Here is a 71,776-nt window from a genome sequence, read left to right on the forward strand (position 1 = left end):
AGACAAACCGCGACATTTAAAAATCGTCGCCGATGTTGATTTTTAAATCGGGATCGAACATAGAGGTATGAAGTCGAGTCGGATAAGAATTAATTAGAGGGCGACATACTGAGTATCCCGTTGGAGAATACGGACCCGGATAGAATAGTCGAACATAGATCGAAGTTTTGAGGAATTAGATTCGGGCTCAGATCAGATAACAGTCGTCGAGAGTTTGATTTAAAGAGCTTCAGACGGAATTTATAATTCGAGAATGATCTTCGAGTCTGCATTAGTTCCGAGAATTAAAAGTTTTAACACGCTCCAAAATTGGCTGTTTCTCGCGATCGATTAACTCCGAATTCCGTGAACTTCCAAGAGAAAGCCTGATAGACAGAGATAGACACGATCGAGAAATAGAAATTTTCACTGAGCATTCGCGTTAGGGACAAATCTCCCGACATAACACGAAACTGACACCTGGGGTGTCACAGCCTTCCCCCCTTAAAAAGAATCTCGTCCCGAGATTCGAATGAGGATCTTCAAGGGTGGAGAAGCATGTAACTTCCAGGCTGGAGATAGATGCAACTTTATGAGATGGGATCTGACAAGATACTAAAGATAGATTTGGATAGAATATCGCGGCTTATCGAGACAAAATGCAGCGATCACTTTGAGAGGATGTTCACACAAGAGAGCACATCGGTATAGTCCCATAATGGATCACGACTATTAACTGCGACACCAGCGCGTGCCGAGCAGCTCAACCATATGTGCACCATAGTAGGCTCTCGGTCTCGTCGCGGCACCATCAGTCGTTAGTCGTAACACCATTACCAAACGCAACCAATGAGAAATCACATAGCACAGATAGATGGAGCCCATGAGAGTATGGCTCAGAAAATAAGAATGTGATCAGAATTGAAGTAGAGGCTGCCGACAAAAGAGCATCACATGAGAATTTTCTTTAACTTGGAGAACTGTTTTATGATCAATATGGAGATTATCAGATCAGATATTAGCACGAGATTTGATATGAGGATGAACCGACCATGAGATTAAAATAGATTGTTGAGCTTTTAGAGACATGAGAGAACCAAAGATAACAGCATAATCCATTGAACCAAATGGATACACTACTTAGAGATAAAATCGATAAAACAACTTCATGATCCTCGGGGGAGGGGTTTGAGAATGATCAAAAATGAGAGATTTAGGCGAGATCAACATCCAATACATGAGAACAGGTTATAGCAGATAACCAGATAATAGGCAGAATCATTAAAGGATCCGGAGATTTGGATGATAAGGCCACAACATGATTCACAAGGAAAATGATTACCAGATTCGGACAAAGGAGAGGTAGGCGAACAGGATCAGCTAGGATGATCAACAGAAATGCTATGAAGTTTTAGGGGCAAGGATTTATGGGAAGAAACATGGCCTTGATAGGGTTTGTGCAACTAGACACTAGCAATAAATTTTTTTTTGACACAACAAGTGCACAAGGAAGTTTTTAGTTTGGCTAGCGGTTAAGCTATGGGGGTCTACAAGTTGTGCAGGTTTAACTTCAAAGGTAAAACACACAAGGGCTAGAAACACCAAAACAAGCACGTGATTTGATTTTTTTTAAAGGGTTTCACTAGGGAACCACTAGATTATTTGGGGAAGGGGGTCTTTTCATGAGCAGGACAGACAACATTTTTTTTGGTTAGAGGCAAAATGGACTGAACAGTTATCGTACCTTCTAGAAAGCAAGGCAAGAGAAACACATATCACGACCTAGTCAAGACTTACCAATCCGATACAAGGTAAAGCATTTCTTATAGTTCCTAACATAGCAGTACATCACATTATTCACAAGTTCTTATTATTGGAATAAAGGTGAGAGAAGCATGTTGATGCGCAAAAGACAATTATGATGCGACAATCATGATGCATGCTCAATCTAGTCGGCTTCTCAGACCTAACTAATTTTTCGGATGCTTCTATAACATCCTTCATAATAGTAGTAGTAGCCTTTATGGCCTAAATAACTAGCCACCTAGCTACCCATCTATTTCCTAAGGCTTCACGTTCTAAGTCTATCCTGATCGTCCTGACGATCTATCCAACATTGGTTTCTAGCAAGTTTTACTTTAGAAAAGGTTGGAATCATGACTTATTGACTTCTCTGTACTGGTATTCGCTCCGATACCAGCTGTGGCGGAACCGCCCGAATTATTCCAGCTTAAGTGCCCAAGTCGCTCCCTTAAGGGCAGCAACACACTTAAACAGGAATAACCCGTCAGTCCCTCGGATCTAGTCCGATAAAGCCACTTACCAGGATCGAATACCACTAGCTCACACGAAGGTGAGGCACAGAGAAATACAATAAAACATAATACCACAAAATTAATAAGTATAATTAGTGATTACATTATCGGAGTTTCAGAAATAATAATCATAAGTTTTAATGCAGCGGAAATAACTAACGGAGAAAACCGAGTAACATGGCGAAGCCTGGCCACGCTACTCCTCCTGGTCCTCTCCTGCGGAAGCAGTAATCCACTCGACCATCTATCCCGGTGGCAGGGATGGAGGCCAAGTCACACCATCAACCAATCATCCTAAGGAGTACCTGCAAAAATTGTGCCACAAGCAAGGCTGAGTATACTAATACTCAGCTAGACTTACCCGGTGTGAGGAGTCTACTCCTCTACCTCTAGACATGCAGTTGTTTGGCTGAGGGGTTTGGTTGCCAAAAGCACTAGCTGAGTCTAAAATCATGTTTTAGCTTTTCAAGTTTTAGTATGATCCTTTTTAAACTAGATGAGTACCTAGCTACTCATACATGATATCAAACATTTTTAAGCAATCAACCTTTTTGTCAGTCAACTCATTTCCACTTATTACTCAATGTAGCAGCATGGATCAAGCAGTCTCATTAGCTGCGAGAAGCAGACGATTCGAATCGAGTTTTTAAACCTTGCAAGGTAAACCTAAACACACGACATGTAGGGGCACTTCGTCCCCACACACATTAACCGTCCCCATCGATTCCCTGGCAACAGAAAGGGGCTCACCGCCTTGGCGTACAATGCCTCACTGACCCCGACTGCCGTCGTGCAGTGACCGCACTTGTACCCACCATAACCGGAATGGGAGACCACGTCTCAGGTCACGTGAGGAGGGCAATCTGCGGGCAGGTTCACTCAGGTACTAGGCTTACCGATTTACCATATTTCTCGGTATGTGTTTAGTACTTTCAAACGCTTGACTCACGGTACCACACCTTAATCCTTATTCCAATTTTTATCCCGTGGACAACCAATCCCCATGGATTGTTGTCCACAACCAGCCTCATTATGAGAAGAAAGTGGATACAACCAATTTCCTGACCTTGCGCGAGTGCTAGAAAAATCACTCGACTTCTACCGAGATCCTAATTAAATAAGCAGCTACTCGACCTAGCATACTAGTATTCATCTCAACAAGGAATCCTGAGTTCATGCAACTAGGGTTTCAGTCAACTCCTACACTTAAGTGCACAGTACAAGCCTACAAACATTAAGTGCAGTAAAATAGCATATATAAACGGTTATGCATAAACCGGGGCTTGCCTTTAATTTAACACTTAGAGAGTGTTTGCTGGGGGAGGTACTCGCTTGGCGAGCATCCACTGGTTACGTCCATCCTTCCTTGGGTCGTCCACTGACTGCATCTTGTGGGTGGCACCACATCACTTGCACGATCAGCATCTCTCGGTCATAAATGAGATGCAAGATGCATATGGATGAATATAATGAAAGTAGCACAAAGTAGCACAAGATATACAAAGACACGGTGGCGAACCAAACATTAAATTGTAAGACATTGCAACAACTATACGCAAGCGCTAGCTAGTCGTACGTTATCGACCTTCATCATTAACACCATTAAAAAGACGACAACGTTTTAGATACTTACGCAACACAAATATGACATTACAATCAACTAAAGAAAGAAACATATAAAACATGACACATATGTTATGTCACGCTTAGCCGTGGCAAGTCTACATTAATTAGGAGCTCACCACACATTTTTAGCAAAAAGGGTGAACCAAACAATCAAATGAGTACATGCAGATTTTTAGGACAGCAATACAGCAGTTACTAGTTTTAATCATATCTCTTCAATTATTAATCCAAAAATATTAAACTAGGACTTTCTGGAAAGCTTAAAAGGTGAAGTACAACTTTGGTATTTTGACCTCAACACGATTCAACACTTAGCAAGGTCAAAAGGTGTTAACACAACAACGCTGTCCAGATTTGGACAGATTCAGAGTTGTGACTTTAAAAATTCATAACTGAAGATTCAGACATCCAAACAAAGTGATCTTAGACTTTCTGGAAAGCTAATTAAATGTTCTACAAATTATTTATAAACATCACTGGCTGGTTTAACATGTATCAAGGGTGAAATACACTATGAAGGCTGTGCTGTCCAGAACTGGACAGATCCAGTCTTCACACTTCAAACACATGTAACTTAATCTTCAGACCACCAAAAATAGTGATCCAAGACTTTTTGAAAATCTCAGCAAAAGCACTACATAACTTTTATAATCACCAAGAAGTGATTCCATGTTTAACTAAATCAAACAATACAATTTTCGAAATCTGTTCTGTTAGTGGACAGAACACAACAACCATTTTGTAAAATTCATAACTCTTAAACTATCAGGCCTGTGTTTATGAAATTTTAACACAAGCAAGATCAGAAAAGCATCTACAACTTTCTTATAATGACCGTGAACAGATTGTAACATTAAATTAGGCAAACAATGCAGTTTATGAAATCTGTACAGAATTTGGACAGATTCAGTTACTGAATTTGTAAAAATCCTAACTCCTAAACCTTCAGACCTATGGCTGTCAAATTTTAACACCAGCAAGATAATAAAGTTATCTACCACTTTTCTATAGCACCTATCTACAGAAAACACAATTTGGGTCATCAAACATACAGCACACCGAAAACAGTACGTGCAGTCCAAAACAGCAATCAATACATTTCAGCTTCTATACAATTCAAGAATTGCCGCGTTCTAGAGACTTGAATTACTCTAACGGTTTACTACTTATTCGAGTTAAGACAATCAATTAGAACCAACAAGTCGACTTGCAAATTTTATTCAAGTCATTTAGGGCACTAAAATTACCACATTCATTTAACAAACACATTCACCACGTAAATAGCGTCATCACACATGACCTCGACTTAATCGGAGAGAAGGCGATGACTACTTCGAGATGTCACCACCTCTTTACAGTCCAATCCATATTAACTACATCGATCGAACCTCATATCGTGCAACTCTTATAATTTACTACCTCAGATACAACCATAGCACGACATGCACTTGAGACTCTTGTTCAAGTTAACGCAATTACTACTACAGCGTACTTCGACATACACGTCCAGCAACACAGTGCTCAACAAACCCACACTTCCAATCTACTTATCACATCCATCCAAACTTCTAATTGAGTAAGACCTACACCTCCTTGTCACGAGTGCAACCATACACTATGTGCGACGTGAAAATTAATGAACGCCTAATGGGTATTGACTCGACTTATAAACATAGGGAAGCAGTGACTACTTTGGCATGTCACCACCTCAACTCACACGCAAAATTATTCTTAATTGGAATGACCAATTTGAATGACTGTTCCTCCAATTATTCTTATTAATCCACATGCCTAGATAAGCATAATTTTAACTCGAATTGCCCATATTTTTAAATTTCGACATAAGCTTGGCTATTGGCTAACGTCGTGACTATTTTCTAATTACCAACATACACCAACTTTCACCATTTTCGGATACTCGTACGACACGCAGTTATTCTAAGACATCACAAGTACATTCACCCCATCCGTAAAACACCAGCACATTTCCGAAAATTCCCCGAGACTACGACGACAATGCATCGATCCGCCATACAACAAAAATCATGACGCTGCCGATAGGTGCTATCAACTAATCGTTTAAAAATATTGAACTTACTTCTCGCTTGCCACTACATCACCCTTTAGTCACACGACCATCGGGAGCATTCTTCACACGGTTATACGACAGCAACCTAAACGTTGTGTTAACAAGACATACATATTTCTTTGTTGCGAGTATAACCATATTACGGCATATACCCGCACACCTCAATCAAATATCTTACGCCACCACTACTAAAATACACCACGACACCACACACATACGTGCACTAATTCAATCCTCACCTCCCTTGCATTTGCAGACTTACTCATCACGTAAAATAAGCACGACACATTTATTTACCAAAACATGAATGCGGCCTGGCCACGGTGTATAAACAAAACATTTTATACCCACACATAATTAAACACCCATGTACATCACATCGACCAAAACATAATTAGACAAACTACAAATCGCACGCATCAAACAACCTCTTGTTCTCTAACCGCAAATGTGCTCCTACCAAAATATAAAAACATCCGAGTTCTTGTTCTACTTCATTTTCTTCTATATACGTATTCATTCATACAATTATAATTTCACGCACATATTCACACACACACGTCATCGACCAACCACATAAATAAAACAAGTCGCCAATCATTTAAAGCGAGCAACCTGGCTGAAATCCGATCGGAGTTGCACATGCATGCCCTCAGACGGGGCTCTTTGCCGACGAGCGACGCGCGAGGCGTGATGACGACACGGCTGCGAGCACGACACAGTTTATTACACGATTTGCTGGTGCGGCCATTAAATCGAACACACAAAAAAAAACGCAGGACAGCTAGTAGCTCACCGAGGGTGTTGCTCGCTGCACAGATCGGTTGACGCCGCACGTGGAGGGACGAGCACAGGGGTGGATGGCGGCCAAATGGGGGGGCTCACGGCCATGGGGAAATGGAGCTGCGCAGGGACTGCTGCTGGGAGGAAGATGAACAGGGCACTGGGAAAACTCTGGGCGTCCATGGGAGAGAGGGCGCTGCGTAGGGCTGCTGCTCGGCCATGGAAAAAATGGCAGGGGAGGGTTGGCGCCCTGGCCAGCCAAGCGCCATGAGAAGAGGAGCTCGGCTTCCTGCGCTGAACAGAGAGCAGGGGAAAAAGGGGAGCCGCGCCATGGATAAGAGCTCGGCAGCCATGGAGCTATGCTCAGCAATGGAGGCTGCGGCCCCCTGCGCTGGCGTGAAACAGGGGCGCCATGGACGCCAGGGAGGGGCGCCGAGTTGGGGAAACCCCCCCTGCGCGCGGGCTGCAACAGTGGAGTGCTCGGCCTTGGTCGAGCTCCAAGCGAGGGAGCCTAGGGAGCTCCATGCGTGCTCTCCCTGCTGGGTTCCGAGGGGAGCAAAGAACCGACCATGGTGAAGAGGGGGAGGAGGGGATGTCGACCCCCATGGCTGGTGGCGAGAGGAATGGAAGCTAGGGTGGTCGGCTTGAGGAAAGGGGAGGAGAGATGGACGCCATGGCTGCTGGCTTGCTCCCTGCGGCTGCTGTATAGGAGGAATGGTGCCATGGATATGAGCTGGAGACGCCTGCTCCAAGGGGCTCGGCCGGCGCCCAAGCAGAGAGGTGAAGGCGCCATGTACAGGGAACGTCGGTAGAGGAAGGAAGAAGACAGCGTGGGGGAGAAGGAGGCTGTTGGTGGCGGCTGGAAAAATGATAAGGGTGGGAGTGGAAAATGTCCAAGTGAGCACCCCTATTTATAGAAGCAGCCCTAGGGTTAGGGTTCTTTAGTGGGCCTAGTGGGCTGGGCTAGATTTGGCCCAAATACGCCAAACGGGCTGCGATAAGTATTTTCCGGAATAAAATGTTCCCGCGGAATTTGTCTGTACACAGAACAGAGCGAAATAGATTTCGGCGAACAGACGATTGAGCAATTAATTCGGCCGAGAGTCTAATTAGATTTCGCTCGAAAATAATTCCCTACGCATGATTCGAAAATAAATCACCTCGAAATATGACCGGCTTTCGGATTTTTGATTGAAAGAGACAAACCGCGACATTTAAAAATCGTCGCCGATGTTGATTTTTAAATCGGGATCGAACATAGAGGTATGAAGTCGAGTCGGATAAGAATTAATTAGAGGGCGACATACTGAGTATCCCGTTGGAGAATACGGACCCGGATAGAATAGTCGAACATAGATCGAAGTTTCGAGGAATTAGATTCGGGCTCAGATCAGATAACAGTCGTCGAGAGTTTGATTTAAAGAGCTTCAGACGGAATTTATAATTCGAGAATGATCTTCGAGTCTGCATTAGTTCCGAGAATTAAAAGTTTTAACATGCTCCAAAATTGGCTGTTTCTCGCGATCGATTAACTCCGAATTCGGTGAACTTCCAAGAGAAAGCCTGATAGACAGAGATAGACACGATCGAGAAATAGAAATTTTCACTGAGCATTCGCGTTAGGGACAAATCTCCCGACATAACACGAAACTGACACCTGGGGTGTCACAAAGCTCACTCGGTCTAAGTGACCGTTTGAGAGAGGGAAAGGGTTGAAAGAGACCCGGTCTTTGTGACCACCTCAACGGGGAGTAGGTTTGCAAGAACCGAACCTCGGTAAAACAAATCTTCGTGTCTCACTCTTTATTTGCTTACGATTTGTTTTGCGCCCTCTCTCTCGGACTCGTTTATATTTCTAACGCTAACCCGGCTTGTAGTTGTGCTTAAGTTTATAAATTTCAGATTCGCCCTATTCACCCCCCTCTAGGCGACTTTCAATTGGTATCAGAGCCTGGTGCTTCATTAGAGCCTAACCGCTCGAAGTGATGTCGGGAGCATCCGCCAAGAGGGAGATCGGGACCGGCGAGAAGCCCGCCACAAGCCATGGGAAGGCTTCATCCGGGGAATCCTCCAACAAGGTGAAAGGATCCCCTTCACACAACAAGTCGCGTCGGAGCGGTGACAAGAAGAAGAAGATGAGGAAGGTGGTCTACTACGAGATCGAATCTTCGTCACCACCCACCTCCGGCTCTGACACGTCATCCGTAACTTCTAAGCGCCATGAGCGCAAGAAGTTTAGTAAGATTCCCCTATGCTACCCTCGCATTTCCAAATGTACTCCATTACTTTCCGTCCCATTAGGCAAACCACCTATGTTTGATGGTGAAGATTATAATATGTGGAGTGATAAAATGAGGCATCATCTAACCTCACTCCACACTAGCATTTGGGATGTTGTTGAGATTGGAGTACAGGTACCATCACCGGGGGATGAAGACTATGATTCGGACGACGTCGCCCAAATCCGGCACTTCAACTCCCAAGCCACCACTATACTCCTCGCCTCTCTAAGTCGAGAGGAGTATAACAAGGTGCAAGGGTTAAAAAGCGCCAAGGAGATTTGGGACGTGCTCAAGACCGCGCACGAAGGAGATGAGGTGACCAAAATCACCAAGCGGGAGACGATCGAGGGGGAGCTCGGTCGCTTCTGACTCAACCAAGGCGAGGACCCTCAAGCAATGTACAACCGGCTCAAGACCTTGGTGAACCAAGTGCGCAACCTCAGGAGCACAAAATGGGATGACCATGAAATGGTCAAGGTTATTCTGAGATCACTCGTTTTTTTAACCCTACGCAAGTTCAATTAATTCGTGGTAATCCTAGATATACACTAATGTCTCCCGAGGAAGTAATAGGAAACTTTGTGAGCTTTGAGTTGATGATCAAAAGCTTAAAGAAAATTATCGAGCACGACGGCCCCTCCACGCCCGAAGCACAACCGGTCGCATTCAAGGCGACGGAGGAGAAGAAGGAGGAATCTACATCAAGTAGACTACCCATCGACGCCTCCAAGCTCGACAACGAGGAAATGGCGCTCATCATCAAGAGCTTCCGCCAAATCCTCAAGCAAAGGAGGGGGAAGGATTACAAGCCCCGCTCCAAGAAAGTTTGCTACAAGTGTGGTAAGCCCGATCATTTTATTGCAAAATGTCCATTTTCTAGTGATAGTGACAGAGGCGACGACAAGAAGGGAAAGAGGAGAGAAAAGAAGAGGTACCACAAGAAGAGGGGCGGCGATGCCCATGTGTGCCGCGAATGGGACTCCGATGAGAGCTCCAGCGACTCCTCCACCAACGAGGAGGCCGCCAACATCGTCGTCACCAAAGGGCTCCTCTTCCCCAACGTCGGCCACAAGTGTCTCATGGCAAAGGACGGCAAAAGGAAGAAGGTAAAATCGAGATCTTCCACTAAATATGCTTCCTCTAGTGATGAAGATAATTCTAGTGAAAATGAGGAGGATAACTTGCGCACCCTTTTTGCCAACCTAAACATGCAACAAAAAGAAAAACTAAATGAATTAATTAGTGCTATTCATGAGAAGGATGAACTCTTGGACACCCAAGAGGACTTCCTAATATAGGAAAATAAGAAGCATGTTAAGGTTAAAAATGCTTATGCTCTAGAAGTAGAAAAATGTGAAAACTATCTAATGAGCTAAACACTTGTCATGATGTTATTACCAACCTTAGAAATGAGAATGCTAGTTTAATTGCTAAGGTTGATTCAAATGTATGTGATGATTTAATTTCCGATCTTAGAAATGATAATGCTAATTTGCTTGCTAAGATTGAAAAGTTGAATGATTCACTTGCTAGCCTTAGGATTGAAAATGAAAAATTGATTGCCAAGGCTAAAGAATTAGATGTTTGCAATTCCAATCTTAGAGATAAGAATGATATTCTACGTGCTAAGATTGTTGAACTTAATTCTTGCAAACCCTCTACATCTACCATTGAGCATGTTACTATTTGCACTAGATGTAGAGATGTTAATATTGATGCTATTCATGATCACATGACTTTAATTAAACAACAAAATGATCATATAGCAAAATTAGATGCTAAAATTGCCGAGCATGAGATAGATAATGAAAAATTTAAATTTGCTCGTAGTATGCTTTATAGTGGGAGACGCCCTGGCATCAAGGATGGCATTGGCTTCCAAAAGGGAGACAATGTCAAACTTAATGCCCCTCCTAAAAGATTGTCTAATTTTGTTAAGGGCAAGGCTCCCATGCCTCAGGATAACGAGGGTTACATTTTGTACCCTGCCGGTTATCGCGATCATAAAATTAGGAGAATTCACTCTAGGAAATCTCACTCTGGCCCTAATCATGCTTTTATGTATAAGGGTGAGACATCTAGCTCTAGGCAATCAACCCATGAAAAATTGTCTAAGAAGAAAACTCCTACTGCATCAAATAATCATAACATTTCATTTAAAACTTTTGATGCATCTTATGTGCTAACCAACAAATCAGGCAAGGTAGTTGCCAAGTATGTTGGGGACAAACACAAGGGCACCAAGACTTGTGTTTGGGTACCCAAAGTTCTTGTATCTAATGTCAAAGGACCCAAAACCGTTTGGGTACCTAAAATCAAGAACTAAATTTGTTTTGTAGGTTTATGCATCCGGGGGCTCAAGTTGGATCATCGACAGCGGGTGCACAAACCATATGACAGGGGAGAAGAAAATGTTCTCCTCCTATGAGAAAAACCAAGATCCCCAAAGAGCTATCACATTCGGGGATGGAAATCAAGGTTTGGTCAAAGGCTTGGGTAAAATTGCTATATCACCTGACCATTCCATTTCCAATGTTTTTCTTGTAGATTCTTTAGATTACAACTTGCTTTCAGTTTCGCAATTGTGTAAAATGGGTTACAACTGTCTTTTTACGGATACAGGTGTTACTGTCTTTAGAAGAAGTGATGATTCAATAGCATTTAAGGGTGTGTTAGAGGGTCAGCTATACTTAGTAGATTTTGATAGAGCTGAACTCGACACTTGCTTAATTGCTAAGACTAACATGGGCTGGCTCTGGCATCGTCGACTAGCACATGTTGGAATGAAGAATCTTCACAAGCTTCTAAAGGGAGAACACATTTTGGGACTAACAGATGTTCATTTTGAGAAAGACAGGATTTGTAGCGCATGTCAGGCAGGGAAGCAAGTTGGTGTTCATCATCCACACAAGAACATCATGACGACTAACAGGCCACTCGAGCTCCTACACATGGACCTATTTGGCCCAATTGCTTACATAAGCATCGGCGGGAGTAAGTACTGTCTAGTTATTGTGGATGACTATTCTCGCTTCACTTGGGTGTTCTTTTTGCAGGAAAAATCTCATACCCAAGAGACCTTAAAGGGATTCTTGAGACGGGCTCAAAACAAGTTCGGCTTAAGGATCAAGAAAATTAGAAGCGACAACGGGACGGAGTTCAAGAACTCTTAAATCGAAGGCTTTCTTGAGGAGGAGGGCATCAAGCATGAGTTCTCTTCTCCCTACACGCCACAACAAAATGGTGTAGTGGAGAGGAAGAATCGAACTCTATTGGATATGGCAAGAACCATGCTTGATGAGTACAAGACTTCGGATCGGTTTTGGGCCGAAGCGGTCAACACCGCTTGCTACGCCATCAACCGGTTGTATCTACATCGAATCCTCAAGAAGACATCATATGAACTCCTAACCGGTAAAAAGCCCAATGTTTCATATTTTATAGTCTTTGGTAGCAAATGTTTCATTCTTGTTAAAAGAGGTAGAAAATCCAAATTTGCTCCTAAGGCTGTAGAAGGCTTTTTACTAGGATATGATTCAAACACAAGGGCATATAGAGTCTTTAACAAGTCCTCTGGGCTAGTTGAAGTTTCTTGTGACATTGTGTTTGATGAGACTAACGGCTCTCAAGTAGAGCAAGTTGATCTTGATGAGATAGGTGATGAAGAGGCTCTGTGCGTCGCGCTAAGGAACATGTCCATTGGGGATGTGTGTCCTAAGGAAACCGAACAGCCACCACATGCACAAGATCAACCATCTTCCTCTATGCAAGCATCTCTACCAACTCAAGATGAGGATGGGGCTCAAAATGATGAAGGAAAAGATCAAGAGGATGAGCCACCTCAAGAGGAGAGCAATGATCAAGGGGGAGATACCCATGATCAAGATAAGGAAGATGAACAAGTTCCAAGACCGCCACACCCAAGAGTCCACCAAGCAATCCAACGAGATCACCCCGTGAACACCATCCTCGGCGATATTCAAAAGGGGGTAAGTACTCGATCTCGTGTTGCTCATTTTTGTGAACACTACTCTTTTGTTTCCTCTATTGAGCCACACAGGATAGAGGAAGCACTTCAAGATTCGGATTGGGTGGTGGCAATGCAAGAGGAGCTCAACAACTTCACTAGGAACGAGGTATGGCATTTAGTTCCACGTCCTAACCAAAATGTTGTAGGAACCAAGTGGGTTTTCCGCAACAAGCAAGATGAGCATGGTGTGGTGACAAGGAACAAAGCCCGACTTGTGGCCAAAGGATATTCACAAGTCGAAGGTTTGGAATTCGGCGAAACCTATGCACCCGTAGCTAGGCTAGAATCAATTCGCATTTTACTTGCCTATGCTACTTACCATGGCTTCAAGCTTTATCAAATGGACGTGAAAAGTGCCTTCCTCAATGGACCAATCAAGGAAGAGGTCTATGTTGAGCAACCTCCCGGCTTTGAAGATAGTGAGTACCCTAACCATGTATATAAACTCTCTAAGGCGCTTTATGGGCTCAAGCAAGCCCCAAGAGCATGGTATGAATGCCTAAGAGATTTCCTTATCACTAATGGCTTCAAAATCAGAAAAGTCGATCCTACTTTATTTACTAAAACTCTTGAAAATGATTTGTTCGTATGCCAAATTTATGTTGATATTATATTTGGGTCTACTAACGAATCTACATGTGAAGAATTTAGTAGGATCATGACACAAAAATTCGAGATGTCGATGATGGGGGAGTTGAAGTACTTCTTGGGATTTCAAGTGAGGCAACTCCAAGAGGGCACCTTCATTAGCCAAACGAAGTATATTCAAGACATTCTAAACAAGTTTGGGATGAAGGAAGCCAAGCCCATCAAGACACCCATGGGAACCAATGGGCATCTCGACCTCGACACGGGAGGTAAATCCGTAGATCAAAAGGTATACCGGTCGATGATAGGTTCCTTACTCTATTTATGTGCTTCACGACCGGATATTATGCTTTCCGTATGCATGTGTGCAAGATTCCAAGCCGACCCTAAGGAAGCTCACCTTACGGCCGTAAAACGAATCTTGAGATATTTAGTTTATACTCCTAAGTTTGGTCTTTGGTACCCTCGGGGATCCACATTTGATTTAATTGGTTATTCGGATGCCGATTGGGCAGGGTGTAAAATTAATAGAAAGATCACATCGGGGACTTGCCAGTTCTTGGGAAGATCTCTGGTGTCTTGGGCTTCAAAGAAGCAAAATTCCATAGCTCTTTCTACCGCCGAAGCCGAGTATATTGCCGCAAGCCATTGTTGCGCGCAATTACTTTGGATGAGGCAAACCCTTAGGGACTACGATTACAAATTAACCAAAGTTCCTCTTCTATGTGATAATGAGAGTGCAATCCGCATGGCGGATAATCCTGTTGAACATAGCCGCACTAAACACATAGCCATTCGGTATCATTTCTTAAGGGATCACCAACAAAAGGGAGATATCGAGATTGCATATATTAACACCAAGGAACAATTAGTCGATATCTTTACCAAGCCACTAGATGAACAAACCTTTAACAAACTTAGGCATGAGCTAAATATTCTTGATTCTAGGAATTTCTTTTGATGTCTTGCACACATAGCTCATTAATATACCTTTGATCATATCTCTTTTATATGCTATGACTAATGTGTTTTCAAGTGAATTTCAAACCAAGTCATAGATTGAAAGGTATTTGGAGTCTTCGGCGAAGACAAAGGCTTCCACTCCACTCCATCGAATCACTCACCCTTCGCCGTCACTCCGAGCAACTCTCCAACTTTGGTATAATCTTCACTCATATTTTGTTCGCCAAAGGGATAGAAAGTAGTTACACAAGGGCTTATATTTCACTCAAGTATCCGTTTTTGGCGATTCATGCCAAAGCGGGAGAAAGTATTAGCCCAAAGCAAAAGGACCGCACCACCACCAATTTTCAAAATTTAAAAGGTCTTGAAATGATGAATTTTTCAATTGGTATCTTATTTTTGATAGAATTTCAAATTGGATCACTCTCTTCAAAAACTAATATCTAAAACCCTCTTGAACACTAAGAGGAGGATTTTATTGAGGGGGAGTTTTGTTTAGTCAAAGGAAATCATTTGAAACAGGGGGAGAAAATTTCAAATCTTGAAAATGCTTCTCTACTTCTTACTCATTTACCTTTGACTATTTGCAAAAACACTTTGAAAAGAATTTACAAAAGGATTTGCAAAAACAAAACATGTGGTGCAAGCGTGGTCCAAAATGTTAAAAATAAAGAAACAATCCATGCATATCTTAAAAGAATATTTATTGGTTTCATTCCAAGCAACCTTTGCACTTACATTATGCAAACTAGTTCAATTATGCACTTCTATACTTGCTTTGGTTTGTGTTGGCATCAATCACCAAAAAGGGGGAGATTGAAAAGGAATTAGGCTTACACCTTTTTCCTAATTGATTTTGGTGGTTGAATTGTCCAACACAAATAATTGGACTAACTAATTTGCTCTAGTCTATAAGTTCTACAGGTGCCAAAGGTTCACAATAAGCCAATAAAAAGACCAAGAAAGGGTTCAAACAAAGAGAGCAAAAGACAACCCAAAGGCACCCTGGTCTGGCGCACCGGACTGTCCGGTGCACCAGGGAACTCGAAGCTGAACTTGCCACCTTCGGGAAAATGGGAGGCCGCTCCGCTATAATTCACCGGACTGTCCGGTGAAGCACCGGACAGTGTCCGGTGTGCCAGCGGAGCAACGGCTACTTCGCATGCAACGGTCGACTGCAACACATTTAATGCGCGCCTGCACGCGCAGAAGGCGCACCGGACAGTCTACAGGACATGTCCGGTGCACCACCGGACAGCCTAGAGGCCCCACCTATCAGAGCTCCAACGGTCGAACCCCAACGGTCGGCTGACGTGGCTGGCACACCGGACAGTGTCCGGTGGCGCACCGGACTGTCCGGTGCGCCATGCGACAACAGCCTTCCAACGACCACATTTTGGTGGTTGGGGCTATAAATACCCCAACCACCCCATATTCAATGCATCCAAGTTTTCCACCTTCAACACATTACAAGAGCTATAGCATTCAATTCTAGACACAACCAAAGAGATCAAATCCTCTCCCAAGTCCGAAATCACTCCAAATCAAATAGTGACTAGAGAGAGCGACATTTGTGTTCATTTGAGCTCTTGCGCTTGGATTGCTTCTTTTCTTTCTCATTCTTCTTGTGATCAAACTCAATTGTAACCGAGGCAAGAGACACCAATTGTGTGGTGGTCCTTGCGGGAACTTTGTGTTCCGTTTGATTGAGAAGAGAAGCTCACTCGGTCTAAGTGACCGTTTGAGAGAGGGAAAGGGTTGAAAGAGACCCGGTCTTTGTGACCACCTCAACGGGGAGTTGGTTTGCAAGAACCGAACCTCAGTAAAACAAATCCTCGTGTCTCACTTTTTATTTGCTTGCAATTTGTTTTGCGCCCTCTCTCTCGGACTCGTTTATATTTTTAACGCTAACCCGGCTTGTAGTTGTGCTTAAGTTTATAAATTTCAGATTCACCCTATTCACCCCCCTCTAGGCGACTTTCATCGGGCGATTAGTCCCTTTCGTGAAGAGAACGGTTCTGATACCAATTGAGAGCACCTAGAGGGGGGGTGAATAGGTGATCCTGTAAAATTCAATAACTAATAGCCACAAAACTTGGTTAAGTGTTTGTATGGCTAAGTAGCGAGCTCTTGCGAACACAAGTATCACAGAAAAACAATCACAAAAGACACGTGGGTTTATCCCATGGTTCGGCAAGTATAACACTTGCCTACCTCCACGTTGTGGCGTCCCAATGGACGAGGGTTGCACTCAACCCCTTTCAAGTGATCCAATGATCAACTTGAATACCACGACTTTTCTTTGCTTATCTCTTTTCCCGTTTGCGAGGAATCTCCACAAGTTGGAGTCTCTCGCCCTTACAATAAAGATTACGGTGAAAGCATAAAAGTAAGGATGGGAAGCAACACACACAAATCTATAGCAATACACACGCACACAAGCCAAGACTTGAGCTCAAAATAAAGCACAACGAGTTCACTACAAGAACGAAGCTCAAATCACTAACACGATCGATCAAGTGCGCGGAGACGGAGTGTGGAAGACTTAGAATGCTCAAAATATGCTTAGGTGACTCCTCCATGCGCCTAGGGGTCCCTTTTATAGCCCCAAGGCAGCTAGGAGCCGTTGGAAGCCAACAAGGAAGGCAATTCTAGCCTTCTGTCGGGTGGCGCACCGGACAGTCTGGTGCACCACTGGACAAGCACTGTAGCATGTCCGGTGCGGATCTCCTTCCTAAATTGGCGTAGCCGACCGTTGCAACTCTGGGCTGGTTGGCGCACCGGACACTGTCCGGTGCACACCGGACAGTCCGGTGCCCCCAGTCGACCGTTGGCGCGGGCCACGCGTCGCCCGCGGATTGCGCGACCGACTGTTGCGCTGGTGGCCATTGGCTTACCGGACAGTCCGGTGAATTATAGCCGTACGCCGCCAAAAACTCCCGAGAGCGGCCAGTTCACCGGAAGCCAGCCTGTCGCACCGGACACTATCCGGCCAAGTCCTTTTCTTCTTCTTTTCTCTGATTCTAGCACTTAGACAAATATATTAGTACACACAAAACCAATGTACTAAGTCTAGAACCATACCTTTGCCTTGATTGTCACTTCTCTCTTTGTTTAGCACATGAGAGCTTGTTTAACTGTGGTGGACACTTAATCACCAAAACATAATAGAAATTGCCCAAAGGCACATTTCCCTTTCAATCTCCCCCTTTTTGGTGATTTATGCCAACACATTCAAAAGCAATGCATAATATGCAACATTGATTCAAATTGAAGACCAAATTGTTTTTGACTCAAATTTGGCATATTTGGATCATTTTTTGCCACCACTTGGTTTGTTTTTGCAAATCAAATTCATTTTCCTATCTCTAAGTCAAACTCACTTGTTTGGGCATAAAGAGATAATCCAAGAGTGAAAATGATCAAGATCCAAAAAAACTCCCCCTTTTTCCCATAATCATAAATTCTCCCCATAAGAGACCAAATTTTGACAATAAGAGTATTTGACAAATCAAAAGTTCTAACTCTACTATTTTCAAAATTCTCAAGTGGTAGCTGATTCATTTGCTTTGGCCTTAATTTCTCCCCCTTTGGCATTAAGCACCAAAACGGGATCATTATTGGCCCTTTAACCCCATTGCCTCACCAAAAAGTCAATTAAGAGCAAAAAAGGCAATTGGAGCTTAAGAATGAACTTGGAGGTAGTACACTAATACCGGAGTGCAGTGGAAGTCTTTGCATGGTCCAAGTTCACCTTTCCTTTTCAATTTACCTTTGAGACTACATCAAGTAAACTCAAGCACAAATGTTAGTCTCAAAGGGTCAAGTTGTAGCATTTTCCCCCCTAAATATGTGCATCATTCACACATGGACTTGTGAGGTCCAGGGATTCCTTGCACAACTTGAGCACCATAAATACACAACAAATCTCATAAATGCATAAAGTAATTTGATCAATGGAATAAAACACATGTATGCTATAAATCAATCCAAGTTACGCGAGTCTAAGACATTTAGCTCACTACGCAGCCTGCAAAAGGTTTTCCCATCTAAAGGCTTGGTAAAGATATCGACTAGCTGGTTCTCGGTGCTAACATGATACACTTTGATATCTCCCTTTTGCTGGTGGTCCCTCAAAAAGTGATGCCAGATGTCTATGTGCTTAGTGCGGCTGTGTTCAACACGATTCTCCGCCATGCGGATTGCACTCTCATTGTCACATAGGAGTGGGATTTTGCTCAGATTGTAGCCAAAGTCCCTGAGGGTTTGCCTCATCCAAAGTAGTTGCGCGCAACACTGTCCTGCGGCAACATACTCGGCCTCAGCGGTGGATAGGGCAACAGAGGTTTGTTTCTTAGAACTCCAAGACACCAGTGACCTTCCTAGGAATTGGCACGTCCCTAATGTACTCTTCCTATCAACCTTGCATCCAGCATAATCGGAGTCTGAGTATCCAATTAAGTCAAAGGTAGACCCCTTTGGATACCAGATCCTGAAGCAAGGGGTAGCAACTAAATATCTCAGAATCCGCTTAACGGCCACAAGGTGACATTCCCTTGGATCGGATTGAAATCTAGCACCCATGCATACGCTAAGCATAATATCCAGTCTACTAGCGCATAAATAAAGCAAAGAACCTATCATAGACCGGTATGCCTTTTGATCAACGGACTTACCTCCTTTGTTGAGGTCAACATGTCCGTTGGCGCCCATTGGTGTCTTTGCGGGCTTAGCGTCCTTCATCCCGAACCGCTTGAGCAAGTCTTGCGTGTACTTCATTTGGGAGATGAAGGTGTCGTCCTTGAGTTGCTTCACTTGGAACCCAAGGAAGTAGTTCAACTCACCCATCATTGACATCTCAAATTTCTGTGTCATTACCCTGCTAAACTCCTCACAAGACTTTTGGTTAGTAGAACCAAATATTATGTCATCGACATAAATTTGGCACACAAATAGGTCACCATCACAAGTCTTAGTGAAAAGAGTTGGATCGGCTTTCCCGACCTTGAAAGCATTAGCAATTAGGAAATTTCTAAGGCATTCATACCATGCTCTTGGGGCTTGCTTAAGTCCATAGAGCGCCTTAGAGAGCTTACACACATGGTCGAGGTACCGTTCATCCTCAAAGCCAGGGGGTTGCTCCATGTACACCTCCTCCTTGATTGGCCCGTTGAGGAAAGCGCTCTTCACATCCATTTGAAACAACCTGAAAGAGTGGTGAGCGGCATAGGCTAACAATATTCTAATGGACTCTAGCCTGGCCACAGGAGCAAAAGTCTCCTCAAAATCCAAACCTGCGACTTGGGCATAACCTTTTGCCACAAGTCGAGCCTTGTTTCTTGTCACCACCCCATGCTCGTCTTGCTTGTTGCGGAACACCCACTTGGTTCCCACAACGTTTTGCTTTGGACGTGGCACCAGGCTCCAAACTTCATTTCGCTTGAAGTTGTTGAGCTCTTCCTGCATGGCCAACACCCAGTCCGGATCTTGCAAGGCCTCTTCTACCCTGAAAGGCTCAATAGAAGAGACAAACGAGTAATGCTCACAAAAATTAGCTAATCTTGAGCGAGTAGTTACTCCCTTGCTTATGTCACCCAGAATCTGGTCAACGGGGTGATTCCGTTGGATCGTCGCTCGGACTTGAGTTGGAGGGGCCTGTGGTGCTTCTTCCTCCATAGCTGGTTCTTCTTGTGCTCCCCCTTGATCACACGCCTCTTCTTGAGTTGGGGGTGCACCATTGTTGAGGAAGAAGGTTGATCTTGCTCTTGTTGTTCCTGTGGTCGCACATCTCCAATCGCCATGGTTCATATTGCGACCGTCGGAACATCATCTTCATCTATGTCATCAAGATCAACTTGCTCTCTTGGAGAGCCATTAGTCTCATCAAATACAACGTCGCTAGAAACTTCAACCAAACCCGATGATTTGTTGAAGACTCTATACGCCTTTGTATTTGAGTCATAACCTAGTAAAAACCCTTCTACAACTTTGGGAGCAAATTTGGAATTTCTACCTTTCTTCACCAAAATGTAACATTTGCTCCCAAATACACGAAAGTATGATACGTTGGGTTTGTTACCAGTAAGAAGTTCATACGAGGTCTTCTTGATGAGGCGATGAAGGTAGAGCTGGTTTATGGCGTGGCAGGCTGTGTTCACAGCTTACGACCAAAACCGCTCAGGCGTCTTGAACTCCCCAAGCATCGTCCTTGCCATGTCGATAAGCGTCCTGTTCTTCCTCTCTGCCACACCATTTTGCTGTGGTGTGTAGGGAGCGGAGAACTCGTGCTTGATGCTTTCCTCCTCAAGGAACTCCTCTACTTACAGATTCTTAAATTCGGACCCATTGTCGCTTCTTATCTTTTTCACCTTGAGCTCAAATTCGTTTTGAGCCCACCTTAGAAAGCGCTTATGGGTCCCTTGGGTTTCTGATTTATCCTACAAAAAGAATACCCAAGTGAAGCGGGAAAAATCATCAACAATAACAAGACCATACTTACTTCCCCCGATGCTAAGGTAGGCAACGGGTCCGAAGAGGTCCATATGTAGTAGCTCCAGTGGTCTTGATGTTGTCATCACATTCTTGTTGTGATGAGTGCTTCCCACCTGTTTTCCTGCCTGACAAGCTGCACAAGGTCTATCTTTTTCGAAACATACATTGGTTAGTCCTAACACATGCTCTCCCTTTAGAAGTTTGTGAAGGTTCTTCATCCCAACATGTGCTAGACGGCGATGCCACAGCCAGCCCATACTAGTCTTAGCGATTAAGCATGCATCTAGATCGGCCTCCTCTTTCGAAAAATCAACTAAGTAGAGTTTGCCATCTAGTACACCCTTAAATGCTAATGAACCATCACTCCTTCTAAAGACAGATACATCAACATTTGTAAACAAACAATTGTAGCCCATGTGGCACAATTGACTAACAGACAGAAGATTATAGCCTAGCGACTCTACTAAAAATACATTAGAAATAGAGTGCTCATTTGTGATGGCTATCTTGCCTAAGCCTTTGACCTTGCCTTGGTTCCCATCTCCAAAGATAATCGTATCCTGGGAATCCTTGTTCCTGACGTAGGAGGTGAACATCTTCTTCTCCCTCGTCATGTGGTTTGTGCATCCGCTGTCGATAATCCAGCTTGAGCCCTTGGATGAATAAACCTGCAAGATAATTTACGCTTGGGTTTTAGGTACCCAACTCTTATTGGGTCCTACAAGGTTAGTTACAATAGCTTTTGGTACCCAAATGCAAGCCTTGTCTCCTTTGCATTTGGGTCCCAACTTTTTAGCAACCACTTTTTCATTTTTACATGAAAGAACAAACTTAGTGTTGCAAGCATGAAAGACAGTAGTAGGTTTATTACACATTTTCCTAGGAGCATGAGACACAAAATTTCTCCTAGGCCTACCATTAGAACTTGAAGTGAACATAGCATGTGAATCATAAGCATCATAATCATATCTCCTATTATGACTAACAATTTTCCTATTATACATGAAAGCATGATTCTTTTGAGCGCTACTAGCCATAGGGGCCTTCCCTTTCTCCTTGTTGGAAATGGGAGCCCTTTGGCTTGTTAAGTTCTTGGCTTCCTTTCGAAAGCCAAGTCCATCCTTAATTGAGGGGTGTCTGCCAATAGTGTAGGCATCCCTAGCAAATTTTAGCTTATCAAAATCAACCTTGCAAGTCTTAAGTTGAGCATTAAAACTTGCCACCTCATCATTTAATTTAGCAATAGAAGCAAGATGTTCATCACAAGCATTGATATCAAAATCCTTGCATCTATTGCAAATTACAACATGTTCTACACATGAACTTGATTTCTTATCTACCTCTAGCTTAGCACTTAAATCATCATTCAAAGTTTTTAAACTAGAGATAGACTCATTGCAAGTAGTTAACTTAGAAGATAGTAATTCATTCCTCTTAATTTCTAAGGCAAGAGACTTTTGAACACTAACAAATTTATCATGTTCCTCATACAAAATGTCCTCTAGCCTCTCTAGTAGTCTATCTTTTTCATTTAAAGCATCAATCAATTCATTGATCTTTTCTACTTTAGCTCTATCTAATCCTTTGAACAAGCTAGTATAATCTAGTTCATCATCACTATAATCCTCATCACTAGAAGTAGAGTACTTAGGGGTTTCTCGAACGCTTACCTTTTTCTCCTTTGCCATGAGGCAAGTGTGGCGTTCGTTGGGGAAGAGAGAAGATTTGTTGAAGGCCGAGGCTGCCAATCCTTCATCATCGGAGTCGGATGATGAGCAGTCCGAGTCCCATTCCTTGCCCAGATGTGCCTCGCCTTTAGCCTTCCTATAGCTTTTCTTCTTCTCCTTCTTCCCATGTTTTTCTTCTCCCTGGTCATTTTCATTATCGGGACATTGAGCAATAAAATGACATGTATTACCACATTTGAAGCAGGAGCGCTTTCCCTTTGCTTTACTCTTGTTGGGGTGGTCCTTGCGTCCTTTCAATGCAGTCTTGAAGCGCTTGATGATGAGATCCATCTCATCTTCGTTTAGCCCGGCCACCTCTACTTGTGCCACCTTGCTTGGTAGCGCCTCCCTGCTACTTGTTGCTTTGAGAGCAACGGGTTGAGGCTCGTAGACGGGCATGGGGCCGTTCAATGCATCATCAATATATTGTGCTTCCTTGACCATCATGCGCCCACTCACAAACTTTCCGAGTATCTCCTCGGATGTCATCTTTATGTATCTAGGATTTTCACGGATGAGGTTCACAAGATGAGGGTCAATAACAGTGAAAGACCTGAGCATAAGTCGGACGACGTCGTGGTCTGTCCATCTCGTGCTTCCATAGCTCCTGATCTTGTTGACCAGGGTCTTGAGCCTGTTGTACGTTTGCGTTGGCTCCTCTCCCCTGATCATGGCAAACCTCCTAGCTCGCCTTCCACCAACTCCATTTTGGTGATCATGGTGGCATCGTTTCCCTCATGCGATATCTTGAGGGTGTCCCATATTTGCTTGGCGTTGTCCAAGCCGCTCACCTTGTTGTACTCGTCCCTGCACAAGGATGCTAGCAAAACAGTGGTAGCTTGTGCATTCTTATGGATTTGCTCATTGATAAACACAGGGTTATCGGTACTCTCGAATTGCATTCCATTTTCTACTATCTCCCATATACTAGGATGGAGAGAAAATAAGTGACTACGCATTTTGTGACTCCAAAAAGCGTAGTCCTCTCCATCAAAGTGTGGAGGTTTACCAAGAGGAATGGAAAGCAAATGAGCATTGGAATTATAAGGAATACGAGAATAATCAAATGAAAAATTTGAATTAACCGGTTTCCTTTTCTCGTCGTCGTCGTCTCTTGGGGAAGAAGAAGACTTGTCGCTGTTGTAGTAGATGATCTTCTTGATGCGCCTCTTTTTCTTCCTGTCCTTCTTCTTATGACTCGAGCTAGAGTCAGTGGGCTTGTCGTCCCATGGCTCATTGAAGATGGACTCCTTCTCCTTATTGTTGACCACCATCCCCTTTCCCTTAGGATCCATCTCTTCGGGTGATTAGTCCCTTTCGTGAAGAGAACGACTCTAATACCAATTGAGAGCACCTAGAGGGGGGTGAATAGGTGATCCTGTAAAATTCAATAACTAATAGGCACAAAACTTGGTTAAGTGTTAGTATGGCTAAGTAGCGAGCTCTTGCGAACACAAGTATCACAGAAAAACAATCACAAAAGACACGCGAGTTTATCCCGTGGTTCGGCAAGTATAACACTTGCCTACCTCCACGTTGTGGCGTCCCAATGGACGAGGGTTGCACTCAACCCCTTTCAAGTGATCCAATGATCAACTTGAATACCACGACTTTTCTTTGCTTATCTTTTTTCTCGTTTGCGAGGAATCTCCACAAGTTGGAGTATCACGCCCTTACAATAAAGATTACGGTGAAAGCACAAGAGTAAGGATGGGAAGCAACACACACTAATCCGCAGCAATACACACGCACACAAGCCAAGACTTGAGCTCAAAATAAAGCACAACGAGTTCACTACAAGAACGGAGCTCAAATCACTAACACGGTCGATCAAGTGCGCGGAGACAGAGTGTGGAAGACTTAGAATGCTAAAAATATGCTTGGGTGACTCCTCCATGCGCCTAGGGGTCTCTTTTATAGCCCCAAGGCAGCTAGGAGCCAACAAGGAAGGCAATTCTTGCCTTCTGTCAGGTGGCGCACCGGACAGGCACTGTAGCATGTCCGGTGCGGATCTCCTTCCTAAATTGGCGCAGCCTACCATTGCAACTCCAGGCTGGTTGGCGCACCGGACACTGTCCGGTGCACACCGGACAGTCCGGTGCCCCCAGCCGACCGTTGGCGCGGGCCACGCGTCGCCCGCGGATTACGCGGCCGACCGTTGCGCTGGTGGCCATTGGCTCACCAGACAGTCCAGTGCACCACCGGACAGTCCGGTGAATTATAGCCGTACGCCGCCAAAAACTCCCGAGAGCGGCCAGTTCACCGGAAGCCAGCCTGCACCACCGGACAGTCCGGTGTGCGAGACCGAGCTGAGTCTTGGCTGCTCCAGCCAAGTCCTTTTCTTCTTCTTTTCTCTGATTCTAGCACTTAGACAAATATATTAGTACACACAAAACCAATGTACTAAGTCTAGAACCATACCTTTGCCTTGATTATCACTTCTCTTTTTGTTTAGCACATGAGAGCTTGTTTAAATGTGTTGGACACTTAATCACCAAAACATAATAGAAATTGCCCAAAGGCACATTTCTCTTTCAAAGTTTATAATTTTCAGGTTTTGCCTATTCACCACCCCCCCTCTAGGCGACTTTTAGCCATCGCGTGGGCTACCCTTTGCGTAGCGACACCAATGAAGATTAGCCAGGACCTTGCGCGGTTCTGGATACCTCGGTAAAAATATTGGCGTCATCAACAAGAGTTTGCATTTCTATCTTTGCTCTTTAGCTTCTGCATTTACATTCAGGTACTTGAGTTCATTTCTCTCAATTCCTAGTTTAGAATTGTTAGGATTGTTACTTAGGTTGCAAAACTTCTTTTGTGGAAGAGATAGCAACACTTAGACAAAACCTAGTTTTCACATTTTAGTTTACATATTTGTGTATGATTTTTATTCTATGGATTTATTTGTGGCCTAGATTAGCAAAAGTTTTAGAAGTCCTAATTCACCCCCTCTTAGGCATTCGTGCTCCTTTCAATTGATATCAAAGCCTAGTTTTTCTCATTTGAAACGTTTTAGCTTCATCGCTAATAGAGTTGACACTTTTTAGAGAAAGGGGATGTATACCCATAGGCCACCACACGTCGACGACACTAGCTTTCCCTATTATAGTGCTAGAATGGCTTGTTACCTAAAAGCGGTTGATCTAGATGTTTGGAGAGTCACTCGTGACATGATGAAACCACCTAAAAATCGCGATAAGCTCACAACAAGTGAAGAAAAAATTTCATTTAAGTGCTAGAGCCAAAATTTTCTTGTATGAATATCTTAGCATAGAAATTTTCAATCAAGTATTCACTTTGAAAAATGCTAGTGAGATCTGGCTTAAATTGCATGAGCTCTATGACGGCACATCCAATGTCAGTGTTCAAAAACATTGCCTAGTTTTGAATGAATAGAATTCTTTCAGATGAAAGAAAATGAGCTCATTAGATACATGTATTCATGTTTGAATTTAATTATCAATGAACTCAATTCTATTGGAATTAACAAGCTTGGTGCTGCGAACATTGTAAGGAAGATCATCTACTTATACCTCAATGAAAATATGGGAGCATCATCACCATCCTTCACAACTTGGAGGACTTGAGTCAAATGACCCCAACACTTGTGATCAGGAAAATTGTCGCATTTGAGATGTCATGAAAAATGGGTCAAGAGGAGAAGAAAGACACAAAGAAAACTCCGAGCTCAAGTTCCTCAAGTGAAGAAGAGGAATATGGAGAAGGAGATGATGAAGATGATCAAGCCTCCACATCATCCTCCAAGGACGAAGAAACAGTCCAATGCATCAGAAAGGTAATGAGAATGATTCGCAAGATTAATCTAATGGTGTTCTCCTTTAGGTCGAGGATCTTTTCTTTAACATTGATAGGAAAAGACATGGTGATTCATCCTTCGATTGGTATCATTTTCATGTTTTCTCCAATATTTTAATATGCTATGTCATTTTCATCTTATGCCCACATGTTGCCATATATGCATATATTGTTAAATGCTTCTTTTGATATCACTAGAATATCCTCAATCATTTACCTATGCATATTTTTAGGGGGGTTAGCCTATTTCACTCTGATCTTATTTCCTCTTTTATATTAATGTGCTTTCCTATATGGAGGTTTTTCGACAGGGGAGTATGTCCTTTACATAAAAGGGAGAAAATACTTTTCCACATGGGGAGAACTTTCTTTTAGGGGGAGTAATTCTTTTTAAAGGGAAAGTCTTTAAATTGCTTCCTATATGTCTTATCATGTCTTCCTTTTCGGTGTTTGATTCTAAGGGGGAGAATTTTATGGACCAAAGGCAAACCCAAGTTATCAATATACCAAAAACACCAATTTAAAAAATAATCCTTTCAATTGGTTACCTCTATTGGTTTTGGCCCTAGATAGGAAGTATGTGGATTATGGAGTTAGTGGAAGGCGTAAGTCCATAATCTCACATGGGGACTAGGTGCATATGCAATAATGTGCTTAATCTTTGACCACATATCTTTCAATTTGGTATCTCATTTATCTTGCCTACGCACATGCATCCATAGCAAATAGAGTGCATATTTCAATTTAGTCTTTGATATTTGCTCGATTTGGTTGTGTTGTCATCAATCACCAAAAGGAGGGAGATTATAAGGAAAATGGACATGGCCCATTTGATTAAGGATTTTGGTGTTTGATGATCAACATAACCTTGTGGACTAATGTTTTTCAAGTGTTTGTGTTTTGAAGTTCACATGATACGAAGTGGATTGGACTAAGGCTTTGAGGATGCAACACATCAAAGGAAGACTTAAAAAAACTCAAGTGAGATCAACAAATACTCAACAAAAGTCCAAGATACAAGACCAAAAGAAGCCCAAGCAAAAGAGTGAAGAAATCCAAAGATGGGTTGTGAGCCTGTGCACTAGTGGGCTAGTGGCTCATCGGACAATCCAGTGCCACACCGCGGACTGTCGACACACCAAAGGCTAGTCGCCCACACCTAGTTTTTGGTGGCACACGGAGGGAGAGCCACCAGACAGTCTGGTGCCAGGACCAGATAGTTCGGTGTGAAGGATGACAACTCGATAGTGAAGATGACGGTGAGCGTCCGAGAGGAGACCAGAAACGGAGCACCACTTGCGCTCTTACCTTATTTTTATGCACGCACACATGATTTCATCACCGACGCGAGAGTGTCCATGTCGTCGTTTTTTCTCCACCGCACGATCAAACTTTAACGGACATCAGTCACCCTCACGAACCTTCGTTGAGCGTTGTTGTGGTGAATGGATGAGGCTCCTCTCCCTCCCATGGTCACTAGGGCCGGAAACAAGCCGAGCCGAGTTGGGCTCGGCTCGGTGCAGCTCGGTGGCTGACTGAACTCGGCTCGACTCGTCCATTTCACGAGTTGGGGAGATATGCTCGGCTCGGCTCGCAAGCCACACCCTTATATATATAATTGCATTATATAGTGAATTATTAGTATATAAATATAAAATATATAGATATCATTCATCGTTATGAGTAATCTAAATTATATATATATATATGTATATCATGAAACACTGAGGAACAAACTAACTATCTATAAAACTAGTCAATATCTATTATTATTCTACATATTAAGTAATTTGGCATAGCTCACGAGCCGGCTCGGCTTGCTAGAGACTCGCGAGCCGCTCTGACCTCGAGCCGGCTCGCGAGGCTCGAGCTTGTTTTTTTAGCCCTATTGGTCACCACCGGAGTCACCTCGTAACAAACAAACCAAAACAAGAGACTTCAAGCTATTTTTATCTAAGGATTGCAATACACTGAAGTTAAATAAGAAACTAAATATATTTTTATAACCTTGGTATTGTTTACTTCTTATAAACGAAGAAATAGCATGATTAACAATGGAAAGAACATATTAATTTTGACATTCTTATAATTCCGGGCTACATTTTGACCATTATTTTATACAAACTAATATTTTTATTTGTAATAATATATGAATTGCTATAAATTTTGGGGCATTATAATCTTGTGGACTCTGTGCAATAGTCTGCATGTGACCTAAGACGCCCCTATATATGAACCATCTAAAGTATTAAAACTCCACCCGGTTTGGACTCCTCCCTGCACTTCACGGGGTCTCAGCCGCACGCGTGCCGGCGCATGGCCACACACTCCCGCGGCACGAAGCGTGTGCGTTGGTTCGAACCCGAAAACTTACTCCATTTCACCTCTGAACGATCCCATGCCATCCGTCTCTCTCGTCGGCTCGCCTCGCACCTGATCTCCCATCCACTTCCCTCCGCGTGCTCCACCGCCTCGCCTTCTCCCCCTCTCCCTCGGGAGCCTCTGCTGCTGCTACAGCTTTCAGAGAATTCGCCTCGATCTGTAGCAGCGTTGCTGGGCTCCTTCCACTGGATCTTCTGCAGGGCACCTTCGACGAGCCGGCAGCAGGCCCCCTTCGACGACCTTGTTCTCTCGTCAGGCGACACGCGGCCAGGCGGAACCCTAGCCGACAGCCGGCGCCGCCACTGCCTACAGCCACAGGTATCTTCGCTCGCTGCGCGGTGCAGGTGTTGATTTTCTGGATCTAGGGTCGCCGATGGGAGGGAGCGGGTCGCCGTCAGAGAGCATGTCACCGAAGGGGCCCTTCCAGTCGTGGTCATCGCTGGTGGGGCTGCCGATGTCGCGGGGGGGGGCCTTCCAGCCGCGGTCGTCGCCGGTGAGATCGCCGATTGGTGGGAGCGGGTCGCCGATGCGGCCGTCGCCGGGGGAGCCCTTCCTGCCGCGGTCGTCACCGGTGTGGGAGAGGAGTTGGCAGATGGGGCCGGCTTCGGCGGAGGCGGGCAGTTCGTCGGCGCCCTTCCAGCCGTTGCCGTCGCGGAGCAGTTCGCAGACGACCTACCAACATAGGCCGTCACCTCGCTCGTCGGCACAATTCGGCATCACCGCTGCTCGACGAGCTCCGGATGACGTACGCGCGCGCCATGATGTATTATTACTTGTGTATTATATGTGGTTGTCAGGGTAGAGGAGGGGCTGCTGGGCCGGAGGGACGCCTTATTGCTCGACATCGTCTTCTCCGCCACGACGCCGGCACTGCTCGCCCCTGCCGGCGCTCTGGCGGACGAGGCCACCGCCGGTACAGCAGCGCCTACGCTCTCAGTTCTCGTCGTTGTTGTGTCCATGCTTGCTGGTGTTCCGGTCGCGCATACATATTATGCTTATTGCTACAGTTTTGGTCGGGGGGGGGGGGGGGGGTAATTAAGAGTCGCAGGAGGGCTTCACTACGTACGAGGATGAGGCCAACAAGTTCAACATTCAAGTTCCGCAAGGTACGCACGCACACGATTTCTTCCCCCGGCTTTTCAGTTTCCATTAGTCGTCGTCGGAGTCAGAGCACTTTCATTTAGTTTCCCTGTCTGTATCCAATGCAAAATGATAATTTGGTGGCAATGGCGACATGCTATATAAAAAGCTCTGTGCGCGTGTGTCTACAGGCTGGCTGGTCGGCGCCGGCGAGGCCAGCGGCATCAAGTCCGTCACGGCGTTCTACCCCGAGCAGGCCGCCACCGACTCCAACGGTACGCGACACCGTTCGTCAGTCTCGGTTTCGTTCGTGGAGTAGCTCACGTTGACGGGCTTCTGCGTCTCTCTCTCTCTTCTTCTTCCCTCGCCACCAGTCAGCGTCGCCATCATCGAGATCGGGCCGGACTTCACCAGCCTCAAGTCCTTCGGCGACGTCGCTGCCTTCGCCGAGGGCCTGGTACGTGTGCGCTCGCCTCTGTCTAAACATTGCTGCCTGATTTGGCACCAACCAGAACCAATGCGTAAGCCATGACAGACAACTGAGAGCACACGCATGTGAATGGCCTGGACAGGAGCTGGCAGAGGCCGCCGGGGCTCGCTGCCGGGGCTCGCCGCCAAGCTCATCCACTCCAGGGCGGCAAACGGTAGTACCATAGCTCGTAGCAGGACCGATCGACTGCTGGACGGAAGGAACGCAGCAGCGCTTAGTCACTGCTTGCTGACCACGTGTTGCATGCATGCAGGCCTGTACTACTTGGAATACACGTCGCAGAACCCCGGCGAGCGGCGGCGGCACATCGTCTCGGCCATCGGGATGGCCTTCAACGGCTGGTACAACCGCCTCTACATTGCGACAGGCCAGGTGAGCCGCGCTCCTGCTACAACGACTTCTTGAACCTCAGCTGCTGGACTGGCAGTGGCAGCTCGAATGAACGTTGTTTGCCTGTCTCGTAGTATAAAATATGCAGGCTCGATCAACAACCAACAGTAAATGAATGTATAATGGTGGTTCTCTTATAAAAAATGCAAGCCTAAATAGAATTTACAGAGATAGTTAACTTATTAGGATGTGTTCTGTTTGACTTTTGGCCATGGCTTCTACCTTCCAAAAACCAGAAGCCAAACCAAAGACCTTATTCTAACGAGCATATTTTCTCAAAGCCGACTTTCTCGAATTGGAAATTGAAAACATCTTTGAATATGTTTTTAGCGACTTTTGAATATAATGGGAGAACTTTCCCATAGGCCTTTGGTGATGTTCTGAATGTATATAGTTTTCCCTTCCGATGTACTTTCCCAGATATCGTCCTAATTGAAATACGTGTATGGATATTTCAGGGACGTACCCCTGGGAAACAATTTGTCAAGAAATTTCAGGGAAGCACGTACTTGTTTGTTAAGATGGACCAATGCAAGGCTACGGTCTACGGATCGGACCTGACAAACTACTGAGGTGGTATTTTTGTCACGAGAAGACTTACCTGAAAACAAAGTGTAGAAGCAAGGGTAAAGATTGACCTGATCCTTGCATTATTATTGCATACTTTCTTTACGTCGTCGTGTCTCGTCCTGGCCGCCATCACCTTGCCATTAATTTTTTTATTTCGCTCACGAGAATGAGAGCGTCGTCTGCCGACTGCCTGTTTGTTACAGCTCGAGCAGCAAAGAAAGCGCGTGTGTCAACTCGGCCAAGGTATGTCGTCAACTCATCATTGTTTTTTCAGAGAAATGACGACCTCTCATAGCACAGTACGGAGAGTCGGAGACTGTCGCTCTATCACGTCTGGACCAAGTCCAAAACAATCCATTTGCTGTTGCTAGATGAAGTAGTATGCACACAAGATATGCTGCTCTTGCTGTAGATGAAGGTATAGGATTGGGACATGGGCTTTTACTGCTAATGTCAAGTTTTGTGCTTGGCTTTTGCGTTTGCTTTAATCCGCGGGTTGCACATTCCATGATCATTCTTTGCTTTTTGCAGATAGCAATGCTTTGCATAAGGCTGTGAGCTCTGACCAAAGCAGCCTGTTGTACTGTTTTGAAATACCCTGTTGGACACTTGGACTACAAATAGCAGCTAAGCGTCTGTAAAAGTTAAAATTTAAGATTGATATGCTGAAGGTTCAAGAACAAAATTGATATGTTTTTGAATCAACTAGAATTTAATTTTGTGCACTCTGTTTGTACATCTGCATCTACATCGATTGGCGTGCCTGGTTAGAACAACATATATTGTATGCTCATTAATTATCGTGATAGTCTCATGCACACCTAAAGTATTTTATTACTATTGCCCCAATCTACCAAAACTCGAGAACAATTTATATGAAAGGTATATAGCAATTTATTCAAGAATTATATTGTCTCGATAGGGCGCCCGTAAGGGTGCCACTTATTCTAGTTAATATCAAGGAGCTAACTATTAACGTAGGCTATAAAGATTAGTTACATTATATAGATAAGCTAAGACGCATGCTATAACAGTGAGCAATCAACTATATTATTACTTTTTTTGTTGATATCAGACAAATATAAATTATTCTCATTGTTTATATTAGGATTATTATATTTTTTCTTTACATATTTTATTAACTTTTATTAATCATTTAGTTACATCATTTCATTTATTTGGTATGCTAGTCTAGAAAATAGTGAACATTAAAATATATTGTTTTATTTTTTAGTTTCAAGACTCTTTTGATATGATGCGACAGTGTTAAAAAAGTGTTATGAAACTGAAAGTCCCGTTGAGAATAACCTATGAACGAAAAATAAATGCGTCAAAACTGAAAACCAACCATCCACATGGCCGACGTGATTGATATGGATGTTTTCACGAAACCTGACCAGTAGCCGTCCTCGTCTTCCACGTTGTGTTTCTCGCCCACCTATCTATATTTATCATAAAAAACAGCCAAATCGAGCGAGGCGACGAGGGCGAGTAGTAGTTGGCGAGTTGGAGCAGGTCTGGGTCTGGCCGTGTGAGTTATTTCCCAGCCAGGCATCTGAGAGCTTTGGTCTTGACCTCGACAGAGATCGCCATGGACGCATCGGCGGAGGTGGACCACCTCGCCGCCGAGAGGTCGGCCGCGCGCTTCGATGTCGAGGCGATGAAGGTTGCATGGGCTGGCTCGCGACACGCCGTCGAAGTCGGCGACCGCATGGCCCGACTCGTCGCGTCCGACCCTGTAAGTGATTGCTTCCTTGACCCCCTTCTCCCCCCGATCCCCAATTCCACCTCCTTCGCATAGATCAGAATCAGATGCGCCTCCCCTCCCCTTCGCATGGATTGCTTGCGGGCTCTTCGCTTGCCCTTCCCCAACTTTTCAGCTTCATTCACTAGCTGACATCCACACAATCCGTGCTTTGCCTTTTCCGCTCCCCCCCGGATCAATCCCAATCTCGTTTCCTTCTTCCTGATAAAACAGCAACACCTTTCCGCATCTGATCTCCTGTAGCCTCTCTATGCAAGGCAGAAAAAAACTAACAAGTAAACGGATTTCGCAAGCCATGGTTTACCCAGCTCAATTCGGCTTTGACTGTTTCACCTCACCACCTTTTCCTTAAATTATTCGGATCTAGAATATTCATAGCTCCACTACTAATACCAGTTTTCTCAGTGTTTCCCTATGACCCCACGATGCTGACTAAACCGATAACCTTTTGTCTTATAAACAGTAGTTACGTGTTGACTTATTCTAGCATACATGATTGCTTTCCGGTTTCGAACTGTATATTATCCTTGTGAGAAATTGTAATATTGCTATTTCTGTTTTAGAAAAAGCAACAGTAAGATTGTAACCGTCATTCTTCCTATTTCCCTTGTTCCTAGTTTCCTAAAGGTTGTAAAGGCTAACATTGAGCCAAATCAGCACCCAAGCTTTGATTATCAAGCCAAGATAATGCATCAGGTTACAGTAGCTAACTTTCCTTCGCGAGAAGTTCACTTACAATTCCACCTGCTTAATACGTAGGTCTTCCGCAAGGATAACAGGACCATGCTCTCCAGGAAGGACTTGTTTAAGGACACTCTAAGAAAGGCAGCCCATGCATGGAAGCGTATTGTGGAACTACGTCTCACAGGTACCAAGTCGCCTAGATTCCAACACCAACCAAAGAAGTATCGAGCCATTTTGCTAGATAAGACAGTTTCACTGATGTTCTACTGTGTTGTATTGCTGGATTGGCAGAGGAGGAAGCAGGTATGCTGAGGCTATACGTCGATCAGCCTGGTTATGTTGATCTGCATTGGGTATGCCTATCAACCTTTATTGCATCAGTATATGTTCTTATCGTACCACGGTGAATCCTTTGTTGTCCATGCTGTGTGCTAAGGTCTTCTGGAATTGGTGCTGCTGGATGCTCAGCATATGGTTCTTGGGTTTCTGTAAAAATAAGGGCCTATCATTTAATAAGAAACAGATATAAGATTCCTGCCATTGAATAACATATAGTTTTTGTACAAGCTTCATCAATATTTTCACCTTACAAGTTACAAAAACAATGTCATCTTGCAGGGCATGTTTGTTCCTGCTATAAAAGGTCAAGGTACTGAGGAGCAGCAGAAAAAGTGGTTACCAATGGCTTACAAGTTCCAAATAATTGGGTGCTATGCTCAGACTGAACTCGGTCATGGCTCAAACGTTCAGGGCCTTGAAACAACTGCCACATTTGATCCAAAGACTGATGAGTTTGTCATCCACAGTCCAACTCTGACCTCCAGCAAAGTAAAGTCCTGTGAATCAACTACCTCCATTTTGATTTATTTTAAAACCATTCTTTTCCTTTCCTTTTTTTTGTGTTACTTTAGCCATTTGTATCTTGTTCAAAATCTTGTCCACAATTTGTTACATCTATCTTCATGTTGGCAGTGGTGGCCTGGTGGCTTGGGGAAAGCTTCCACTCATGCAGTGGTGTATGCTCGGCTGATAACTGAAGGAAAGGACTATGGTATACATGGTAAGAGTGTTTTGTGTTTAGGTGATATTTAAGTGTTCTCCTAGTCTCCTTTGTTTCTTATGCACGTCCTTGTCCCAGGTTTCATTGTGCAACTGCGAAGCTTAGAGGATCACTCCCCTCTTCCTGGTATTACTCTGGGTGATATTGGTGGAAAATTTGGCAGTGGTGCATATAACAGTATGGACAATGGTGTTCTGCGATTTGACCATGTGCGCATACCAAGGGATCAAATGTTGATGAGGTTCATTCATTCTGTTATTATACTTCACTGTGATACTTTATTTGTTTTTTTTTTGCAGCCTAACCCTATTCAAACTTGCTGTTTCTTTTTCATTCTAGGCTTTCACAAGTTACAAGGGAGGGGAAATATGTTCATTCAGATGTCCCAAAGCAGCTGCTTTATGGGACAATGGTTTTTGTTCGCCAGACAATAGTCGCAGATGCTTCTAAGGCTTTGTCCCGTGCTGTTTGCATTGCTGTACGATACAGCGCCATCCGAAAGCAGTTTGGCTCTCAAGATGGTGGCCCTGAGACTAAGGTATTCTATATTTATAATACCGAGCTCCGAGCCTCTTGTATTGCCATTTATCCATCTTCTTTATAATCTGTCAATTTCTTTCCAATTGGACACCAATATTTAGTTAAAGGGCAGACCTTCTATGGTCGTTTTGGGAGCTTGGATGTTGTCGAAGCATAGAAATGGTGCTGTCTTCCATGGAACTCCTCCGAACTTGGCTGTGGCTGTTCAGCTGGCCAGAGAGGAAGTCCTTCTGTAGTCTTTGGCTGGGGCTAAGGGGATTTCTTCCCTCCAAGCTCTAAGCCCTGCGGGTTATGTTTGCTTTAGTGTTGGGGGCGTCTGGTTGCAGGCAGGCGCACGGTTTTTGCTCCTATTCTTGTTTTGGTGCAGGCTGTTTATGTTGGGTCCTTAATGTGTGTGTGTGGGAGTATGTTGATGTGTGTATCTGGGTGTGTTCCGGGGTCCTTACCCCTCCTTAATACAATGACACACAGCTCTCCTGTGTATTTGATTAAAAAAAGTGCCGGAGGCTCCCACGTAAGGGCTTGTTCGTTTTTGTGTTAATCCATGTGGATTGGGTTGGATTAAATCCATAGCAAGTCAAAAACTCAAAATCCATCTCAATCCCACCCAATACACTCTAATCCACATGGAATATCAATAACCGAACAAGACCTAAGTGGTTTCTAGAGAAGGGATAAACCTAGCCAAGCATCCCCGTAAATGCGGAGAGGCTGCTTTGAACATGTGACCTGTTGACTCAGTGAGACGGCTCTCACCACTGCACCAGGCCTGCCCTTCAGACACCAATATCTAGTTGCTAGTAATAAATTGCTGACTGTTACCACCATATCATTGTAGATATGCTCATAGTTATCCCAAATACCACTAGCAGATAACAATAAGCACCTCAGCTATTGCTGATTGGTTTTCACTTTTATGTTGCAACTTTGTGGATAAACTATCCATTGGGCCTCTTCAGGTTTCCAGATTTATGTTGACTCTGTGGTTGTTCAGTATATGCTGTGGATTCTTCATAAAACAACATGCCTGTGCTGCATTTATTATACAACTTTTGTCATTTATTTACATGTGAATGGCTGTGCGATGACCATTTTTTGAATCAACTGCCCGCCCAGTGTTACCACCTGTGCTTAACATGGAAAATGCATCTGTCGGTTACCAACAAAAGGTGTCTAACATATTCAAGCTGGTTACAGGTCCTTGATTACAAGACTCAACAAAGCAGACTCTTTCCGTTGCTGGCTTCAGCATATGCATTTAGATTTGTGGGTGACTGGCTGAAGTGGCTATACATGGATGTCACTCAGAAACTGGAAGCTAAAGACTACTCAACACTGCAAGAAGCCCATGCCTGTACTGCTGGTTTGAAGGCTGTGACAACATCTGCAACAGCTGTAAGTATAATTAATTAATTTCAGTGTTGCCTTTTCTTATTTTTACAGGTTGTACTTGATGGGGGTATTTTGATTTGCTTTCTTTGGCCAAGTGGTTTGTAGCAGTCTTCACAGTACTAAATCGACAAATATTGCCTTCGTGATCATCTTTCATAGGTATTTGTGGTTCACAAACTTGAGCCAGAAGCCCACAATTTACCCAGATGGTCACTAGATGCGAATTTTCTTTTGATCTTGATGGCTTTCCTGAAGCTCAACTCCATTTCTTAATGGAGTAAATTCTAGTTTGATTATCTAGCCATATGCATGTTCTGATGGTCTAGTCAGTATGTACGATGAAGGACTTTTGGCAATTCATTGTTCTTATGGTGACTCCTGTCTTCTGTGCAGGATGCCATTGAAGAATGTAGAAAGCTCTGTGGCGGACATGGTTACCTGAACAGCAGTGGGCTTCCTGAATTGTTTGCTGTCTATGTTCCTGCTTGCACTTATGAAGGAGACAATATTGTTCTGCTTTTGCAGGTTTGTATGTTTCTGATGGCACTAGCCAATAATCGTAGTTTTGGCTACTACTAGTTGAGTATGTGCGACATGACAGATTGTGTTCCACATTAGTTAAAGAAAAAGACATAGAAGATGTTTTTGCTTTTCCTCTACTCCATTTTGGACAATGATATAGTAATAGGCATCCTTTGGGGGAACCTGCAGGTTGCAAGGATTCTAATGAAGACCTTATCTCAATTGACATCTGGAAAACAACCTGTTGGTACAATGGCTTACATGGGCAATGTACAATATCTGATGCAATGCAAATGTGCTGTTAACACAGGTACTTATTTAGGCTGGATCATTATATTTTCTAGTTCTCAGTTATATTTGATATTTGTTCCAGGCTTCTTGAGGATAATGTCTGTATTGACTATGGTATAATTCATGTTTGGTGACTCAACAGCTGAAGATTGGCTTAACCCTGTTGCCATACAAGAGGCGTTTGAAGCCAGGGCTCTCAGGATGGCAGTAAACTGTGCCCAGAACATAGGCCAAGCAGCAAACCAAGAAGAAGGTAGTACTAACGATGACCGTATTGTAGTTGCTGAATTGGAATTACTGTACTAACGATGACCGCATGCCTTGCAGGTTTCTATGAGCGGTCCCCTGATTTGCTAGAGGCTGCAGTAGCTCACATCCAGTTGGTCATTGTAACCAAGTGAGTATCAATTCAATGTTGTTTATGAAGTGTGTGCTGTTCCTTTCCTTCCACGGTCTCTGTTTTTTTTTTGGAAAAAAAAATGATTCTTCTTTTTTTATACTGCTATAGGTTCATTTCGAAGGTGCAGCAGGACATTCCTGGACCTGGAGTGAAGGAACAGCTCCAGAACCTTTGCAATGTCTATGCCCTCTACATTCTCCACAAGCACCTGGGCGACTTCCTGGCAACCGGGTGCATCACACCCAAGCAGGGAGCGCTGGCAAACGAGCAGCTGGGCAAGCTTTACGCACAGGTACGCTGGTGTTTGTTCGTCTTCTAGTAGCAGTATTGCTGTACGATACGAAGTGTAAGCCGGTTCTGGACATGATCTGCGACAGGTGCGTCCAAATGCTGTTGCGCTGGTTGATGCCTTCAACTACACAGACCACTACCTGGGGTCTGTGCTGGGGCGGTACGATGGGAATGTGTACCCAGCGCTGTACGAGGAGGCGTGGAAGGACCCTCTGAACGAGACGGTGGTGCCCGAGGGGTACCACGAGTACCTCCGCCCCTTGCTCAAGCAGCAGCTCAAGCTCTCCAGGCTCTAGTCTGATCGGCTACCCCCCCTGGAATTCTCCATGGCGGCTGCCTTCTCAGAAAATCTCACGCGACCTCCGAATGAAAGTGATGTAAGCTACTAACGATTCTTGTTAGAGCCAGGAAAGAGGCTCTCCAGCCAATTATAAATTTATTCCTCAAGCTCTGAGGATCAAGTTCAAGCTGTGGATTATATAGGAAGCACGTTTAATAATTAATAAAGAGGGAGAGGATGAGCATCTCTCTGTTGCTGCTCAAGTGTTGTGCGCAGTGCGAGTAGTAGAATGAATATGTATGTACGAGTGCGTGTATTGTATGGTGAATTGAAGTTCCATTTGTTTGCTAAAAGTATATCAGAAAACAATGGCTTGATTTGCCTAAGTCCAAAATGAAAGCCAGATTCCGAACACATCAAAAGGCGTTTTGCACCTAAAAATTAGAAAAAAAGAATCAGTACAACTTAAGTTTTTCAAATGAAGGGTAAACCATAGAGTTGCATATACATCGTTCAGAAGAAGCCCACTTTACCTTTGGGATTTTTAACTAGACTTGTGCCGTTTGGTTCATAAAATGTAACGTAAATGTTAGCGACAACGGTTTGCATTCGATTACCAGTTGTAACAAGTTTGAATAGGCTGGTATCAATTTCTAATGTTGTATTCGATTACGGTTGGACTTAAACAAACATGATTTAACGTTATTTGTTACTTATTACATTACAAATATGTCGGCGTTTCGAGACCGGGGGGTCCCTGGGCCGACGAGTGAAATGTCGCCGCGTGCCCCAGCCCAGATGGGTCGGCGCGAGACGGAGCACGAAGGGGGGAACCAAAGGAGGGAGACAGGCAAAGGAGGGGAAACCCGCGACCTTCGTGTTGTCCTGCGCCCAGGTCAGGTGCGCTTGCAGTAGGGGGTTACAAGCGTTCGCGTGGGAGAGAGCGAGGGACTCTACGCGTCGCCACGTCCTCCCGTGCGGCCAACCCTCTGTAAGAGGGCCCTGGTCCTTCCTTTTATATGCGTAAGGAGAGGATCCAGGTGTACAATGGGGGGTGTAGCAGAGTGCTACGTGTCTAGCGGAGGAGAGCTAACGCCCTAAGTACACGTCATCGTGGCGGCCGGAGAGGTTTTGGCACCCGGTTCGTGTGGTGTCGTGGCCGTCGGAGGAGCGCTGGAGCCTGGCGGAAGGACAGCTGTCGGATCTGTCGAGTCCTTGCTGACGTCCTCTTGCTTCCGTAAGGGGGTTGAGAGCCGCCGTCGTCATGGGGCGCCATCATTACTTGTCTGGCGGAGCGAGCTAGATGGGACGCCGGTCTTGTCCCCCGTAGCATGAGTCAGCTTGGGGTAGGGTAATGATGGCGCCTCCCGTTGACGTGGTCGGTCCGCGCCCCAGGTTGGGCGATGTGGAGGCTCCTCCGAGGTCGAGGTCGAGTCTGTCTTCCGTGGCCGAGGTCGAGTCCGAGCCCCTGGGTCGGGCAAGGCGGAGACCGTCGGCTGAGGCCAGGGCTGAGTCCGAGCCCTGGGGTCGGGCGAAGCGAAGTTCGTCGTCTTCCGGGGCTGAGCCCGAGTCCGAGCCCTGGGGTCGGGCGGAGCGGAGTTCGCCGTCTTCCGGGGCTGAGCCCGAGTCCGAGCCCTGGGTCGGGCGGAGCGGAGTTCGCCGTCTTCCGGGGCTGAGCCCGAGTCCGAGCCCTGGGTCGGGCGGAGCGGAGTTTCCTATGGTGCCTGAGGCCGGGCCTGACTGCCTGTCAGCCTCACTCTGTCGAGTGGCGCAGCAGTCGGAGCGGCGCAGGCGGCGCCGTCCTTCTGTCAGGCCGGTCAGTGGAGCGGCGAAGTGACTGCGGTCACTTCGGCTCTGTCACCTGGAGGACGTGCGTCAGGATAAAGGTGTCAGGCCACCTTTGCATTAAATGCTCCTGCGATTTGGTCGGTTGGCGTGGCGACTTGGCCAGGGTTGCTTCTTGGCGAAGACTGGGCCTCGGGCGAGCCAGAAGTATGTTCGTCGCTGGAGGGGGGCCTCGGGCGAGACAGAGATCCTCCGGGGTCGGCTGCCCTTACCCGAGGCTAGGCTCGGGCGAGGCGTGATCGGGTCCCTCGAATGGACCGATCCCTGACTTAGTCGCACCCATCAGGCCTTTGCAGCTTTGTGCTGATGGGGGTTACCAGCTGAGAATTAGGAGCCTTGATGGTACCCCTAATTATGGTCCTCGACAGTAGCCCCCGAGCCTCGAAGGGAGTGTTAATACTCGCTTGGAGGCTTTTGTCGCACTTTTTTGCAAGGGGACCAGCCTTTCTCGGTTGCATTACGTTCCGGTGGGTGCGCGCGAGCGCACCCGCCGGGTGTAGCCCCCGAGGCCTCGGAGGAGTGGTTTGACTCCTCCGAGGTCTTAATGCCTCACACAATGCTTTGGCTGGTCTGGTCGTTCCCTCATGCAAGCTGGCCGTAGCCCGGGTGCACGGTCGGGTCCCAAGTTCTCGGGCTGGTATGTTGACGCTGTCAACGGTTTGGCCGGAGCTGGGTTTGCGAGAGCAGCCCCGAGCCTCTGCACAGGGCGAGAGGACGGTCAGGGACAGACTCGACTTTTTTACATACGCCCCTGCGTCGCCTTTCCGCAAGGAGGAGGGGGGGAAAGCGCCATGTTGCCCTCGGAGGGCGCCGAACATGGTGTCTCCGGTGAGCTGCTGGCGGGTAATCCGAGCGGACGTTCGTGCCCCATTTGCTAGGGGTCGGCTAGAGGCCCAGAGGCGCGCCCAAAAGTACCTGCGGGTGATCTGCCGGACTCGGTCCCCTGTCGACGGGGTCCGAGGGCTCGATGCCTCCCTCTGATGGGATTCCGTTACAAGATCATTCCCGCTGGTCTCGAAAATGTCCTAGGGTACCTCGGGAGCGCAGCCCGAGCCTTGGTTATGTATCGAACGTACCCATGGTCATCCCTCGCTCTGTGTCTGAGGCAGCTGTGAACCCTTCGAGGGCTAGCCTACGAACCCCTGATCAGTAGTGGGCGCGGAGTCCGAGTAGCCTGAGGCGGTCGTTGAACCCTTCCGAGGGGCCGGCCTTCGAACCTCTGACCAGTAGTGGGTGTGGAGCCCACGCGCTCTGAGGCGGCTGTTGAACCCCTCCGAGGGGCCAACCTTCGAACCTCTGATCAGTAGGGAGGCTCGGAGCCTGGTTCCTTCACGGAGAAGGATCCTTTTCGGGGTATCCCCCTTTCCCGGTCCCTGTTGTAAGAGAGAGAAAGAGGAAAAGGAAAATGATACGAAATCGAATGACGTGGCGTACCTTTTTTGACGCGGTCATTATGGCGAAGGCGAAGCGTCGCTTGCTTCTCCTGCCAGAGGCGCCGCCTGTCGCGCCGCGGAGTTAATGCGACGGAGCGGGCGGTTCGCGAGGTGGCCGTTGTGCGTGCGCGAGCCGTTCGAGGGACGGCCGTTTCGCTTTGAGTTTTTGAATCCCGCGGCCGGTCCGGGCGAAACGTTGAACGGGTCTCGCCTTGGTCTTTATATACTCGGGGGAGGGTCTGGCGATGGTTCTTTGCTCCGCTTCTCACCTCCTTCTTAGGTTTTCGCAACCTGAGAGACTTAGCCAGAGAAAAGGAAACCGCCCACCCTGTCCTTTCCGCCGCCACCCCTTTTGCTCGGTGATGGCCGACCGGGTGACCATCATCTCGCCGCGCGACCCATGACCTTTCTCCACAGTCACGGCGGGTGATCTGGAGGATCTTGTTGCTAAGGGTTTACTTCTCCCTCTCTCTGATGAGAGGCGGCCAGAGTGGATTCCCCCCGCGAGCGGAGCCGCTCCGTCCCCGCCGCCGGGGTACGTCGTGAGCTTCGTCTCCTTCTACGAGCGGGGATTCGGTGTGCCGGCGAGTCGCTTTATGCGGGCGATCCTGCACAACTATGGGGTGGAGTTGCACAACCTCAGCCCCAACTCCATCTCGCAGGCCGCCATCTTCGTAGCGGTGTGCGAAGGGTACTTGGGGATCGCCCCCACTGGGACTTGTGGACTCATCTCTTTTCCGCGGAGCTTTTTGCTTCGCCGACGGGGGAGAGAAGGGTCCGTGCGGCAGTGCGGGCCGGCGGCTGCATCCTCCAGCTGAGGCAGTCACGGGCGTCGCTGTACATTCCCGCCATCCTTGCGTCCTCGAATAAAGGGTGGCAGCGCCGGTGGTTCTACCTCCGGAATGACGGCGAGATGCTCCCACCGTTTTCCCAGCGAGTTGTCACCGTCGCCGCCGATGCTTGGCGCCACGGGACCCCGCACGACAGACAGAAGAACCTCGAGCCCCTTCTCAAGGCCCTGGAGGCATTGCGGAAAGGGGGACTCACCGCCGCGGGAGTGATTGCCGCCATCCACCGCCAGAGGGTGCTTCCCTTGGCGGAGCGGCGGTTGCCGCTTTGGGAGATGACGCCGGAGGCTGACTTGGAGGGCTCGTGGATGTCCTCGGATCCTCTTTCCATCGACGTTCTCCACGGGCGGGTGGCCGTCGCGTTGGGAAAACCGGACGCTAGCACCTTCTCCCAGCCTTTGATGCGCCCCGACCAAGGTTGCGTGACCCTGGTGAGTGTTCGCTCCTTCCTTCTCCTTGCGTCGGGTTGCCCTTGGTTCTTACGGTCGGGATTTCCATCCGTCTCCAGGAGGTAGGGTGGCACAAGCCTTCCCGGCCACGGGTCCCGGAGGATGCGGTGGACCGAGCAGCGCGGCGGGTTGCCGCGGAGGAGAAGAAGAAAAAGAAGGATGCAGAGAAGGCCCGGGCCCGCGAGCGGACGTGGGCCCGAGATGCCTTGGAAAAGCTCCGTCGTCGGCAGGAGAGGGAGGGGCTCCCGAGGGAGCCATCGCCGGAAACGCCTGACGACGATGACGATGATGAAGATGATGACGAGGATGATGACATGGCTGCCCGCCTCGGCTTCAGCCCGGGTTTGAGGCTAGGCCAGGAGTCGTCAAGCCAGCCCCCGAGTGGGCTGGCGCCGTCAGTCCCCGGAGTCGGGACGCCGAGGTCCCGGCCCGATGAGCGGGGGCAGACAGAGAGGGTACTTGACCCCTCGGCCGGGGAATTTGAGGTGACCCTGGGGAGTCAGGCCGAGGCGTCTGTTCCCCGAGAGCCGTCGCCCACGCCGGCAGCGCAGGAGAGCGACCCTCAGGTCGCCGTGGCAGCGCCTGGGCAGTCCGTCCCCCGGGCGTCCAAGGTGCCCAAGGCGAGGGTGGTGCCGAAGCTTGCGGCGAGGCGGACCTCGGCGGCGCCTTCGGGGGTCGAGATCTGAGAGACCTCTCCTCAGGCACGGTTGATCATGGCCCGGAGCGGGTAAGTATCTTGGAACGTCTTCGTCCTGGCTTCTCATTCGTATGTCCCGACCGCGACTTTTCTTTCCTCCTCAGTAAGCGAAGCCATGGCCTGACCGATCTGGCTCCCCGGAAGGCGCTTAAGATGGCGTCGACTTCCGCAGCCGGTGCCGCGCCGGGCCTCGCTGTTCAGCTGACCTTCTCGCAAGGCGCTCCACAGCGGGGGGCTTAGGCGGCACCAGTCGCCGTGGAGCGAGTTCTCGAAGCTGGCTCTTCTGCCGAGGCGGCTGTAACGCCCTGAATTTGGGGGTAGAATTTTTTCTTCTTGTCTCTCACCAAATTCAGGCGTTACCCTTTTCTTTTCTCGTTCCCTCGCTAAACCTTGATATTTTCCAAAGTTATAGCGGGGTTTGGCTTGGATTTCCCGTGTAAAGAAAAACCCTAAATTACTTTATGTTGTTTGATGCACCATGCCGAACTATGCATTCTTTGATTGCTTAGAGATGTAAGTGCATTCATCTAGAAAGATCGGATTTCGAAAAGGAAAAAAACCTTTTCTTTCTTTTTCTTTTTCTTTCTCTCTCTCCTCTTTTTCTCTCTCCCGCGCCGTGGGCCGCCCCGGCCGGCCTAGCCGCCCCTGGCCGGCCCAGCAGCCCCCCCGCGCGCCCCCTTTGGGCCCATTGGCCCAGCCGCCCCCTCCCTTTCCCCCCAATTCCCCCAATCCCTCTCCCTCCCTCTCATTCTCTCTCTTCCCCACCCCAGCCGCCGCCCCCTGCCCTAGCCGCCGCCCCTGCTCGTCGCCGGTTCGGCCGCCCGTCCCCGTCCCCGGTGAGGTCCCCCTCCCCCTCTCCTCCCTCCCCCATCTCCCCTCCCCTTCCCCCTACCCGGCTCGGCCCCGCCGCTCGGCCGCCCCTGCGCCCCGGTCCGGCCGCCCGCCGCCCAGCTCGGCCGCCGCCGCCCCTGCCTAGCCGCCCCGCGCCCCTGGCCGGTTTGGCCGCCCCTGCGCGCCTAGCTCGGCCGCCCCTGCGCGCCCTGCCCCGCCCCATGGCCGGTTCGGCCGCCCCCAGCCCCCCGCCAGCTCGGCCGCCCCCGCCCCTGCCCCAGGCCGGTTCAACCGCCCCCTGGCCGGTTCAACCGCCCCCTTTTTTATTTATTTATTTTATTTTATTTTATTTTCTTTCATTACTGTTATTCATTTTATTTTAGGCAGGTTAATCATTGTTCATGTTATTGAAATAGGAAACTTAATTTAGAATTCCGTTACACTAGTTAATTCATATAATTAATTGTTTATCCAGTCCAATGTTGATCAACTAAAAATGACTAGGTTTCCATTAGTGCATATAACTAAATTCTTTTGTTAGAACCAAATGTAACTAATCATTAGTGCATAAGCTTTAACCCCCCCCCCCCCCCCCGCGAGACCTTTTTCCGTTTCTTTCTAACCATAATGAATGCGATATCGAATGTTATACTTGATGCATATTCACTTTATTTGTTCCCTTGTATGATGTACTGTTTGTTTCCCAATTTGAATGGATGAATGTATGTATGCTTGCAATCGCATAGAGAACGATCCGGTCGAAGAGCCCGAGGAACTCGCAGGAGAAGCCCCTGAGCAGCAGTCGGTTGGTGGAGGCAAGTGTCCCTTGACCTATCTCTGTCCTATTCATTCTTTTAATTCACCTCCCGCTTTACACATTTATGCCTAAGGATTGACTAGCTTTTGTTATCCATGTCCTTGTTTACCTATTTGGGTTGGATTATTATTATTATTGTTTAGCTTTATGCTATTGCTCAAACTCTAATCAATGAACATGATGAGATTATCTATGATACGCTGTTTTCCCTTCTCTTATTATGATGTGGTACTTGTGGTCATCAAGGGGGCTCGAGCGGTTTCTCGAGTGCCTCTCCGTAAGGACCTGTTCTATGGATGACCGCCCGGGAAAACAGTGCAACCATGAGGGTGGAATGGGATGCCCTTAGCTGAATAATTAGAGGATCCGGGGTGTAGATCACTTAGCCGTCGTGCCGTCAATGGGGCTCGGTGTATGCGGCTCGCTCTGCCAAGTTTGGGTTCGCCCCCTTGGGGAGGAGTGCGGTGCATTTAGGAAACCTAACGGGTGGCTACAGCCCCGGAGAATCTTTGTAAAGGCTACGTAGTGATGCCCTGCTGGGTCACCTTGGTAGTGATCAATGGAGAGTCATGATCTCCGGGCAGAATGGGAATCACGGCTTGTGGGTAAAGTGCACAACCTCTGCAGAGTGTTTGAAAACTGATATATCAGCCGTGCTCACGGTTATGAGCGGCCAAGGGAGCTCCAGTGATTAGTGGTACTTGATCAGAGATACTTTGGTACAGGTGGTTATGAGATTGATGGTTTTGGTTATGACTATGGTGCTGGTAAGTGGTACTCTTTCCGTTTGGAAAGGAGTACGTTTGGGTTAATAACTTGGGTTAATGCTAAAACTTGGCTTTCTACTAGTAAGTAATAATCTGACCAACTAAAAGCAACTGCTTGACTTATCCCCACATAAAGCTAGTCCACTACAGCCAAACAGGATACTTGCTGAGTATGTTGATGTGTACTCACCCTTGCTCTACACACCAAACCCCCCATCCCCAGGTTGTCAGCATTGCAACCACTGCTCAGGCGAAGATGAAGCTGTGGAAGGAGACTTCCAGGAGTTCCAAGACTACGACGAGTTCTAGGCGTGGGTTAGCGGCAACCCCCAGTCGGCTGCCTGTGAAGGCCGCGTTTATCTACGTTTCTTTTCCGCACTTTGATTTATTGTAAGGACTATATGGACGTCTCAGACGTATGATGTAATCGACTATTATTTCCCTTTTAATACTATTTTGAGCACTGTGTGATGATGTCCATGTTATGTAACTGCTGTGTACGTGAATAACTGATCCTGGCACGTACATGGTTCGCATTCGGTTTACCTTCTAAAACCGAGTGTGACATAAGTGGTATCAGAGCCGTGCTGACTGTAGGACCGCTAACCTAGAGTAGAATGGTCGTTCTAAGGACTATAGACCTCTGTCCCTGCCTTGACTTTGATATCCCTTCAAAAGTTGGTCATACCGACCAAACCTATGTTCTACTATATATAATACCTTGCTGAAAATTGTGTTTTATTCTAATCCTTCATTTACTTATGATTCATTATTTGCTGGTCATATTAATTCTGTTCTCACCCTTTTGCTTGCGATGTCTTTTGTAGATGGCTCGACTTAGACACACTGCACGAAAGTCAGTCATCCCCTTCTTACCCTCCCGCCTTGCTGAGCGTCTGCTTCGCCGTCCCGTGGCCGGACAGTCCAGCCACTTGGAGAGACTGCACCACCGCCTGCATGAGGAGCAGGAACGTCGACGACAGGAGCAGCAGGGCTCTTCTTTCTCGCTCCAACAGGAGATAGAGTCTGTGAGGAGCTGCTCCCCTGTGCTTCCTCTGGAGGCGCCCCCTGCACCACCACTGGGCGCCCCAGCTTCTGGAGTAGCTGCTGGAGGAGACCCAGACGACGGAGGTGGCGACGACAGCTCGAGCCACGACACCGACTTCTCTGCTAACCCTGAGCCGGAAGGATGGGTTGCTCGACCCATCACTCGCGACGCTGCTCGCAGGTGTCACTTCCACGATGCGCTCGACACCCTGCTACGTCGGGCATTTAACCGGCATACTTGGTCCATCGAGTATCGCTGTGTGGTCTACCAGCACAGTCGCGGGGTCTACCCGGACCGCTGGGAGGCAACCTGCTTGGTGCGCTGTCCGGAGAACAGTCTCCAAGGTGCAGAGGCCTGCTCAGAGCACTATTCTATCTCTGAGCGGGACTCAGCTGAGGCAGCCATGCAAGATGCTGCACGGCGTGCGCTTTCGCACTACTGCTCGGTTTTCGGTGGGGCAGCTGACGGCCTTGACCTGAAATATTACCCCCGCCGTCCATCTGGCAGCACAGGAGGCGTGATTGTCTCACCTGTCGGCGAGGGCAATCCTAGGTTGAGCAGCACAGTCAACCTAGCCGTCGTGCTAAACACGGAGCTGGACCATGCATTAGACGAGCTGAGTAGGGCTCGTGCTGAGATCGCCCTGCTGCGGGCTGAGCGCGCGGAACGTCGTCACCTGGACGGTGGTTCCCCCGCCCCCGTCGGGACTCAGCACCCGTACCGCTCACCTCGGCGTGGACACCAGTCTTATGGCAATCCCGATTGCAAGACCAAGATAACTCTAGAACCATAGATCGTTAGAGTTGGATCTTGTAATTAATACGAAATATATACATAAAAGCTACAGTCTTAGCGTTAGTCTCGGTCTTAGTTAGTCTTAGTTAGACAGGGTAGTTTGCTATATCCTGTGCATTTGTGTTTGTCATGATGAACTATGTTTGGTTTGGATCTTTGTAATGACTGTCACGAGAGTGTGGGTATCCCCTGCATTTTGGTTTACCTATTATGTTAATGGAGTTAGCTATATAGTTGGGAAACCTTTTATTCCACTTTCCTCTTTATCTGAGAAGCTGTGTGGTCTTTGTTGGAGATCAGTGAAGATGCTCATCTGTTCAGTGCTGTTGAAGAATTCTATTCTCTTTTCTTATGCTGCAAGATTTGCCAGATCAGTTCTGATGTGTGGTTGCATTATGCAGATGTCAGAGAACAGGCGCAGAGGAGGAAGGCGTGCTCAGCAGGAGCGAGCCGCTCAACAGGAGGAGGTGCCCCAGCAACAGCACCTGCCGCCCCCGCCCCCGATGTCCATCGAGCAGATGTTTCTGATGCAGACTCAGGCAGTTCAAGCCATCGGTCAGACTTTGGCCGCCATTCAGCAGCAGCAGCAGCAGCAGGCCCCACCTCAGCCTCAGATGCCTCAGATGCCCAGAGACAAGCGTGCTGAATTCATGAGAGGTCATCCACCAACGTTCGCTCATTCTTCTGACCCCATGGATGCTGAAGACTGGCTGCGCACTGTGGAGCGGGAGTTCCATACTGCTCAGTGCGATGACAGGGAGAAAGTCCTGTATGGTCCCCGTCTGTTGAGAGGAGCAGCCCAATCATGGTGGGAGTCTTACCTCGCCACCCATGCCCATCCTGACGCCATCACCTGGGAAGAGTTCAGAGGTAGCTTTCGTCAGTACCATGTTCCCGCAGGTCTGATGACTGTGAAGAAGGAGGAGTTCCTGGCCCTCAAGCAAGGGTCATCGTCTGTCAGTGAGTACCGGGACAGGTTCCTGCAATTGTCTCGCTATGCTCCTGAAGATGTCAACACCGACGCCAAGCGACAGTACCGTTTCCTGAGAGGCTTGGTTGACCCTCTGCAGTACCAACTGATGAATCACACCTTCCCGACATTCCAGCACCTGATTGATAGAGCAATCATGACAGAAAGAAAGCGTAAGGAGATGGAGGATCGTAAGCGCAAGATCAGTGGACCCCAGCCTGGAAGTAGCAATCGTCCTCGTTTCTCAGGCAATCAACCTCAGCAGTTCAGGCAGAACCAGCGTCCACCTCAGCAGCATCAGCAGTTCCAAAGGCAGTATCCTCAGCATCAGTACCAGAACCGTCAGAGCAATCAGTCAGGAGGTCAGTTTCAGAGGCAGAATCAGCAGGCACCTCGCCTTCCTGCCCCAGCAGCCCAGCAGAACAGTCAGGCAACACCAGCTCAGGTTGGAAACAGAGCATGTTTCCACTGTGGAGAGCAAGGCCACTGGGTGATGCAATGTCCAAAGAAGGCAACCCAGCAGCAGTCAGGCCCCAATGCCCCAGCAAAGCAGAATGTGCCTCAGCCTGGAGCAGGCAATCGCTCTCAGCCGCGCTATAATCATGGGAGACTGAACCACTTGGAGGCTGAAGCAGTTCAGGAGACCCCCGGCATGATAGTAGGTATGATCCCAGTCGACTCCCATATTGCAGAAGTGTTATTTGATACTGGAGCAACGCATTCTTTCATTACTGCATCATGGGTAGAAGCACATAATCTTCCAATTACTACCATGTCAACCCCCATTCAAATTGACTCAGCCGGTGGTAGAATTCGAGCCGATAGCATTTGTTTGAATATAAGTGTGGAAATAAGGGGGATAGCATTTCCCGCCAACCTTATAGTAATGGGTACTCAGGGAATAGATGTTATCCTAGGGATGAATTGGCTAGATAAGTATCAGGCAGTTATCAGTTGTGATAAAAGGACAATCAAGTTGGTGTCCCCACTAGGAGAAGAAGTGGTGACCGAGTTAGTCCCGCCTGAGCCAAAGAAAGGAAGTTGTTATCAGATGGCTGTTGATAGCAGTGAAGCAGACCCAATCGAGATTATCAAGGTTGTGTCTGAGTTCCCAGATGTGTTTCCAAAGGACTTACCGGGTATGCCACCAGAGCGGAAAGTTGAGTTTGCTATAGAGCTTCTTCCCGGAACCGCCCCTATCTTTAAGAGAGCTTACAGAATATCTGGACCAGAGTTGGTTGAGCTTAAGAAGCAGATTGATGAACTGTCAGAGAAAGGTTACATTCAGCCAAGCACCTCGCCTTGGGCCGCCCCTGTCCTGTTTGTGGAGAAGAAAGATGGTTAGAGTTGATCAAAGATTATGAGTTGGAGATTCATTACCATCCAGGCAAAGCAAACGTAGTGGCAGATGCTTTGAGCAGAAGGAGTCAAGTCAATCTGATGGTCGCTCGTTCGATGCCTTATGAGTTGGCCAAGGAGTTCGACAGGTTGAGTCTCGGATTTTTGAACAATTCGCGAGGAGTCACAGTTGAGTTGGAACCTACCTTAGAGCGTGAAATCAAAGAAGCGCAGAAGAATGATGAGAAGATCAGTGAGATCCGGCGACTGATTCTAGATGGCAGAGGCAAAGATTTTCGAGAAGATGCAGAAGGCGTGATATGGTTCAAAGACCGCTTGTGTGTTCCCAATGTCCAGTCCATTCGGGAGTTGATTCTCAAGGAAGCTCATGAGACAGCCTATTCGATTCACCCTGGCAGTGAGAAGATGTATCAAGATCTGAAGAAGAAATTCTGGTGGTACGGAATGAAGAGGGAAATCGCAGAGCATGTGGCTATGTGCGATAGTTGCCGAAGAATTAAGGCAGAGCACCAGAGACCTGCTGGATTGTTGCAACCGTTGCAGATCCCTTAGTGGAAATGGGATGAAATTGGTATGGATTTCATAGTCGGATTGCCTCGCACTCGAGCCGGCTACGATTCCATTTGGGTAGTGGTGGACCGCTTGACCAAGTCAGCCCACTTCATACCTGTCAAGACCAACTACAGCAGTGCAGTATTAGCAGAATTGTATATGTCCCGGATCGTTTGTCTTCATGGTGTGCCAAAGAAGATAGTGTCAGACAGAGGAACGCAGTTCACCTCTCATTTCTGGCAGCAGTTGCATGAAGCTTTGGGCACGCATCTGAATTTCAGTTCAGCTTATCATCCGCAGACAGATGGCCAGACCGAAAGAACCAATCAAATTCTTGAAGACATGTTGAGAGCCTGAGCGTTGCAAGATCAGTCCGGATGGGATAAGAGATTGCCTTATGCAGAGTTTTCCTATAACAACAGTTACCAGGCCAGTTTGAAGATGTCACCATTTCATGCGCTTTATGGAAGGAGTTGTAGAACTCCGTTGCAATGGGATCAGCCTGGAGAAAAGCAAGTGTTTGGGCCAGACATTCTGCTTAAAGCCGAAGAGAACATCAAGATGGTTCGAGAGAATCTGAAGATAGCGCAATCAAGACAGCGAAGCTATGCAGACACAAGAAGAAGAGAGCTGAGTTTCGAAGTCGGAGACTTTGTCTATCTAAAAGTGTCACCAATCAGAGGAGTTAGAAGATTCGGAGTGAAAGTCAAGCTAGCACCCCGCTACATTGGTCTGTATCAGATTCTTGCAAGACGTGGAGAAGTGGCCTATCAGCTCAGTTTGCCCGAGAATTTGTCCGCTGTGCATGATGTCTTTCATGTGTCTCAGTTGAAGAAGTGCTTGAGTGTGCCAGAAGAGCAGTTGCCAGTGGAAGGTCTTGAAGTCCAGGAGGACTTGACCTACGTTGAGAAGCCAGTACAAATCCTTGAGATTGCAGACAGAGTCACCCGAAGGAAGACCATCAGAATGTGCAAAGTCAGATGGAATCACCATTCAGAGGAAGAAGCAACCTGGGAGCGTGAAGATGATCTGATGGCTAAATACCCTGAGCTCTTTGCTAGCCAACCCTGAATCTCGAGGGCGAGATTCTTTTAAGGGGGATATGTTTGTAACGCCCTGAATTTGGGGGTAGAATTTTTTCTTCTTGTCTCTCACCAAATTCAGGCGTTACCCTTTTCTTTTCTCGTTCCCTCGCTAAACCTTGATCTTTTCCAAAGTTATAGCGGGGTTTGGCTTGGATTTCCCGTGTAAAGAAAAACCCTAAATTACTTTATGTTGTTTGATGCACCATGCCAAACTATGCATTCTTTGATTGCTTAGAGATGTAAGTGCATTCATCTAGAAAGATCAGATTTCGAAAAGGAGAAAAAAAACCTTTTCTTTCTTTTTCTTTTTCTTTCTCTCTCTCCTCTTTTTCTCTCTCCCGCGCCGTGGGCCGCCCCGGCCGGCCTAGCCGCCCCTGGCCGGCCCAGCCCCCCCCCGCGCGCCCCCTTTGGGCCCATTGGCCCAGCCGCCCCCTCCCTTTCCCCCCAATTCCCCCAATCCCTCTCCCTCCCTCTCATTCTCTCTCTTCCCCACCCCAGCCGCCGCCCCCTGCCCTAGCCGCCGCCCCTGCTAGTCGCCGGTTCGGCCGCCCGTCCCCGTCCCCGGTGAGGTCCCCCTCCCCCATCTCCCCTCCCCTTCCCCCTACCCGGCTCGGCCCCGCCGCTCGGCCGCCCCTGCGCCCCGGTCCGGCCGCCCGCCGCCCAGCTCGGCCGCCCCCTGGCCGGCTCGGCCGCCGCCGCCCCTGCCTAGCCGCCCCGCGCCCCTGGCCGGTTCGGCCGCCCCACGCCCCTGGCCGGTTCGGCCGCCCCTGCGCGCCCAACTCGGCCGCCCCTGGCCGGCTCGGCCGCCCCTGCGCGCCCTGCCCCGCCCCATGGCCGGTTCGGTCGCCCCCAGCCCCCCGCCAGCTCGGCCGCCCCGCCGTCGGTTCGGCCGCCCCCGCCCCTGCCCCAGGCCGGTTCAACCGCCCCCTGGCCGATTCAACCGCCCCCTGGCCGGTTCAACCGCCCCCACTATACCACAACCTAGCTATAACGACTTACTTAGAGTCGGTATAAACCGTTATAGCAACGTACTATCAGTCGCTATAGAGTTATACCGACTAACTCTTTCTGACGCTGTAAGCGGCGTCGGCATAAACTTATAGCGACAGACATGTTTATACCGACGGACGGTTAGACGTTAAAGAGATATACCGACTAACATATTTATCCCGACGGACAGTCTGTTAGAACTTATACCGACACACTGTATGATGCGATATATGTATTTTTACCGACTAACAATCAAACGCTACGACTATATGAGCCTAGAAAAATATATTACTAGCAGTTTCCAATTATACTGCATTCATACATAAAGTTCATACATACATAAAGTTCACAAGTTATACTGCATTCATACATAAAGTTTCCAATTATACTGCATTCATACATAAAGTTCATACATAAAAGTTCATACATATGACAATAACAATTGTACTGCATTCATACATAAAGTTCACAAGTTTGCTTAAATAAGCAGCAACAACACTAAGTTTGGCTTGTGAAAGTTCAGAGATACTAGCTAGTACAACCACATGTTGGTTTCACAATTTTTTAAGTTCACTTGCAAATTTCTCTTTTGGAGAAAATACAAAACAAAATATCTAGCTGCATCCATCCAAAAGAACTTTTGATCTTTCTTGTTGTAGCATCCATAGGCACCACCACGATCTGCTTGCTATTGTCATCATGGAGTAAACAAATGACTTACTACCTCTAGGGCCTCCCTCCTGATAAAATTAAAACCCAAATCATTAGTAGACTACTTAGAAATCCATTCCAAAATAAACTATAGAATAGATACCACCATTGCTCCATGATTAAGCTAAATATACAATACCAAACATGGAGATGACTACATGTAACAACATGGAAGCAGTCAACATAACATTACCAAACAGGGCTTACCTGTGCCAACCAAACACCAAGACATCGCACAAGTTTGGTTTGGATTCTGCTGCATAAGTTCTAATGCAGGCTAAGTCTCATGCAAGTCACCAATCAGACAACTAAGCTACAACTACAAGCATGCCAATACAATGATTGGAAATGAAAATGATGCACACCAGAGATACAAATAAATGAACAATAGATCCCATCCAGGAATATTCCACATCAATAGAGCCTTGATGGTTTCATGTATCAACTGCTTACACTACACACAAGGATCTCCATATTAAACAAAGCTCAGTTGCAGATTGACCACCACAGTCGTTCATCATGATTAAATTGTGCAAACCACCACAGTACTTCTACATCATAAGCAAAACATAATATGACCGGAAAGGAGCATACCTGGTGCTCATTGCTTCTAACACAAGATAGAATAATGTAGTCTTTCTCTCTACCCTGAAATGAGTCTACACTAGCGACCTGCAAGAGGTATAAAACTTAAGCAAGCAACCTTCTATAATATAGATTAAAACTAGGTTTTTATAAATTTTATGGTCGACCTTGATTTCCTTGTAAAGTTGTTGGCGAAGAGAGCCATTCCTTGACATGTAATTTACAATGTATGCCCTTTGCCCTTCATAAGGTGTGATAACTCCGATCTGTGTGAAAAATGCATGAGACACACCATCAGGGATTTTGACTTCATATAAAGTAAAGAATAGCAGGTCATGAGATGATAAGACACACAATGAGTGAAAAAATACCTGGCTTGGTACAACACCACTTCTTAAAAAAGTTGTTACAATTTTTTCAACATTTGCAGCTTCAGTTCTATTGAGATACGATGTCCCACTAGCACTGATTTCTTCTTGTCCCATCTGCAGATATTAGTATGGATATGCAGCACATCCAGATAAGAGTTTGTGTATGAAACACATCAATATTTCCATAGTTGTCAAAGAAGCTACCTGCACATAGAAGAACATTGGGCGATTTGGAACAAGCCAAGGAAAATCAATTCCAGACGATTGCCTCTCATTAACAGTCACTCCATTTTGCAGTGTGCCTTCATAAAAGCAGTTGGATGGAAACTCTGAGAGGCATGGATGCATTCTATACTGGACCTATAAATCAGAGATGATTTGACATAACTTAATAGATCGATAACAGCAGGAAAAACCAGATAACATCAGCATGAACTCATTTATGTGAAGTACAAAAAACAATAGTTTCCAAAATGTCTAATGAGGAGTAATTATCATGACATAAAAATGTAAGTAACTGCTATAACTAAATAAGTCAAGAAAAAACTATAGCCTTTATACATGGAGTGCCAAAGTTGCAGGATGAAGCAGGAAAAGGATAATAACACCAAGGTACATCATATGCAGGTATTACCTGTAGCCTGAATGGCTTCACTCCAAGGATAACAAGGCGTTCAAAGAGAGATTGTGCTAATTCTGCATGGGCTGCTTTTTTGCACATGATGACAGGACCCAATTGGCAATGATCTCCGACAAGGACAACCTATAATTGCAAGAGTATTAATAAAGGATAAATAAAAATAAAAGAAAAGAAAATACAAGTTTATATTTTACCTGCTTGACATCTACGTTAGTGTGGTTAGATGACGACCACTTGGTGAGCATCTCCCATCCTGGTATGTGATCAGATCATCCAAGCTTCAGGTTCATTCATCATCTTCACTTGAGATTAATCCAACTCTTGCCCTCCACATCACGTGATTAATTAACGTACCTAATGGAATGCGAAATGCATATGAATAAGAATAGACATAAATGACACAGGATAGGTAAACTACACTGAAGAGGGCAAAACACTTCTGGCAGAGCGCTACAATTCCTATGAGCAAACACTAGTTAACTTTGACTCTACAACAATCACACACTTGGAGTTACTTATTCTCAGCTCAACCATCAAGCACAATAACTCAACACAAATATTCAGCTAAGACGTAACCTCGATAGATTGCAATACTTATGGTAAGACAAATGTAAACATTTAAAAGCAAGCATATACTAGGTATCTATAAATTACTAAGTGTAAGAATCACACTTTTCTTAGGTAGCCGGAGTAAACATCACAATTTAAAATCTACAGACTTAAAGTACTAACGTGCAATGCGTAGAAAGGTCAGTTAACACAAACAGTCTCTTCTGTCCAGAATTGGACAGATTCAGACTTCATATTTCAAACAGCCATAACTTGACTTCTAGACCACCAAAAAGGGTGCTCCAAAATTTGTTGGAAAGCTTAAGAAAAGTACTACAATTATCCTATAATTACTAAGAGCTGATTCTCAGTTTAGCTTAGCCAAACATTCCAATTTTCGAAACCTGTACAGAATTTGGACAGATTCTAAAACTGGACTTGGAAAAATCATAACTTCTAAACTACAAGACCTATGGTCATGAAATTTTAGCACAAGCAAGATAAAGAAGTTATCTACAACTTTTATATATAACACTTCCACAGAAAACATGGTTTACTTCATTGAACTAGTTGCTTAAGTAAAACTGGTCATGCAGTCCCAAACAACAAGAATTCAATTTAGCTCATAGTTAACCTCTACAATCACCATATGCTTGATACTTCAACTATTCTAACACATCATCCTAAATTAGAGTTAAAACCACCTAGTTAATCGTGTATATAAACTAGTCTATTTCATATTCAAATATCAATCAACACTTGGTCAAGACTCCTAATCGATCACCACATATAGCATAATGATTCCCCTAGCCGGACATCAACTCCATACACATAGACAGGACATCGATTTATAGGTTTGGCATTACATCAAACACAGGGCATGCAGGGACAGCGAGGTTCACCGGGGTTTGACGACACTGCAACTGGGCTGCCCAAAAATTTACGGAGTCGACAACATGCTGCTCGACCACTACCAAGACGTTGCCGCTGGCGTCAAGTGCGGAGAGGGCGTCGAGCCTGTCCACGGCGAGCAGCAAAAGGGCAGGGCTGCGTCCATGGCACCATGGGGTGAGGGCTGGGCGAGCTGGGGCTGGACGCTGAGCACAGGAATGGCCGGCTGGTACCAGAGAGTCGCGGATCCGAGCGAGCGTGGTTGGTGGCGAGGACGGGCTGGAGACCGGGCGGCCTGACGGCATTCATGGCTAGGGCAGGGGTGAGCGACAGGGAGGAGAGGCTGGGAGTGGCGGCTGACAAGCTGCAGAGATGGAGAGGAGCAGAGAAGATGGGGCGGCGTCAAGCTGCTGGAACTAGGGCAAGCGCAGCTAGGGCTGATGGCGGCCATGGGAGAGACGCCGAGAGAGGGCTAGAGAGGATGAGGCTGGGCGTGCACAGGAGATAGAAGACAGGATAAGGGAGATTGGATAAAGAGAATTCAAGTTTCTCTTCGTCAAACTAAAGAAATTGTTAAAAGAATCCTGGAGATTAGGCAGTGGAGAGATAAAATAAATTTTTTTAAAATTTTTAACAGAAACAACATGTATATTTTGAGTTCTAAAATTCGGATCTAAAAAATATATAAATAGGTCAAACCAAACGAGATCAGTGACAGTATTTGAAAAGGATTCGATTTGATGAATACTCCGGAGTCAAATAAATGCTTACCCGTTATTTATATTTGGAGATTTAGATCGAGCGAGAAACACACACGGAACGAACCAAACAAGATCGGCTTGGATATTCCTTACTATGTCGAATCTAGTTGAAAACACATAAACCCCATCTTTTTCGAATATGGGGATCTAGACAAGACGCAAACGGATATATACACACACACACACAATTCTAGCAGTAGGTTTTGGCGAAATATAAACAATTTGGACTAAAGCGACTTTTGGGATGTACATTTTAGTTTTTTCGCAAATTGCAATCAAAGAAATGGATTAATTATGAATAGTGGGTCTCGGCTCTAATTGTCTCATCCCGATTTAATTTTTTGCAGCACTTCTATCGTCGAGTCCAAATAATATTTACTTGGGCCAAAATCGCAAGAGTGGGTCGGGATTCCAAATTCATGTTCTCTAAACCCATAAGTTTTAAACGGACACAAGACTCGATATTTCGCGAAATAAATACGCGAGATTGATACAACATCGAAATTGTGATCCTTTCGGAATCGACGTCACACAACGTTCACGTCGGAATAGATGTTTTGGGCGGCGACGGCTCGGGAAAGGAAGATAGGGTTTTGGTCGGCTGGTATTTGGGTCATCATTTTTGCGCGCCAACAGGCCCGATAAATTGCACACGTTTTTATGGCGACTGACAGCGCGATGCTATAGGTATGAATTGCCGACTGACAAAGCGACACTATTTACATATAAATATAACGACTAACACTCAGTTGAAATATAGACATATGCCGACTCACCATCTGTGGCCATGTATACCGACTAACAATTTGATGCTATTTCTCTATTTATAGCGACAGTCGTCAGACACTAATTTGGTGTTGTGGTATAGTGCCCCTGGCCGGTTCAACCGCCCCCCTTTTTTTTATTTATTTTATTTTATTTTATTTTCTTTCATTACTGTTATTCATTTTATTTTAGGCAGGTTAATCATTGTTCATGTTATTGAAATAGGAAACTTAATTTAGAATTCCGTTACACTAGTTAATTCATATAATTGATTGTTTATCCAGTCCAATGTTGATCAACTAAAAATGACTAGGTTTCCATTAGTGCATATAACTAAATTCTTTTGTTAGAACAAAATGTAACTAATCATTAGTGCATAAGCTTTAACCCCCCCCCCCCCCCCCCGCGAGACCTTTTTCCGTTTCTTTCTAACCATAATGAATGCGATATCGAATGTCATACTTGATGCATATTCACTTTATTTGTTCCCTTGTATGATGTACTGTTTGTTTCCCAATTTGAATGGATGAATGTATGTATGCTTGCAATCGCATAGAGAACGATCCGGTCGAAGAGCCCGAGGAACTCGCAGGAGAAGCCCCTGAGCAGCAGTCGGTTGGTGGAGGCAAGTGTCCCTTGACCTATCTCTGTCCTATTCATTCTTTTAATTCACCTCCCGCTTTACACATTTATGCCTAAGGATTGACTAGCTTTTGTTATCCATGTCCTTGTTTACCTATTTGGGTTGGATTATTATTATTATTGTTTAGCTTTATGCTATTGCTCAAACTCTAATCAATGAACATGATGAGATTATCTATGATACGCTGTTTTCCCTTCTCTTATTATGATGTGGTACTTGTGGTCATCAAGGGGGCTCGAGCGGTTTCTCGAGTGCCTCTCCGTAAGGACCTGTTCTATGGATGACCGCCCGGGAAAACAGTGCAACCATGAGGGTGGAATGGGATGCCCTTAGCTGAATAATTAGAGGATCCGGGGTGTAGATCACTTAGCCGTCGTGCCGTCAATGGGGCTCGGTGTATGCGGCTCTCTCTGCCAAGTTTGGGTTCGCCCCCTTGGGGAGGAGTGCGGTGCATTTAGGAAACCTAACGGGTGGCTACAGCCCCGGAGAATCTTTGTAAAGGCTACGTAGTGATGCCCTGCTGGGTCACCTTGGTAGTGATCAATGGAGAGTCATGATCTCCGGGCAGAATGGGAATCACGGCTTGTGGGTAAAGTACACAACCTCTGCAGAGTGTTTGAAAACTGATATATCAGCCGTGCTCACGGTTATGAGCGGCCAAGGGAGCTCCAGTGATTAGTGGTACTTGATCAGAGATACTTTGGTACAGGTGGTTATGAGATTGATGGTTTTGGTTATGACTATGGTGCTGGTAAGTGGTACTCTTTCCGTTTGGAAAGGAGTACGTTTGGGTTAATAACTTGGGTTAATGCTAAAACTTGGCTTTCTACTAGTAAGTAATAATCTGACCAACTAAAAGCAACTGCTTGACTTATCCCCACATAAAGCTAGTCCACTACAGCCAAACAGGATACTTGCTGAGTATGTTGATGTGTACTCACCCTTGCTCTACACACCAAACCCCCCATCCCCAGGTTGTCAGCATTGCAACCACTGCTCAGGCGAAGATGAAGCTGTGGAAGGAGACTTCCAGGAGTTCCAAGACTACGACGAGTTCTAGGCGTGGGTTAGCGGCAACCCCCATTCGGCTGCCTGTGAAGGCCGCGTTTATCTACGTTTCTTTTCCGCACTTTGATTTATTGTAAGGACTATATGGACGTCTTAGACGTATGATGTAATCGACTATTATTTCCCTTTTAATACTATTTTGAGCACTGTGTGATGATGTCCATGTTATGTAACTGCTGTGTACGTGAATAATTGATCCTGGCACGTACATGGTTCGCATTCGGTTTACCTTCTAAAACCGGGTGTTGGGTCTATGCTTCGTCGCCGAAGGTCTTATAGAAAGAACTGATCCTCGGATGAAGCTGTTCGTATAAGATAGCCGAAGGTGCCTCTTCGTAGAGCTTCGGCATTACAAACCGACTTAAAGATAGAATGACCTTTTAACCCATGAAGGTCTGAGTCAATGTTGTAAGTTTTTATAAGGGGCATACTTGTAATTCCTCACAGGCTGTGTCCTGTGCCTATAAATAGTGAACAGTATTCCGTTACTGTTCACGCATTCTGGTATTTGCAATCGCATCTCTCGGAATACAACCTTTGTCAAGGCATAGGTATTATTGGTATTTAATGATTCAATATATTAAATGAATATGATTTGATGTATCTGAGAGACATTTATCCATCTTATATCTTTTATTTTGTATTATTTTACAATGTTTTTTGGAAGTTTATTACGAAGGTTCAACTTCGTAATAAGACTCTTATCAACCTTCGTCCAAGACCCATTATCCTCAAAGGAATAATGCTTCACGGACGAAGGATAGTATCATTTAACATTTTATGTTGCCTTGTTCTTAATTCATAGCATTTGAGAACAAGTCCCCAACATTGGCGCCCACCTCCGGTGAACTCACTTCCACTTTTTGAGCTGATGGCTTCGTTCAACGACCAAGCTGGAGCTGCTTCGGACCCGAAGCTGGTGCTCCCGATCACAGGTGGCTCGTCCTCAGAGCCAGCTAACAAGAAGCAGAAGAAGGAAGCACAGAGAAGGGTACAGCATGTTGGGGTGCAAGGACCCTTCATCAAGTCAAGATGGTCTCACATTCCTATTACCTTCTCTCAAGAGGACCTTCAGCTCAAAGATTACCCACACAACGATGCCATGGTTATCTCTTGTGTTATCAAAGGATTTCTGGTCCACAATGTCTTGGTTGACACAGGCAGTGCAGCTGACATCGTATTTGCTAAAGCCTTCAGACAAATGCAAGAGCCAGAAGATAAGATTCATGATGCTACACATCCTCTTTGTGGCTTCGGAGGAAGACAGATTGTAGCACTGGGCAAGATCACCATGTCAGTCACCTTCGGATTCATCAACAACACTAGAACTGAGCAAGTTGTGTTTGACATTGTTGACATGGAATATCCTTACAATGCAATTATTGGTCGTGGTACTCTTAATGCCTTCGAAGCAATCCTTCATCCTGCCTATCTTTGCATGAAGATACCTTCGGATCAGGGACCCATTGCTATCCATGGAAGTCAGGAAGCTGCAAGAAGGGCCGAAGGCAATTGGACTGACTCAAAAGCAATCCATAACATAGATGGAGCTGAAGCTTGTGAACAGTACAAGTTCAGGAGGGAGAAAGCAGCTTCAGCAGACCAGCCGAAGCCTATGCTCTTATGTGAGGACATAGCAGAGCAGAAGGTGCTGTTAGGATCTCAGTTATCCGAAGAGCAAGAGAAAACCTTGATAAGGTTTTTGTTCAATAACAAGGATGTTTTTGCATGGTCAGCCAATGATCTTTGTGGAGTTAATAGAGATGTTATCGAGCACTCGCTCAATGTCGATCCATCCTTCAGACCCAGAAAGCAAAGGCTTCGGAAAATGTCAGATGATAAGGCCGAAGGTGCTCGCAACGAAGTCAAAAGACTCCTCAGTGCAGGAGTTATTAGAGAGGTGAAGTACCCAGAATGGCTGGCTAACACTGTTATGGTAAAAAAGGCCAATGGCAAGTGGCGAATGTGCATCGATTTTACAGATCTTAACAAGGCTTGTCCGAAGGATGAATTCCCACTACCAAGGATAGACTCCTTAGTTGATGCAGCAGCTTCGTCAGAGCTCATGAGTCTGTTAGACTGCTATTCAGGCTATCACCAAATTTGGATGAAGAAGGAAGATGAGCCGAAGACTAGCTTCATCACTCCAAGTGGCACATATTGCTATCTTCGGATGCCTGAGGGGCTCAAAAACGCTGGAGGAAGTTTCAGCCGAATGACTGCGAAGGTTCTTCAATCTCAAATAGGCAGAAATGTGCTAACTTATGTTGATGACATCATTGTCAAAAGCACGAAGCAGGAAAATCATATTGCTGATTTGCAGGAGACCTTTGCCAGTTTCAGGCAAGCTGGCTTAAAGTTAAATCCAGAAAAATGTGTCTTCGGAGTGAAGAAGGGGAAATTTCTTGGATGCTTGGTTTCAACAAAGGGAATTGAAGCCAATCCAAGTAAAATTGAAGCTATACTTCGGATGGAGCCACCAACTACAAAGAAGGGGGCTCAAAGATTGACAGGAAGATTGGCATCTCTCAATAGATTCATATCCAGATCAGCAGAGAGAAATTTACCATTCTTCGAAGTGCTGAAGTCGGCCGAAGTCTTTCAATGGGGACCAATCCAGCAGAAGGCTTTCGAAGAACTGAAACAGTATTTGATAGATCTAACAACACTGACTCCACCAATGCCAGGGGCTCCTTTATTATTATATGTGGCAGCTTCGCACTCAGCGGTAAGTGCAGCGCTTGTCCAAGAGAAGCTTGATGGTCAAGTCAGAAGGCAGGCCCCAATATATTTTGTTTCCGAAGTCCTTAGTTTATCAAAGAAAAATTATACAGAGTTGGAGAAGATACTGTATGCTGTCTTGATGGCCTCCAGGAAGCTTCGGCACTATTTCCAAGCTTACAACATAATTGTTCCTTCTTCACAACCTCTGAAGGATATTATGAGGAACCGAGAAGCTACTGGAAGGATTGGAAAATGGGCTGCAGAGCTCAATGAATTTTGTATTGAATATGTTCATAGATCTTCGATTCAGTCACAGGCACTGGCAGACTTTATTGCTGATTGGACGCCAGGGGCTCAGGAGGAGGAAACAAATAAAGACAACGAAGCCTGGACAGTGTTTTGTGATGGATCTTGGGGAACCTTCGGAGCAGGAGCGGCTGCTGTGTTGGTTTCACCTTCCAAAGTCAAAACTTGTTATGCAGCAAAGCTTGATTTTAATTGCACAAACAACATTGCTGAGTACGAAGCATTGATTCTAGGTCTTCGAAAGTTAAAAGCAATGGGAATCAGAAGAGCCATACTTAAAACTGATTCCCAAGTTGTTTCGGGTCATATTGACAAAAGTTGCAAGGCTAAGGATCCGAAGCTTGAAAAATATCTGGATATGGTTCGAAGAGTTGAAGCTTCCTTCGAAGGGTTTTCTGTCAAAAATATCCCTAGAGGACAAAATGAGCATGCTGATTTGCTAGCTAAGTCAGCAGCACAAGGGCTGCCTTTACCTTCGGATGTATTTTTCGAAACAATAAAAGCACCTTCGGTGGAACTTCTTGAAAGAGCAGTTCTTAATATATCTCCTGTTTTTAGCGAAGATTGGAGAACCGAGATCATCTCTTACCTTCAGGGTAAATTTCTTTCAGATGACGAAGCTTATAACAAGAGGATAGAAGCAAGAGCTCGCCCATATGTCATGATAGAAGGGGAGTTGTATAAACATGGAGTTTGTGCTCCGCTGCTCAAGTGCTTATCTAGAACCGAAGGTATAGAGTTAATGAAAGAAATACATGCAGGCCTGTGTGGATCTCACATTGGATCTAGGCCGTTACTCGGAAAAATTTTCCGTCAAGGGTTTTATTGGCCGAAGGCAGCTTCGGATGCAGCAGAATTGGTTCAAAAGTGCGAAGGTTGTCAGAAATGTGCAAGAGATCAAAAACAACCTTCGTCCTTGACACAGCTCATACAACCCACTTGGCCATTGCAAAGGTGGGGCCTTGACTTGTTAGGTCCGTTACCACCGGCCCAAGAGAACCTGAGATATGTTGTGGTAGCTGTGGAATATTTTTCTAAATGGATTGAGGCGAAGCCTTTAGCCACAATAACTTCGGCTACCATCCAAAAATTTTTCTGGCAGAATATTGTTTGTCGTTTTGGGGTGCCAAAGGATATCACTGTGGACAATGGAACACAGTTTGACTCCGAAGCTTTCAGGGATTTCTGTGACCAAATTGGTACGAAGATCCATTTCGCATCAGTCAGGCACCCGGAGTCAAATGGACTCGTTGAAAGAGCCAACGGCATTATAATGACAGGAATAATGAAGCTAATCTTCAATCAACCTAGAGGAAAATGGCCAGATCAGCTAACCAAAGTGGTGTGGAGCCACAACACGACAACATCAAGATCTACAGGCTTCACTCCATTCAAGTTGTTATTCGGTGACGAAGCAATAACTCCAGAAGAAGCTAAAGCCGGATCAATAAGGATAGTAGCTTCGGCAGAATCAGACTCCGAAGCTGCTTATTCTATAGAAAAAGATGCTTTAGAAGGGATCAGACTGCAAGCCGTGGAGAATATTAATAAATATCAAGCTGAAACAGTCAAATGGCGGGATAGAAAGGTTCGGCTAAAAAATATTGAGCCAGGGCATTTGGTGCTTCGGAGGGTAGCCAACCCGGAAACAGTGGGCAAATTGCAGTTGAAATGGGACGGGCCTTTCTTAGTAGCATCTTCGTCAAGGCCCGGTTCATACAGATTAAAAGATATGGACGGCAATGACATTCCTAGATCTTGGAATGCGGATGAGCTTCGGCGATATTATGTATAATTCGATGTAATTTTTCATATTTTTATTTTTCTTTTCATGGCACCCTTTTCCTTTCCAAAGGGGGAGAAAGGTTTTTAATGGGGCCAGTATATGTAATCTCCTTTTTTAGTCTTATAAGAGCAAAATCCCCCAAAGAATGTAAATGTAAAAGCTGAGAGTGCACCATCGAGTGCCCAAAAAGTAAAAACGAAGAAGCTCCAAAGACGTTCCTAAGGGAATGCAGAGCTTACAGCGAAAAGTAAACGCTGATTCCGCCAAAAAGTAAAGGCGAAGAAGCTCCAAAGACGTTCCTAAGGGAATGCAGAGCTTACAGCGAAAAGTCAACGCTGATTCCGCCAAAAGTAAAGGCGAAGAAGCTCCAAAGTCGTTCCTAAGGGAATGCAGAGCTGAGGTGTGTTTGTTTTCAAGAAAATAATGGCTATGAATATGGCTTCGGATACGTGTTTGGCCATTCATTTGCACGTCACACTACATCATAGCATTTGCATTCATAAACATTCATCTAGGCATATATAGGATAATCATCTTCATCGCATAAAGTGATTGCTTCGGCAAGAGGAAAAAAAAGAAAGGGAAAAAAGAGCTTCGTGCACAAAGAAGAAGGGAAAATGTTGTTTCCCATGAAGGAAAGCTTCGGGAAAAAGGAAAATGTTGTTTTCTATGCTTCGTTGCGTACGAAAAGAAGGGAAGGTGTTTTTTTTCGCCTTCGGCTCAAAAAAGGAAATTTCGTCCACATCAAAGCATTTCTCATACATCAGTGAAAGGTTAAGGATATATTACAAGGTATGAACAGCATACATTAAAAACAAGTGTTGTTTACATTCACAGAAGTTATCTCAAAAGTTTTTCAAGTATTGTCTGCAGTCTACTATCTAAATCTCCAAGGAGCTTCGGCTTCGGCATCATTTTTGGTTATCAGCTTCGGCTTCGTCATCCTACACGAATAAGGTCAATGGAAGTCAAGATCAAGTTTACAGAAAAAAGATAAGCACAAGGTATGATTTCTTACTGGATCAAGGTGGCTACGAGCTTCGTCTCCAGCTTTCTCTCGACCACCTTTTGTCCATATCATTTTTACAAATCGATTTGAGATGCTTCGGGCGATATCAGGGATGTCATCCAGGATTGATGGTGACAAAGTGAAATTTGGCCTGTTGACAATTTTCCCATGATCACAGCCAGCCTTCAGGAAGGCTGCAGCAGTTCCTCGAGAAGCCACCCAGGCACAGAAGTCGCCATGCCCAGCTATGACTTCGTCGAGCTCGTCAATCTCCCCCTCAATGTGTTCGAAGGTTTTTGGTAGATCTTCAGCTGAGGGGGTAAATTTTTCGCTGCTGGCTCCAACTGAGTGAAAAATCTTTCTTAGTCGTTGAATGCACTTATTGCTAAATTCCAGGCATTTTTCTTGAAGATTTGTCAGTAGTTTTCTCAAATCCGAATTTTGCTGAGCTTCGGCTTCAAGTTTTGCATTGAGATCTTGTTTTTCTTGTTCGAACTGCTCAGACTGGCGGAGAAGCTTCGTGTTCAGTTCTGATATTTTTGCTTCAGCTTCCGCCAGTAAACCTTCGGCTGCCTGGAGCTCAAAGTTCTTTTTCTCAAAAGCATCTGATTGCTCCTTTATTTTGTTTTCCAAATTTCCAATTATAACTTCATGCTTTTTATCTTCAAGATCTTGCTGCATTTGCAAGGATTTGCTCAATAGCATACTCTACACAAACACAACCTTCGTCAGACATGTTTTTTAGAAGAAATAAAAAATAAGGGACAGGTCATTTACCTTGAAGTTGGAATAAAATAAACTACCAACGACATGTTGTCGTCGGTAGCGGCTGATGTCTGCCTCTAGCTTCGGGAATCCAATACTCTTGGACAGGGTACTAATAACTTTGGCCCCTGTTTGGTCCCGAATACACTCTAATTTCTCATCATCAACGCCTCCGAAGAGGAGTGCCCCAGGTTTGTATCCACAGGATTGGGCATATTCTTTAAGTTCTTCTATTTCAGCTTTTGTTAAATGTTCTCCAACTAAGTTTTGAAACGCGAAGGCTTCGTTTTCTGAAGCTTCATCAGCAATTTCTTTTCCTTTCTTTGACGCTGCGGTCACGGCCTCTTCGGCAGCAGTGGTAGCTTCTTCTGCAGCCATGTCTAGTAGCATTTGGTCAATATGTTCAATAGTGCTCTCCAAATTCAAATCTTCAGCTGAGGTAACTTCGGTGGCTGCGGCCTCCGAAGGTGCAATTTCAATATCTGCCCCCTCTGCTGCTGCTCGTGTTTTTTGGGCCGAAGCTCTTGGCGGCGTTTTGTCGATTACCTCTGTCACAGTAATGATTCTTTGTTTCTTTGCCTTGATTGTTTTCCTCGATTTCTCGGGCTCCTTGTCCTTCTGAAAAAACTTTGTCAGTTGAGGACCCAGTGGACTTAGCTTCGCAGGTAAGGATTCAGTCATTACCTTCAGAATTTCCTCAATAACAGCAGTAGAAGGTGATGCGGGGGTTTCTTCTGCTTCGGATATTTGTTCCTTCGGAGAGCAAGTTTTCTTTTTCTTTGGAATTTTCTTCTTTATTGGCTCTTTTTCACCTTCATCTAAGGCTTCAGTTACCCTTTTCCTTTTTTGGCCTCCGGCACCTTTGTTCAGATCTTCGTAGTCTGGGTATTCGAAACCCAAGGCGTCCAACACTCGATTTAGCCTTCGTTTCGGACGGGTGCCGAAGGCTGCGGTCATCAATTGATCTTCCTTTTTCGAATAATTGCCAAGTATCTCGTTGCACATCACTTCAATCGTATCCAGCCACTCTTGGCAAGGAGTTTTAAAGTATTTTTTAAATTTGAAGTAGTAAGGCAAACGTACAAGTTCACCTTTTTTCTTCTCTCCCTTCAGCTTCGGCATTTCCCACTCTTTTACACTAGGAAAAACCTTGAAAGCCAAGAATTCCTGGACCAAGTCCCTTGTACTGATATTCTCTGCAATTATTTTGAATTCATACATTGCTTTTTGAGTTGGACCCTCTGGTAACATGTGGCAGAGAGGCCGGGTTTCTCCGAAGGTTAGTTCGAGTGGACTTTGCACGGGCTTCTCCTTGTCATCATTAACCTTGACATAAAACCACTCGGATTTCCACCCCGCTGCCCATTTACTCCGATAGCTGATTACAGGAAACTTCGTAGTTTTCCGATAAGCAAAATTGTAGCAGCCAAAATTGTCATGCAATCCATCTTTTCTAGCCTTCGTCTGGTAATGCAGCTCGTGAACCCGGCAAAAGCTGTCCGCAAACGGTTCCACTGTTTGGCTTCGGAGTGCCCAGATATAAACACTGAGCCTAACGATAGCGTTAGGGGTCAGTTGGTGAAAATAGATACCAAATTTCTTCAGCACCTCTGCAATAATCCCATGAAGGGGAAATCTTAATCCGGCCTTTAAAAAGCTCTTAAAAATGACAATCTCATCTTTTTCCGGTTTCGGAGTAGTCTCTTCTCCCCCGAAGCGTAACAGCTTCTTCTGATCCTCATTAAAAAAGCCTGATTTTACCATTTTGGAGAGATCAGCCTTCGAAACGGTAGATTTTCCAAAGTCCAAGTGGCTGGGTTTGCTCGGCATGGCAAAACGATAATCATCCTCGGGATCAGTTTCTTCAATAACTTCTTCTTCCACTTCAGCAACTGTTTGTTTTGCTTGTTCTGCATCTTCACTAGGGATCTCTTCAGGAACCACTAGTCCGGATCGTTGCATAGCTTCGGAGATGGGAGCAGTCTCCGAAGCTCCAGTTTCGTTCCCCTCACGTTCAACCCTGGCGGTGGAGCGGACTCTGGCCATTTAACTATGAACTCTTGAAGCTTTAATACTTTTCTCCTCCGAAGCAGGCTTCAAGATGGAGCTTCGTTCAAATCTGACAAACAAGCTTCGGCGATGGTTAAAAATTTTGGCAGCAAAACAGTACAAATAGCAGTAAATGCTGTGGTAACTTCACACCTACTCGTCTGTTTATATAGTGCCGCAGGTAAGAAGGCGAAGCGCCAGGAGTTTTACACCAGGCGGACACCCGCTCGCACTCGCTGTACGGTGGACCGCAGTGACCGAACAGTAACTCGGCAAGGTGGGACCGCTGCGCGCAGGGAAATCGAATCGTTTCTCGACAACGAGCTCAGGGAAGGTGTTTTTTGAGACCTTCGGCGCTCCGAAGCTTAAGAAACTTTTTTCACGGATCAAGCTCGTTACGAAAAACGATCTAGCACCGCGAAAGGGGCTACTGTTGGGTCTATGCTTTGTCGCTGAAGGTCTTATAGAAAGAACTGATCCTCGGATGAAGCTGTTCGTATAAGATAGCCGAAGGTGCCTCTTCGTAGAGCTTCGGCATTACAAACCGACTTAAAGATAGAATGACCTTTTAACCCATGAAGGTCTGAGTCAATGTTGTAAGTTTTTATAAGGGGCATACTTGTAATTCCTCACAGGCTGTGTCCTGTGCCTATAAATAGTGAACAGTATTCCGTTACTGTTCACGCATTATGGTATTTGCAATCGCATCTCTCAGAATACAACCTTTGTCAAGGCATAGGTATTATTGGTATTTAATGATTCAATATATTAAATGAATATTATTTGATGTATCTGAGAGACATTTATCCATCTTATATCTTTTATTTTGTATTATTTTACAATGTTTTTTGGAAGTTTATTACGAAGGTTCAACTTCGTAATAAGACTCTTATCAACCTTCGTCCAAGACCCATTATCCTCAAAGGAATAATGCTTCACGGACGAAGGATAGTATCATTTAACATTTTATGTTGCCTTGTTCTTAATTCATAGCATTTGAGAACAAGTCCCCAACACCGGGTGTGACAGCGGCCATCGTGCTGGAGGAGGCGGCTAGCGCGGACGTGGCCTCGGGCCCACCTGACGTGCCACCGGTGCTGGCACCTGTTGCTGCTGAAGCCGCTGCCGTCCTAGTCGGGGAGCGACCTGTTGCTGCCGACGCTGAGATGGCCGAGGCGTCGGCGCTCGGTGCCTCGGAGGAGGGGGGTGTGGAAACGCGACCCGTCCCGCCGAGCGGCAGCCTTGTCCCTGCGAGGCGGAGCTCCGAGGGGCGGCGCCAGTTGCTCTGGTTCCGGACCCGTGAGGCTTCGGATCCCTTCTTCGTTCTTGACGATGAGCGGGAGGAGCAGTCTTGGGACGAGCTCCGCGAGTGTGCCAAAGCAACGGTGGGGTCGCTCCGGTCGTCGCTGGAGGTCTTCTGCAGGGACGTCCCCAAAATCCTCCAGGTAATGGTTTCAGGCATACCTTCTTTTGTGACCAAGGCGTCTTTTGTGACGCCCCACTTCCTTCCCTCAGGATCTGACGGATCTGAGCGCCGCCAAGTCGTCGTTCATCCGCCGCGAGGTCGACATCTGGGGCTCGCTGCGATCCCTGAGGACCTCGCTCGCCGGGGCTACTACGCGCCTTTCTCAGCAGGGCGCCGAGGTGGCAGACCTTCGGCTGCTCTGTGCCGATCTGAGAGCAGAGGCGACAGCGGCACGCGCAGAGGTGCAACGACGGCAGTCGGAGTTCGACCAGGTCGCCAATGAGCGAGACCAATCTCGGGGCCGGGCTGCCGAGGCCGAAAGCCGGGCTGGAGCCCTTGCAGCAGACCTAGCCGTTGCCCAGGCCGCAGCCTCGGAGCAGCGTGCCCGAGCCGGAGGTATGTCCTGGCCATTTTCGGTTTTCGTTTCAGCTTGTTTCCTCCGCTTGTGTTTGAGGCCTTGCGTTCTGGCTGTTCGCAGAGCTCGAGTCCGCCCTTGATGAGTCCACCAAGGCGCTTGCCGGGGCGGCCGAGCAGAGGGAGGCCGACCATGCGGCCATGTCCGAGGCCGTCTCGGACTTCTGCCGGGTCTTTGGCTTTGGTGACGTCCCCTCAGGGAGCTCCCCTCAAAGTTGCCTGCAGGCCTTGGGCGATCACGTGCGCGGCAGACTCCGTGAGGCTCTACACCACGGCGTCAGGCGGGCCTTCGCCGTGCTTGCTTCCCACTACGTCGTGGATCTGGAGCGGGTCAGCGAGGGATATTGCCTTCCTGACAAAGATGAAGCCGCCCTGGTTGAAGTCCAGAGGCTCGACGCGGCCGCCGCGGGCCCGAGCGCGGTGCTGGCGACCACCTTCGAGGCAGAGATCCTCCCGCCTGCGCCATCGTCCGAAGCCGGGGTGGACTTTGCCGAGGGTGGGGACGAAGCCGAAGGCGCGGCTCCTTCCCTGGGCGGCGCCTAACTCTGTCGGGGCAGTTTCCTTTGAATGCACGTGTGTCTTTTGCGGCCGCTGAGGCTTGAACACTTTATTATCGTAGTATAAAGTCGTGCCCCTTTTCCTTTTCATTTTGCGCGTCCGGCTCCGCTCGTCAGTAGCAGGGTGGCTTGCCCAAGTAGGAGTCATTTTTCCTGGTAGGTGACGAGTGAGGTATCCGTAACCCAGAGGCGTAGGAGTCCCTCGGCTCAGCCAACCTTGCCACTTACATGCACCCGCGTTCGCTTCTTGGGGTCCTGCTACCGACATAGCCGGGGGAACGCGGAAGCCTTTTTGATTGAAAATTTTGACGTGGAGGGGGTTCCCCCCTTTCTAGCCCCCGAGGGAGGGTCGGGCTTTGCCGAGGCAAGGCTGACCCTTCCTTGATGACCAAATTTTGCGTGGG

General features: G+C 46.3%; 2 protein-coding genes and 1 pseudogene across 2 annotated transcripts; 2 read left to right on the top strand and 1 right to left on the bottom strand.

The window, feature by feature from the left end:
- The first annotated feature begins 29,526 nt into the window (after positions 1–29,526).
- On the top strand, positions 29,527–31,604 carry LOC103639769 (psbP domain-containing protein 3, chloroplastic-like; annotated as a pseudogene).
- A 1,373-nt stretch (positions 31,605–32,977) lies between these two features.
- On the top strand, positions 32,978–39,088 carry LOC100191469 (Acyl-coenzyme A oxidase). Its single transcript, NM_001136902.1, has 14 exons — positions 32,978–33,340; positions 34,127–34,235; positions 34,343–34,404; positions 34,670–34,879; positions 35,024–35,111; positions 35,190–35,352; positions 35,451–35,649; positions 36,849–37,046; positions 37,437–37,568; positions 37,755–37,875; positions 37,999–38,109; positions 38,184–38,253; positions 38,365–38,548; positions 38,634–39,088. Exons 1-14 carry the CDS (start codon positions 33,194–33,196, stop codon positions 38,841–38,843), a joined length of 2,004 nt encoding a protein of 667 aa, NP_001130374.1. The 5' UTR covers positions 32,978–33,193; the 3' UTR covers positions 38,844–39,088.
- A 14,653-nt stretch (positions 39,089–53,741) lies between these two features.
- On the bottom strand, positions 53,742–55,739 carry LOC103638036 (regulator of nonsense transcripts 1 homolog). The gene is made up of 4 exons (XM_035962468.1): positions 55,615–55,739; positions 55,185–55,340; positions 54,981–55,094; positions 53,742–54,875 (listed from the first exon to the last, which is right to left on the bottom strand). The coding sequence occupies exons 1-4, from the start codon at positions 55,699–55,701 to the stop codon at positions 54,684–54,686; spliced, it is 549 nt and encodes a 182-aa protein (XP_035818361.1). The 5' UTR covers positions 55,702–55,739; the 3' UTR covers positions 53,742–54,683.
- Positions 55,740–71,776: the final 16,037 nt, after the last annotated feature.

The sequence above is a fragment of the Zea mays genome, chromosome 9 (assembly GCF_902167145.1).
Source record: "Zea mays cultivar B73 chromosome 9, Zm-B73-REFERENCE-NAM-5.0, whole genome shotgun sequence".
Classification (NCBI taxonomy): Eukaryota; Viridiplantae; Streptophyta; class Magnoliopsida; order Poales; family Poaceae; genus Zea; species Zea mays.

Bases quoted from the DNA above. Each gene is read 5' to 3' on its own strand.
- LOC100191469 (NM_001136902.1), top strand. From the start codon at position 33,194: ATGGACGCATCGGCGGAGGTGGACCACCTCGCCGCCGAGAGGTCGGCC. The intron at 34,880-35,023 runs GTAAAGTCCTGT...TCATGTTGGCAG, and splicing joins CAACTCTGACCTCCAGCAAA to TGGTGGCCTGGTGGCTTGGG. The intron at 35,112-35,189 runs GTAAGAGTGTTT...TCCTTGTCCCAG, and splicing joins AAAGGACTATGGTATACATG to GTTTCATTGTGCAACTGCGA.
- LOC103638036 (XM_035962468.1), bottom strand. From the start codon at position 55,701: ATGTGCAAAAAAGCAGCCCATGCAGAATTAGCACAATCTCTCTTTGAA. The intron at 55,341-55,614 runs GTAATACCTGCA...TCTGATTTATAG, and splicing joins TGAAGCCATTCAGGCTACAG to GTCCAGTATAGAATGCATCC. The intron at 54,876-54,980 runs GTATTTTTTCAC...TTTTTCACACAG, and splicing joins GTGGTGTTGTACCAAGCCAG to ATCGGAGTTATCACACCTTA.